Here is a 72,089-nt window from a genome sequence, read left to right as displayed (position 1 = left end):
GTGTTGCTTCCCCCCGTGCGGACGCCCGGGGTTCGACTCCCACTCAAGGCGCGGTCGAAGTTTCGTGGCAGGTACTAGGTTGTACCTGTTACAGTGGTGCCGTGACCCGGATGCCTTGGGTGGTGTGAGTTTAGGGGGGGTGAGTGTAACGGATATGCACCGCGATAGTGTGACTACGGTGCATGGAAGTAAAACTCACTCCCCAGAGGCATTCAAGCTCAGCGCTTAGAGAGGAGTTCCTCTCTTGGCGCAGTGGTTTGTGTTGCTTCCCCCCGTGCGGACGCCCGGGGTTCGACTCCCACTCAAGGCGCGGTCGAAGTTTCGTGGCAGGTACTAGGTTGTACCTGTTACAGTGGTGCCGTGACCCGGATGCCTTGGGTGGTGTGAGTTTAGGGGGGGTGAGTGTAACGGATATGCACCGCGATAGTGTGACTACGGTGCATGGAAGTAAAACTCACTCCCCAGAGGCATTCAAGCTCAGCGCTTAGAGAGGAATTCCTCTCTTGGCGCAGCGGTTTGTGTTGCTTCCCCCCGTGCGGACGCCCGGGGTTCGACTCCCACTCAAGGCGCGGTCGAAGTTTCGTGGCAGGTACTAGGTTGTACCTGTTACACACACATAGAGTCCAAGGGGTGCTTGGGCACCTGCCTTTTTGAGCCTCGTAAAAAAAGTGCCCTTTTTGAAAAAGAAATATAATTTTTTTTTCGTTACGCATATAGACTGCCCTTCCAACTGAAAAATGTCAGGATAGAATAAAAATATTAGGTAAAGAGAGAGAGATGCCCCATATTCCATTGCAGTTTGCACTGCCTACTCAGCGTGCCTCTCTGCGGACCTATATATTTTATGCATAGCGTGGGTGATGATGATGATGATAGAAACCGCTGTGGCCCATACAGTTGAATGCTGGTATTACACTCACTGAGGGACACGAAGAAGTCAAGTCCGATGGGATTTGGGAATCTCAAAATACAAATCGGGATTGGAATAAAAAATGCATTTATATTAAACAATACAGAAAATACAGCACTTCTTGGGGTCTGTAGGGTAAGCACTTATTCCCTCCCCCCTGAACATTTATGGAGATGTATGGGCCTTTTAAGTCAGTGATAAAAGTGTCTTTTAAGTGAGCCCCTGCACTGATTATTATAGTTCAATATTCAATATTTGATCACCAAAACCCCCCAAAAAGCATAAAAAGCCCCCCCCCCCCCCCCCCCCCCCCCCCCCCCCCCGCCCGAAAAGGGCCCTTAAAAATCGGGCTACGCACTAGGTTAAAACACAGACAGGTATAGTGCCCTTTTCAGCCTTTGAGCACCTGCCCCTCTAAAGTCCTGTGCACGTCCCTGTCTCTATTGGTGGCCGAAGATGGACGCTCAGGTTCAGGCCAACATATCCAAATGTGTCTCTTGTCAGTCTAATGACAAGACGGCCAAGATGTACTTTGCACCACTACAGCCAGTTCCACTGCCAGACGGCCCGTGGAAGAAGCTAGGCCTCGACATAGTCGGGCCCTTCGAGTCAGCTGTGCCAGCCTGCCGTTACGCGATCACACTGACGGACTACTATTCTAAGTGGCCAGAGGTAGCCTTTTCTCACAACGCTACAACTACGGATGTAACCATTGTACAAAAGGCCCAAGGACTGGGCAGACATAAGGACTGTGGGGTGCTGTTCTGCTGTTCTGCAGCTGGCCGCCCCTCAGACATAAAGGCTGTGGGGGGCTGCTCTGCTGTTCTGCAGCTGGATGCCTCTCAGACATGTCTAGACATGTCAGTCGATAGCCAGCATCTATATATACTAGTGGGCTTTAGTGATTCCTTCAGTTCATGTGTGCGTCCCTGATCACAAGTAAGTGTTAGATACGTGCATAATGAGGACGCTTAGTTATTGTTGGTGATTTATATGGTTAAGGCTTATACTAATGTTATAATTCTACCAGCTGTTTAGGAAGCAATTTACCAGTATGTTTATAGTGATAATCTAGCCTATTGGGTATAATCTATGTTGTTGATTATAGTATTTAGTATCTGTTTAGCACAGTTTATCCCTGTAACTAGTATAGGTAAAGCACTGCTTATCCCCATTGGTAGTTCCACTCGTGAGGTGTATGTTACTTGTAGCAACAGTATATTGTATAGTATATAACAGACTGATTAATAAGTATTAGTAACGCTGATGTCTTTGTTTCCTCCCCATTTAGAACCACACACACACTCTCACATACTCCCACCGTGTTAATGGGAAATAGAAGTAGAAATTGCCTGTGCATCTGTCTGACCATTGATAATAAAACCCATCAAAGAACGTTCCTGCCTCCCGTGTCCTGGCTAGACACCCCGTGTTGTTGACTACATTTCCTAACCACCAAGAGCTTCACTACAAATGGTCCTTCGAGCCAGATGGAGTCAACGATATGGCAACCAGTCGAGAAGGAACCAGCCTCCCCGCTTCACCATCCGTGCGCCCCAAACGCACAGTGCAGCGCCCGAGATGGCTAGACGATTACCTAGTGGACAGTACACGCCAGCGTGACATAGAGCAGCTGCACAGGCATGAAGAGGATAAAGCACAGCCCAGTCCCGCTAGAAGCACATCCCCCATGCCACCAATGCAGAATGCGCACAAAGCAATAATGCACCAAGTTCTGGAGACTGCGCGGCAACAGAGTGAGACGGCTCAGAAGCAAACAGAGCTTTTGGAGCTTGTTCTGCAGCACCATTCCTCCCAATCCTCAGCTCAGTCGTCAAGGAGGTCATCATGGCATCAGACTCCAGTTCGCCAACTCCACCCAGAAAGAGTAGGCGAAACGCAGGTCTCCCCTGCCCGTGCACCTCACTACTCCCCAGCCGAGGATCACCCAAGTATAGCTGCAGTGGAGAGCTCTGTGTTCGGTCGCCATGGTAACCCAGAGAGCGTTGTCACAGACAATGGGCCTCAATTCACATCAGCAGCCTTCGCCGAGTACCTCAAGGAAAGAGACATTGCTCACAATCGGATTTCAGTTTACTATCCGGCGGCTAATGGTGCTGTCGAACGCTTCCATCGTGTTCTGAGGAGTTGCATTCAGACAGCGATCCAGCAGTCTCAACCGTGGAAAGAGGCTGTGTTGGGTTGTCTGCAAGTATACAGAGCCACTCCCCACGCAACCACTGGCGTTTCACCACATGAACTGCTTTACGGTCGTAAAATGCGCACCAAATTGGACGTACTGCCCTTGCAGCCTACTGTGAGTGCACAGGACGAGACTGTGAGAGAAACGGTCCAAAACAAGCAAGCCAAAATGAAGCGCTACACAGATGCTAAGCGTGGCGCTCGTGCACCTGTTTTTCGGGAGGGGGAGAGAGTCAGGGTTAGAACACCACATCACGTCCCCAAAGCACACTCGAGATACAGTGCACCAATGACAGTGAAAAAGAAGATTGGCAAAAGCACCTTTCTGCTCAGCGATGGAAAGAAATGGAACGCATCCCGTCTGGCTCACACTTCGAACACTCCAGATGAACCTGACTTAGGGATCCGCCCTGCCCTGACAGAGCTCAGCGGTCACACTCCAGCACAGTCGCGGGCAAGAAACAAGCCTAGTTGGCATCAGGACTTTGTTGCACACTGAGTGAGAACTAAGAGTAATATTGGTTGAGCATATATCTTGATAATGATTGAATAACCTGTGCTCCCTTTGTTTAATGATTACCTTACGTTTTATGATACTGACTGTTGGTTCAGATTACTTAAGAAAGTGGAAAAAGCAAAAGTTCTAAATTTGCATAATGCTGAGTAGCAAGTAACCTTCTTTTCACAGAGAAAGGAGATGTTGTGTTCTCTAACATTACAGGTGAAGCTGTACTTCCCAAGAGTCTCCACTATGGGGCGTAGTTAATAGAAGGCCATGTTATGCCTACAGCTGGAGTGCAGAGTAAGAGTACACATGCTGTATGATGATACATGCAGAAGAAGTGTACACAGAGAAGGAGAATAGGACATGATTTACCCTGCTGTAACCTACCATGCTAACGTGCTTGACTAAAAGGCTAAAAGAGTAACCTGCTTCCTGAGTCTTATTACTACACTTACCTACATACAAAATACTACGGACGTACTACATAACACAGTTTCAAGAGTCTCGTGATTCAGGTCAGTATGGATAATGAATTTGGTGTCTTTTTGTATATGTACATGCAGACACCACCTCCATACCTGTTCCTGTCATTTCGGACTACTGAGTAGTTTTCAATTTAAATGTCTGGGTCTGTCACAGAATTGTCAAGTTTTGTTTCTGAAAAACATAATATGTTTGCCTTGCCGCTAATAAATAATTGTCTGGGGCGGTCAGGAGATTGCGTTTGTCACCAACGCCAGAGATGCTGGGTTCGAGCCCAGCTCCCGGCGTTTGTCATCCAGCTTGACTGGCCGTTTACACTAATACAATTGGCAGTATTAGGGGGTGGGGAAAGCTGGCGGGTGGGTCCTGGGCGTTGTGGACAGCGACCCCTACAGTTCGGTCGGGGCGCCTGCTCAGCGAGGGTAGGATCTGGAGAGAGGTAGTGCGACCTTCCACACGTTACACTCTCCCGTGAGAATCTGAGCGGCCAGTCTGGCTGCCGGCTGGCTGCACATGCGTCGGAGGAAAACATGTGACAGTCTCCGGCCTCTCGGACCAACAGTAGGGGGGGGTGCGCAACAACCAGGAAGGGGGTTGGGAATTGGCATAACGACTAACAGTGGGATGAGAGAAAAATTGGAAAAAAGGAGGGGGAAAAAGATAAGGAAAAAAAAGAAAGAAATAATAATAATAATTGTCTGATTTCAGCCAGATTATGTCTCAGGCTGTTTGTATTTAGGTGAAATATATGAAGTCCATTTGTGTTGATTATCTGAGTGATGTCGTCAGGCTGGAAGTATTTTTGTTCATCTGTGTCCGGTCCTGCGGTGGGGGGAGGGGGGGCTTTGTTGATGTTCACAACGACTATTTTGTGAATGAGCTAACCAGCTAGCTAATGTGTCAGCTAGCTAGGTACCAAGCTAGTTTATTCGCAAAATGGTCCTTGCAAATGAGCTAGCTGGGTACAAGGACCATTTTGTGAATGTTGTATTTAAGTTTAAGTTTGTTTATTTATTTTTTACCCAGGGACCGTGCACATTAATGAACATATTCAGTTTCCACATCAATGTAAATGTACCAGATTACAGCTAATTAGCTAGTTTCCATCTGTAGTCCCTGCCTACCATGCATGTCTTTATGGTGTGGGAGGAAACTGGAGTACCCAGAGGAAACCCACACGAACACAGGGAGAAACTCCACACAGAAAGGCCCCCTGTTGGGTTCGAAACCAGGACCTTCTGGCTGTGAGGCAGCAGTGCTAACCACTGTGATGCCGTGTAAAGCCTATGGCACAAAGCTGGCTAGTTAATTAGCTGAGACATGCATGCTACCCAACTAGCTGACACATTTGCTACCTAGCTAATGAGCTAGCTGGGTACCCAGCTAGCTAGGATGCTTGCCATACTATAAGGTAGCCTGCTTAATCGTCTTAACACACACACACACACTCAGCGAGAGGCAGTCTAATTTATCTCTCTCTCTATAAGAACATTCGCTTATACAAACACAAAGACTGCAGCAGATATGTATCTTCGTAGGGTCGCTCTGTTTATTTAACTAGAAAGTAACGCAAGAGTAGTGTAATAAAGTCACGTAACACATTACTGTTGTAATGCAACTTATTACTTTCAAATTCAAGTAACTAGTAATATATATATAACCTTTTGAAAGTACCTTTCCCAACACTGGATCTCACCTGCTAACTGCATTATTATTTAGGTTTCACTATATTGGTGTGTGTGTACAGGGAACAAACTTAACTTTTTGACTTACCAGCCATTTGGCTGGTAGATTTGAAAAACTACCAGCCAGGCAGATTTTTTACCAGCCAAAAATTATAAATAGCTTTTTAGTATATCGCCATGTGTTATTATTACTATATAATACTCTCATATGCTATTTTCAATTAATATCATAAACAACATAAGGAATATTAGCATAATTTTGAGTGGACTGAAGGAATGAGTCAGCGTTAAGAGTTTTAAATGCAAATAATTTATTGAAACATAGAAGTGGGGTCGGGACACACACACACACACTGTTTCAACTCACCACCCCCGCATCATATTGTAGTCTAGTAGTCTGTCTTCAAACTTCCACTCCTCTCGAAACTTTTTTATATTTGAATATCAACATTATCTGTCCATCCTCAGTTTACTATAATATACTCCTGTCCGGAGTCCTGACTAGTGACTTCATCGTCTTTCCAAACGCACGCACGCACACACACAGGGAAGGGGAGAGTGCCTCCCCCCCCCATTTCCCTTTCCCCAGTCCACACTGTCTGCTGTTCTCTATGGCTCTGCGCCTCTGCCTCTGATCAGGATTAGCTTGTTAGCTTACGCTAACGTTGTAGTGATTGTAATGGTACATAAACGTTAATTTCGGGCGATGTGGGCATAAAGGAATGGCGACGGTGCAAAGCATGTAGATACATTTGACCCGTTGTGAGAGAAAAAAAACACCACGGATTTATTTCGGGTCGTGTAGGCGCACTGCTGTGTAGCGCTGCTCTGCTTTCAGAAGCACGGACTGGGCAGATATGACGCGCGGAGTTGCTACGGGGTTTTTCAAAATAAGAGTATCATATGAACCGAACGTTGCTAGCTGCCGGAGCCATAGATATTATGACTGGAGCTGCGCTTGGGGCGGAAATGAGACCCGCACAGGAATTTCAAAATAAGAGTATCGATATGAACTACACGCCAGGTGGCGGGCAGACCTCTCATTTTTACTCGCCAAACCTTAAATCTACAGGCCATTGGCGCTTGGCGGGTGCTTATTTTGTTCCCTGTGTGTGTATACATGTGTCTGTGTGTGTTTGTTTGTGTGTGTAATCTTCTCGCAGCTATTGCCCCAGGCTGTTGCCATTACATAGACACCTGATCCTTTTCAACCCGCCTGGTTGAATAAGGTTTAAAAGCCTCCGTCGGTGAGATCTCAAGAGCTCAACACTACACTAATCCTCATTAGATAGAGACTAATGTAAAACTATCATTCCCAGTGTTTATCGCCACTGTTTACGCCACGCTTAATGTTGTGAAGGGCCAGATTAAACCGAATATATATATTTATTTATATATATATATTTAATTGTATTTGTATATTCTCTAATATTCCCTGATATCCCTTGTATATTCCTTGTACAATATGCATTGAGTATCCATTCTAGCCTACTGAACATCCCATAATAGTCTCCATTCTACTATTGGTCGAGACCTTGGTGCCAGGCTGCCATACCCCTCAGACCCAGTTCAAACGTACCGCTCGACATGTACGAACAAGTCCTAGTTCCGCGTAGGAATTTGGCTACCGCACCACTAATGGGACTATTTGTTCATAGTGCGTATATATACTGCGCTACTAAAGTAGGACTTTTTTTCAGTCCAGTTTCTTACCCTCCAATAGAGTCACAGACGTAAAGCCTCCCCGCGACGCCACGTGTGGGAGTAAGGCCAAGTTCGGCCTACCATCGGTATTGAGACATCGTGTATATTAATATTTGAATAGTCATATTTGGCACTATATCGTCGAGTTGGACGTAGTCTATTAAGCTAATAATAGTCTGTTAATATATAGTGCTTCGTGCGGTGAGAATACTACCGTAGTCAGTACCCCATCGTTTCGGGCAGAGAACTGGCTGCTTACCCAGGGTGGTTGACCCTATGTGAAGCTGCACCCGAGGAGCCCCAGAGCCGACGAGCGAGTGGACCTGTATACCGGATTATTCTACCGACGACAGCCCGCCTTCCCAGGCACGGATTATGCTTTGGATACTTTGATTATTCCATGGATAAAGACCCCCGACACTGCCGTGTGTTGGAACCCCCCCCCCTGGAGAGGACGCAAGGTGAGGAGACGCTCTGCAAGACGAGGTCTCTTCACGTCTCTCCCCCGTGGACCGGAGAGAGCCGGCCCACAAAGAGTCCACCTGCTTTCATCTGTGGTCCAAGGATCGCCGGCGCATTGAACGGCACTACAGTGGGTTCACCTGGGATACCCTTGGCCGGACGAGGCAGCCGGATTCTACCCCCCCCCCCCTCCTACTCCTGTCGGCTTACAAGCGACCGGATTAACCCCCTCTAGTGTATCCAGCCTATAATCATTAAAGTATCATTGCTGTTATTCCTTAACTATTCCAGGTCGTATATTTACCACCTGCGCCTTCAGAGATTGGACATTCTCTATTGATATACCGACGAATACTCCTTGCCATAAAAGTGCATACTATTTCAATTCATAAATGTAATTAAGTGATTAAGTGCTTATTCTACACACCATCGCTGTGTAGGAAATAAAGACCTGTTTCTAATTCGTACATTTGTGTTGGATCCGTTTCATCTACGTGAGAGTGTTCATGATAATATATTTATGCCGTGTACTGGGTGGCCGAATATTAAGTACAAAGGTAGTGGTAGTAAGTATCATATCTAGTAATACAGTCAGGGAATTGTACCCCTCAGTTACAATTGGTCCTTCGAGCCGGATGGTAATTAGTGTAATATTAATATAGTGTTATTAATATTGAAATGGCCTATGATGAACACTCCACGAAACGATCCTCCTAACCAACGCCCGCAGCGCGAACGACGGCTCCCTCAGTACTTAGAGGCTTACGCTGTCAGTCAACAACCTAGTCTTCTACTAACAGTAAACGCGGTAAAACTAGAAAGTAAAAGTATGTCTAACCCCAACGCCCAGACTACCCCGACCATAGAGGCCCCTACGGGCTCTAATGTAACTGACCAAGTTCACGGTGGGGACCAGTGGGAACCAGACATGACTTCACACCCCGCCAGTACTGAAGAAGTAGTCCCCGATGAGTCCCGGGAGGAATACAACGGTACCGAGAGAGAACTCGGCACGGAAGAAGACGGGGAGAGCACCGTGGAGATAGAGCTCCAAGGCTCCGCAAGGAGTACCCCGAGGGAAGGCTCCCCTATACAACCGCCTTCTCCCAGCGAGGCAGAGAGGACCCTACAGCAGGCATTCCTCGTCAGCCTGAAAGCCTCTACTGAACGCGATAGACTCCAGGGCGAACGCGATCGATTGCAGATACAGCAACGGAGCGAAGAAGAGCACATACGCCTGGAAATAAGACGCATTCAGATGGAAGAGAATGTGGCCCGTGACCGAGCAGACAGCCAGCGAGCAGCTGCTGGTGCTCTACGGGACGCAGAGCGCGACAGACAGCAAGCGCAACTAATAGAACAGCTGATCAGACGGACAACACCCTCTCCCTCCGCCAGAGGCTCCAGGAACTCGTCTAGACACACCTCCAGGGCGGCATCCCCTAGCCGAGTAAACAACCCTGAACTTGACCAACAGACGAGGTCTATACCCCCCACAGACCACCTCCCCCCACCGGTCCAAGCGAGACCTAGCAACCGGGAAGGAGCAGCATATCCTGTGGAGAGGCTAAACCAGAGACTACAAGCACTGGATGACCTAACTGAAGACGAAGAGGAAGAGGAGGAGAACCACGCCCGAAGACAGCACAGTACTCTACCGGACCAGGAGGTCCGGTACAGCCCAGGCTATACTCCCGCGGAGCTGCGCTACAGACCCCCGACTCTATACACGGGTGAGCACGACGCACGACCCGCACCGAGGAACAGCACCTGGACAAGCGGGCCATGGTACACTGCCGGTACCAGCCCATACCAAGGAGCGGGAGGAGACTCGCCTAGGAGGCCTCTCCCCCAACGCTCGCCGATGTATCCACAGTCAGCGTCATACATTGGCACGCCTATGGTACCCGACTTCACCCAAGAGAACCGGGCCCAGTATACAGAACTCCGCATGTGTCTGGAGACCATGTTGGTGGATGTATTGGATGAACGCCACAAATACGCCATCCTACTGCAGCACTTAAAGGTGCCCCGCGCACATAATATAGCGCTCGCCTACGCGACTTCCACCACCCCATACACAGCAGCGCTGGTAGCATTGGACCAGAGGTATGGGCGCATATGGGATTACGTGATCCAGGAGATCCGACACATCGACCGCTTACCCCCAGCAATAGACAATCGAGCACTGGACGACCTGTCCATCAGAGTGCAGTCCCTGGTAGGGATGTTGGGAGCGCAAAGAGAGAAGGGGAAGTATGAACTTTACGCCAACTCAAATGTGGAAAGGATTCTGGAGAAGCTGCCGCCCGCTCGTCAGGAGCGCTTTAGGCGGCAGAGGGACCACAGAGACCCGAATGGCCCCGAACCGAACCTCCTCGATCTAGCAGACTTCCTGGCGAGAGAAGTCAGCAGCCTACGGCTAGATACATTCGGACGGAGCACCCCTGGCTCCAGAGAAGGAACCAGACGACTAAATGATGGAAGAAGATCGGTGACTGTGATGCACCAATCGGAGTCAGTACCGAGCAGCAGGAGCCACAGTACCCCCTCCAGAACGGAGAAGTGGAAGATAGTGTGCCCCTACTGTGAGAAAGAACACTGGCTAGCGCAATGTGACTCCTTCCCCAAGCTGAACGTGGAGGAAGCAGGTCAATGGATAAAGTCCAACAAGCACTGTTTTCGCTGTGCGCGCTCACACATGGCAGCCGAATGCCGCTTAAAGAAAAGGTGCACCAAGTGCGATGGAGCCCATCTGGACATACTTCACGACAGTAACAGACGGCGCCCTTCACCTGCACCATCCAGCCGCAAAGCGAGCGTCATGTACATCGATCCCGCCAGCAGCAGTGGAGCCCGAGTACTCCTAAAAGTAGTGCGTGTGACACTAAGCTACCAGAATAAAGTCCTGGACACTTACGCCGTCCTCGATGACGGGTCAGAGAAGACCCTGCTGCTCGCCTCCGCTGCGGCCCAGCTAGGGCTGCGGGGAAGCGAAACCCAAATGACAATTCGGACAATAAGACGAGATTTGAAGACGATAAAGGGCGAGAATGTCTCATTCTCTATCGCAGCAAGCGGCCAGCCTGAGCGACGGTACCAGATTGCAGACGCTTTCACCAGCCAAGAAATAGGACTGTCGCGGTACACATACCCCGTCGCCAAGCTGATGGAGAAATATGCACATCTGCGCAAGTTACCGATCCCGCTCATAGACAATGCTATGCCGACCCTGTTGATAGGCTCCGACCATGCAGACCTCATTGTCCCGATAGACCGGGTTCATACCGGACCCCGAGGCTGTCCTGCAGCAGTCGAGACCCGTTTGGGATGGACTCTCCAAGGCCCGCTCGCCAAATCTCTCAACCGAAGTACAGCCACTAGATGTCTCCACTCCCGAGTCACAGAGGGAGAAATCGCACTCCTGCAACACGTAGAGCGGCTATGGACCCTGGAACAAATGCCCTTTAAGAATGGAAAGAAAGACATTCGCTCTAAAGATGACATTTACGCCATTCACCTCCTCGAGACAGGGACCAAGAGAGTCCCGGTCGACGGCGTGTTGAGATACGCCACGCCACTCCTGCGGCGAGAAGGAATGCCTACTTTCCACGCCAAGACAGACGCCATAGAACGGTACCTGCTGAACACGGAGCGGCGCTTAGCCAAGAACCCCGCCCAAGAGAGTGTATACCGCGCTGAGATTGAGAAGCTCATCACAGCGGGACACGTCACAAAGATGGACATTAAAGAGGCTGACCAGACCACTGAATCGTGGTACGTGCCCCACCACAAGGTCCATCACAACGGTAAAGACCGCATAGTATTTAACTGCAGCTACCAGATCGGATCCCAAAATCTGAATAAAGAGTTACTACCCGGTCCCACACTCGGCCCCTCCCTACTCGGCGTTCTACTCCGCTTCCGCCAGGAAAAGGTGGCCATCAGCGGGGACATTAAAGGAATGTTCCTACAGGTGAGATTAGTATAGGCGGACAAGCCCCTGTTACGGTTCCTATGGAGAGAGAAGCCAGGAGATGAGCACCCAGCCATCTACCAATGGGAAGTCCTCCCCTTCGGAACGACGTGCAGCCCCTGCTGTGCGACATTTGCACTACAGAAACATGTAGCAGAGGACCCAGCAGCGGACGAAGAGGTCCGACACAGCGTAAAGAACAGCTTCTACGTAGACAACTGTCTACAAAGCCTTTCAACCCAGGAAGAAGCCGAGGCTCTCCTGATTAAACTCCGCGCCTCATTGATCAAAGGCGGCTTTGATCTCAGGCAGTGGGCCAGCAGCGATCCGCAAGTACTGCGCAGCCTCTCCTCCGAGGACAAGGCAGCCAGCAGCGAGACCTGGATGGCTACAATCCCGGGAGAAGCCCAGGAGATGACCCTGGGATTGGTGTGGCGATTCAAAACAGATTCGCTTCACTACAGACACAAGCCCCTGACTACGGAGCAGGGAAGGCCGGCGGCGGCGCCGACCACCAGACGGAGTGTGTACACAACACTCGCCCGACAATATGACCCGCTAGGATGTATTCTACCGTACACCACCAGGGCAAAAATGATTGTACGAGCATTGTGGGACAAGGACCAGGGCTGGGACGACCCCATTCCCGCACACCTTGCATCCACCTGGAGAGAGTGGGAGATGGAGCTCCACTCACTCCCAGGCGTTAATATGCGCCGAAGCTACTTCCCACCCACGGTGAGGCCAGAGACATGTAAAATGGACTTACACGTCTTCAGTGACGCCTCAGAGGTCGCATACGGATCAGTAGCCTACTTGCGGGCCCAAGACCAGGGGAGAGAGATCTACACAGCATTTGTCCTCGCCCGCTCGAGAGTAGCCCCACGCAAGCAACAATCTATCCCACGTCTAGAGCTCTGCGCAGCCCTAGCTGGAGCGCACCTAGCCACGCTCATCCAACGTGAGCTCACCATACCGGTGTCTAGAACAATCCTGTGGTCAGATTCCACGACGGTACTCGCCTGGATCAAATCGGACTCATGCAAGTACAAAGTCTTCGTGGGAGTCAGAGTCACCGAGATTCAAGACTTAACCGAAGAGTTAACCGGAGAAACAGAGTGGCGCTACGTTGATACAAAACAGAACCCAGCTGACGTCATCACCCGGGGGATGCCCCTGGATGACCTCACCCGTCGCAATGTCTACAGTGACGGCCCCGCATTCCTAAGACTCCCGGAAGGACAGTGGCCCATGCCTATCCCGAGGGAAGCAAGTCCAGAGGAGGTGGAAATTAAGAAGTCTGTGTTCTGTGGATTGAGCACCGTAGCCTCCACCGACCCTAACATAAACGATTGCACGTCCATAGAGAGTGCACAACAAAGAACATTCCTGCGGTACCACCCGGAGTGCAAGTCCCCCGCTGATATGTCAGCAGCTAACTACGAGGAAGCAGAATTGCTTCTACTGCAGCGAGCCCAGAGAGACTCGTTCCCCGATGAATTGGCCTGTCTACAGGGAGGAAAGCCCGTCCCATCCGACAGCAGATTAATTCACCTGGCCCCCGAGAGCGACGCTCACACCCTCATCAGAGTGGGTGGTCGCCTACGCAGAGCCCCCAATCTACCGGATGACATTAAATACCCGATCGTATTGAACAGCCGACACAAGGTCACAGAGCTGATTATAAAGAAATACGATGAGGATGTACATCACGCAGGAGCAGAAAGAGTCTTCGCGGAAATCAGACGTCGTTACTGGATCCTACAAGGAAGAGAGGCGGTACGACGCTTCCAACGAACATGTCTAGACTGCCGCAAGTGGCGCGCGCAGCCCAGCATACCAAGGATGGCTGACCTTCCTCCATGTCGCCTCCGAATCGGTGACAAGCCATTCCACTCAACGGGTATGGACTGCTTTGGCCCGCTGCACATAAAGAAAGGAAGAGGAACCGAGAAGCGGTGGGGTATTGTATTCAAATGCATGACCACCAGAGCGATACACATCGAGCTTCTCCCGACCATGAGCACAGACTCATTCCTTATGGCCTTCCGTAGATTCACATCACGGAAGGGAAGACCGTCTACCCTATTGTCCGATCATGGGACAAACTTCAAAGGCGGCGAAAGAGAGCTGAGAGAGAGCTTCCAAGCTATGGGCCCAGAACTTAAGACCCACCTCGCTCCAGCACAGGTTGATTTCCAATTCAACCCCCCAAACGCACCTCACTTCGGTGGCACTTGGGAACGAGAAGTGCGCTCCATAAAGACAGCCCTGTACGCAGTACTTGGGGCCCAGACTGTGGCGGAAGAAGTCCTAATGACAGTCCTCACGGAGATTGAGGGAGTACTTAACTCGAAGCCCCTCGGATATGTCTCCAGTGATGTGGCGGATATCGACCCAGTTACCCCCAACACACTCCTGATGGGGCGGCTAGATCCTGCATTACCACAGACAATGTACCGGCCTGAAGAAGCGAACGGCCGACGAATGTGGAGGTACAGCCAAGTATTAGCCGACAAGTTTTGGAACAGTTTCCTACTGCACTACCTACCGTCTCTACAGACCCGCCAGAAGTGGGTAAAGGAGAGAGACAATTTGACAGAAGGAACAGTCGTCATGATTATTGATCAATCACTGCCCAGAGCTATGTGGCCGGCCGGCCGCGTAAGCAAAGTGATCACCGGTGCCGACGGCAAGGTCCGAGCAGCTGAAGTGCTCGTCCAGGGTCGCACTTACACCCGTCCCGTGGCGAGGCTCATAGAACTGCCTCGACTCCCAGACACAATCGATGATGACCATGACCCTACAACCCTATGACTTTGTGAAGTTGACTGACCCCTACAGCAAACCCTTATGTGTAAATAGACAACGCGATTAATCTGTCTCTGTTTAACTGATTAGGTCCGGGACCTATTCAGGGGGTGGCTGTTGTGAAGGGCCAGATTAAACCGAATATATATATTTATTTATATATATATATTTAATTGTATTTGTATATTCTCTAATATTCCCTGATATCCCTTGTATATTCCTTGTACAATATGCATTGAGTATCCATTCTAGCCTACTGAACATCCCATAATAGTCTCCATTCTACTATTGGTCGAGACCTTGGTGCCAGGCTGCCATACCCCTCAGACCCAGTTCAAACGTACCGCTCGACATGTACGAACAAGTCCTAGTTCCGCGTAGGAATTTGGCTACCGCACCACTAATGGGACTATTTGTTCATAGTGCGTATATATACTGCGCTACTAAAGTAGGACTTTTTTTCAGTCCCGTTTCTTACCCTCCAATAGAGTCACAGACGTAAAGCCTCCCCGCGACGCCACGTGTGGGAGTAAGGCCAAGTTCGGCCTACCATCGGTATTGAGACATCGTGTATATTAATATTTGAATAGTCATATTTGGCACTATATCGTCGAGTTGGACGTAGTCTATTAAGCTAATAATAGTCTGTTAATATATAGTGCTTCGTGCGGTGAGAATACTACCGTAGTCAGTACCCCATCGTTTCGGGCAGAGAACTGGCTGCTTACCCAGGGTGGTTGACCCTATGTGAAGCTGCACCCGAGGAGCCCCAGAGCCGACGAGCGAGTGGACCTGTATACCGGATTATTCTACCGACGACAGCCCGCCTTCCCAGGCACGGATTATGCTTTGGATACTTTGATTATTCCATGGATAAAGACCCCCGACACTGCCGTGTGTTGGAACCCCCCCCCCTGGAGAGGACGCAAGGTGAGGAGACGCTCTGCAAGACGAGGTCTCTTCACGTCTCTCCCCCGTGGACCGGAGAGAGCCGGCCCACAAAGAGTCCACCTGCTTTCATCTGTGGTCCAAGGATCGCCGGCGCATTGAACGGCACTACAGTGGGTTCACCGGGGATACCCTTGGCCGGACGAGGCAGCCGGATTCTACCCCCCCCCCCCTCCTACTCCTGTCGGCTTACAAGCGACCGGATTAACCCCCTCTAGTGTATCCAGCCTATAATCATTAAAGTATCATTGCTGTTATTCCTTAACTATTCCAGGTCGTATATTTACCACCTGCGCCTTCAGAGATTGGACATTCTCTATTGATATACCGACGAATACTCCTTGCCATAAAAGTGCATACTATTTCAATTCATAAATGTAATTAAGTGATTAAGTGCTTATTCTACACACCATCGCTGTGTAGGAAATAAAGACCTGTTTCTAATTCGTACATTTGTGTTGGATCCGTTTCATCTACGTGAGAGTGTTCATGATAATATATTTATGCCGTGTACTGGGTGGCCGAATATTAAGTACAAAGGTAGTGGTAGTAAGTATCATATCTAGTAATACAGTCAGGGAATTGTACCCCTCAGTTACACTTAAGCTCTTCTGTCAGCATGGGAACATCAGCGTTCTACATCTGTGGCCCATTTAGGGTGATTATATTCTGTGCGTGACAATGCCGAAATCGAATGAAATATATCGTTGTTAGATGTCTTTGCTACTCACATTAGTCACAGTTATAGCCCACAGCAGCTGTATATACAAAGTCTTCGCAGAGACTTCTGTCTCCCTCTTGTTACGTGGTGCATATTCCTATGACATAGTTAGTGTTGTGAAGACACCATCTGTCCAGGACGCGTGTATACTTTCCGCAACAGAGTTCGGTTTCCGGGTTCCTCTGATTGGCCGCCACCCCCACGTGACCCGCCCCCCTTATCGCTGCCGCTGTGTTGCAGCGCAGATCGCTCGCTTCCTGAGTCGCGAAACGCGCCACTCTGCTGTCAAGAAACGCACTGTTGGTAACACCACCCACTTCAATGACAGAGCTCTTTTGTTTAATAATATTGTCGCGTCATCTTCTGAGTGCAGAAACGCAGTCATCTTAATGTGCTGCTTATGCAGTTATCAGCTGTTCAAGAAACGCAGTCATCTTAATATGCTGCTTATATGCACCACATCAAAACATGTAAAATATTTAAACAACCATTAAGCAGTGTTGGGCGCGTTACTCAGGAAGTATAGGAGTTGTGGAAAGCGGGATGAGAGAGCGTAGATTTCAGTGTGTATCATTTAATCACTTATCATTTAACATTTGAAAGGCATACATTGTTGTCATACAGAAGTACAGAATACTTTTATACAAAATGCTTCTTACTGTTACGCTCCAGAGACTGTGCTAGACAAGATAAGTATGAAATAAAATAGTATAGCATGTAAATTAGAAGTAAAAATAGAGGTCACAGTGTTCAGTATAGACATATGTACAATGTTCGATGCAGAATAGAAGTAACTGAGTTACCATACAATTTACAATAAACTATGCAATGTACTAATATACAATACTATATAGTGCAAAGCAGAAATGGGATGAGGTACAATTTAGGTACAATTTACAGTAAGGTGTACGAGTTGTAGTGCAAATCCTTTACCAATAAATATAAAGTGTGTTTAGGTGATCTAAAGTGTGGAGAGTGGGTGCTGCAGTGTGTTGTTTGTTTCATTCTGATTTAATTACTGGACTGTCATTATTGTTATTATTATTTCTGTTATTGTCCTGTGATTCATCGTTGATTATTACTGTTACTGTATTGTTTATCTTGTTTCATGTAAAAAAAGAGCACGCGATGTGAAAAGCGACAATATTATTAAACAGCAGCGAGCAAAGCGTAAGTCTCAGGAAGCGAGCGTCAAATTGAAAGCGAAAGTCAAGTCCATGGGCGCTCGCTCTGCCGCGCGCGCGTCAACACACAGGCGAGTGTCAACACAGCGGGCAGCGGCAGCGGTGGATAGGGGGGTGGGTCACATGGGGGTCGCGGCCAATCAGAGGAACCCGGAAACCGAACTCCGTTGCGGAAAGTATACACGTGTCCAGGACGCCTGGTGGTGCATATTCCTACCACACAGTTAGTGTTGTGAAGACACCATCTGTCCAGGACGCCTGGTGGTGCATATTCCTACCACATAGTTAGTGTTGTGAAGACACCATCTGTCCAGGACGCCTGGTGGTGCATATTCCTACCACACAGTTAGTGTTGTGAAGACACCATCTGTCCAGGACGCCTGGTGGTGCATATTCCTACCACACAGTTAGTGTTGTGAAGACACCATCTGTCCAGGACGCCTGGTGGTGCATATTCCTACCACATAGTTAGTGTTGTGAAGACACCATCTGTCCAGGACGCCTGGTGGTGCATATTCCTACCACATAGTTAGTGTTGTGAAGACACCATCTGTCCAGGACGCCTGGTGGTGCATATTCCTACCACATAGTTAGTGTTGTGAAGACACCATCTGTCCAGGACGCCTGGTGGTGCATATTCCTACCACACAGTTAGTGTTGTGAAGACACCATCTGTCCAGGACGCCTGGTGGTGCATATTCCTACCACATAGTTAGTGTTGTGAAGACACCATCTGTCCAGGACGCCTGGTGGTGCATATTCCTACCACACAGTTAGTGTTGTGAAGACACCATCTGTCCAGGACGCCTGGTGGTGCATATTCCTACCACATAGTTAGTGTTGTGAAGACACCATCTGTCCAGGACGCCTGGTGGTGCATATTCCTACCACACAGTTAGTGTTGTGAAGACACCATCTGTCCAGGACGCCTGGTGGTGCATATTCCTACCACATAGTTAGTGTTGTGAAGACACCATCTGTCCAGGACGCCTGGTGGTGCATATTCCTACCACACAGTTAGTGTTGTGAAGACACCATCTGTCCAGGACGCCTGGTGGTGCATATTCCTACCACATAGTTAGTGTTGTGAAGACACCATCTGTCCAGGACGCCTGGTGGTGCATATTCCTACCACATAGTTAGTGTTGTGAAGACACCATCTGTCCAGGACGCCTGGTGGTGCATATTCCTACCACATAGTTAGTGTTGTGAAGACACCATCTGTCCAGGACGCCTGGTGGTGCATATTCCTACCACATAGTTAGTGTTGTGAAGACACCATCTGTCCAGGACGCCTGGTGGTGCATATTCCTACCACATAGTTAGTGTTGTGAAGACACCATCTGTCCAGGACGCCTGGTGGTGCATATTCCTACCACATAGTTAGTGTTGTGAAGACACCATTTGTCCAGGACGCCTGGTGGTCTCCGGTCCCGCCGTGCGGAGAAGCGACTTCACACAGAGCCGTCCAGCCGCCTCTCTCAGGCCGCTGCCCTGGTTTGCTTAATTTACTTCAAGTCCACGCATCACACCCACGCCGACGTTTTTCGACACGCGTCCACGCTTATACAATGCCTCTTTCTCTCTGTCTCTCCCTCTCTCTATGATGGTCTTCTGTGAATTCCGAGGATGAAAAGGCAGTACAGTGGCGGGGGAAAACAAAGAGTGTTGTGCGGATTTCTTGTTGTTCTGTTTCACATCCTTTTCTCGCTGAAGTTTTGCAGATGAGACGTACAGTAGGGCTCGTCTGTCGACAGCCGGCGCAGCGGTCGTGTCCGTCACGACGGGGAGGATGGGGAATCTTTACGTTCATCACACACACACAAGAGTTGGATGAAACGATCCACACTCTAACCTTAACCAACTTCGAAAGAGTGCCTAAGCTTAACCGGCGAAAGAACTTGCCGTCACACGATATCGCCCTGCTCTAAGACAAACTCTAACCTTAACCAACTTCGAAAGAGCGCCTAAGCTTAACCGTCCAAAGTACTTGCCGTCACACGATTGGGTGCACATGTCACATGACCAGAAACGTCAGTGGCCAATCAGAGCGCAAAACGGGAACGCGGAAACACGAACCGTTTGGTAAAAGCAATCAGGCGTCCTTGAGAGTTGATCGATGAAAACGCATAGATAATGTAAAAGTGCCACCTTGTGTCCGCGAGTGAAAACTGCACGGTGGGAAAACTGCAACAAAGAATTTATTTTCTTCAAGCATAGTAACTTGGACACTGTTTTACATTTGTGTCATTCAAGTTTCAAGTTTCAAGTTTCAAGTTTCTTTAATAGTTGTCATACAGAAGTACAGAATACTTTTATACAAAATGCTTCTTACTGTTGCGCTCCAGAGACTGTGCAAGACAAGATAAGTATGAAATAAAATAACATAGTAAAATTAGAAGTAAAAAAAATGAGGTCACAGTGTTCAGTTTAGACATATGTACAATGTTCGATGCAGAATAGACGTAGTTACCATACAATATACATATACATACAATATACATATATTCACATTGTATGCTCTAAAATTAGACCGTTTGCGGATTTTGCGGCACTGGTGTTGCCCGACCAGAAGAGCTCGTATGTATGGTCAATCTATTTCACCATGTTTCGTGCATCGTGGTTGGTAGGGTTTTCAATTGTTTGGCGGCTGATGGAAGCGTTTTATAAAAAACAATTAAAAATACTAATAATAAATAAATATCACCTTAGCATCGTCATTTTAGCATTTTAGCAGGACTCAGTCGCAACTTGCAACCCAGAAACTGGGACCACCGCAATAGTGAATAGAGTGAAGTGGTCTGAGCACCAGGTAGTCACTGCTGGTCTACGTGGACAGCTATGGGCTAATGAACTCTGTCGCCCTCTGCTGGTGTCAGCTGGAATTACACTTAGTATGAATTGATTGATTGATTGATTGATTGATTGATTGAAAACTTTATTAACAGATTGCAGAATGGGTACAATACAGTACAGCTCAATACATACAATTGTTAAGGGGATGCAGACCAGAGAAAGACTTTCGTCTTGTTTACATCAGGGTCCCCCATTTTCAATTCTTCAAGACATTTATGACATACAAGACATACAAATATACGGTACTGAAAAGAAATCATAAAAAAATATACATCAGAAGGGGAAGAAACTGTACATTGGCGGGGGTTGGGTGGGGTTCTACATCTTCCACCCATCAAGTATATCATAAAAACACTCTGCTGACCATACTACACCTGAGACCACCATACTACACCTGAGACCACCATACTACACCTGAGACCACCATACTACACCTGAGACCACCATACTACACCTGAGACCACCATACTACACCTGAGACCACCATACTACACCTGAGACCACCATACTACACCTGAGACCACCATACTACACCTGAGACCACCATACTACACCTGAGACCACCATACTACACCTGAGAGCACCATACTACACCTGAGACCACCATACTACACCTGAGAGCACCATACTACACCTGAGACCACCATACTACACCTGAGACCACCATACTACACCTGAGAGCACCATACTACACCTGAGACCACCATACTACACCTGAGACCACCATACTACACCTGAGACCACCATACTACACCTGAGACCATATGTTGGCGACAGCCCTGAGCCAGGTATAGACAACATGGGTTGTTATGGTTACGCCATTCACAAAGGCGTCACGTGGTGTAACGATGCGACCTCACAACGATTCGATTCGATTACGATTATTCAGGCAACGATTCAATGCATCGTGAAATCTCTTCATTTGACCACGATTCGATTCATGAATGGACTTCATAGGTCAATAAAAACAATGCACAAAAAAAAATACATTAAATTAAAAATGAATTTCGATTATAACCGATTCTAACATATTCAAATCGATGCATCGATTCTAACACATTAGAATCGATGCATTTTGATTAATCGATGCATCATTACACCCCTAAAAGTAACCAAACGCAGTATCCTGGAGCAGTGATTTCATGACGAGCAGCGTCAGACAGGTATAATTATTTTGTCCCCGGTTTAGTCTCTCGGTGACTTACATAAATGTTTGGACAGTCGCCATACACACCATACTACACCTGAGAACATACTACACCTGAGAACATACTACACCTGAGAACATACTACACCTGAGAACATACTACACCTGAGAACATACTACACCTGAGAACATACTACACCTGACACCATACTACACCTGAGAACATACTACACCTGACACCATACTACACCTGAGAACATACTACACCTGAGAGCATACTACACCTGAGAACATACTACACCTGAGAACATACTACACCTGAGAACATACTACACCTGAGAACATACTACACCTGACACCATACTACACCTGAGAACATACTACACCTGAGAACATACTACACCTGAGAACATACATACTACACCTGAGAACATACTACACCTGAGAACATACTACACCTGAGAACATACTACACCTGAGAACATACTACACCTGAGAACATACTACACCTGACACCATACTACACCTGAGAACATACTACACCTGAGAACATACTACACCTGAGAGCATACTACACCTGAGAACATACTACACCTGAGAACATACTACACCACATACTACACCTGAGAACATACTACACCTGAGAACATACTACACCTGAGAACATACTACACCTGAGAGCATACTACACCTGAGAACATACTACACCTGAGAACATACTACACCTGAGAACATACTACACCTGAGAACATACTACACCTGAGAGCATACTACACCTGAGAACATACTACACCTGAGAACATACTACACCTGACACTATACTACACCTGAGAACATACTACACCTGAGAACATACTACACCTGAGAACATACTACACCTGAGAACATACTACACCTGACACCATACTACACCTGAGAACATACTACACCTGAGAACATACTACACCTGAGAACATACTACACCTGAGAACATACTACACCTGACACTATACTACACCTGAGAACATACTACACCTGAGAACATACTACACCTGACACCATACTACACCTGAAAGGGTTAAAGGAGCAATTCACCCAAAACAGCCAGTTTTTTGTGTGTGTGTGTATGTTTTTTTGTGTCAGAGGACCAAAACACACGACAGGGCAACATTATTAGTGTTTCTGTGAACTTTAATCAGCACAGGCACCCCCCCCCCCCTCTCTTCATTCAAGGTTTATCCTTTAATCAGCACAGGTGCCCCCCCCCCTCTCTTCATTCAAGTTTAGCCTTTAATCAGCACAGGTGCCCCCCCCCCCCTCTCTTCATTCAGGTTTAGCCTTTAATCAGCACAGGTGCCCCCCCCCCTCTCTTCATTCGGTTTAGCCTTTATTCAGCACAGCCCCCCCCCCCTCTCTTCATTCGGTTTAGCCTTTATTCAGCACAGCCCCCCCCCCCCCCCCCCCTCTTCATTCGGTTTAGCCTTTATTCAGCACAGGCGCCCCCCCCTCTCTTCATTCGGGTTTAGCCTTTAATCAGCACAGGCGCCCCCCCCCCCCCCTCTCTTCATTGAAGTTAGTCTCTAATCAGCACAGCCCCCCCCCCTCTCTTCATTCAAGGTTTAGCCTCTATTCAGCACAGCCCCCCCCCCCCCCCCCCTCTCTTCATTCTGGTTTAGCCTCTATTCAGCACAGCCCCCCCCCCCCCTCTTCATTGAAGTTAGTCTCTAATCAGCACAGCCCCCCCCCCCTCTCTTCATTCTGGTTTAGCCTCTATTCAGCACAGCCCCCCCCCCCCCCCCTCTTCATTGAAGTTAGTCTCTAATCAGCACAGGTGCCCCCCCCCCCCTCTCTTCATTCAGGTTTAGCCTCTAAACGAGGGGTTCTCAAACTTTTTTATACCGCGACCCCATTTTATTTAGGATTTATTCTGGGGACCCCAACACTTAATAATGTATCGCGTAATTTCAACGTGGAATTAAGGAATATCAAAATAAAAGCACACGTTGTTGTTGAACTCGATCATGCATATTTATTAGAAAATGTAATTACAGCACTGTGTTATCGATACACATTTATAAAATGAGGGCCCTCATTCTTCTACCAGTTGCCAAAGTTGTCTCCCCTGGGCAGCAGCTCTGCTCGCGTGGCGAGGCGTCCAGGGCCGAGGGGGGCAAGGGGGGCGGGCAGCACCTCCATGGGGGCCACCTGCACCGGGACGGGGGCGAGGGGGGCGGGCAGCACTGCCGCCGGGGGGTTGAAGACGGCTGGAGGAGGAGCGGGATCTGTGGAATAATGTGGAGTAATATTATGTAATATAGGTGGACACTCTACCGAGAAATTGTATTCTCTGGTTGATCTTTGAGACCACCTTTTGTGCCATGCTCACCCCTGATAAGGTGTTGTCCAAAACGCCTGAATACTTTGGGCAGCCGAAGAGTGTTTCCGCGTCTCTGATTGGCCAGGTCATTTCTGGTCATGTGACATGTACGCCCAATCGTGGGGCCGCAAGTTTCTACACTGGTTAGGCTTAGGCGCTCGTTCGAAGTCGGTTAAGGTTAGAGTTTGTCTTAGAGCATGGGGTTAGAACGCCTGCCCTGATTCCGACGGTTAAACTTAGGCAGTCTTTCGAAGTTGGTTAAGGTTAGAGTTTGTCTTAGAGCATGGCGATAGAACGGCAGGTAGTTTGCAGGCTGTTAGACCCGGAAATAGGCGCAGAACTTGCTGTCCCACGATTGGCGCACATGTCATATGACCTGGCCAATCAGAGCGCAAAACTCGAACGCGGAAGCACTCTTCGGCTGCCCAAAGTATTCACGCGTCCAAAACACATCCTAGGTATGTGGCTTCCTCCTTTGCTGTAACCTCGATATCTCCTACCACTACTTTGAACCCAGGAGACCTCTCAAGTCGTAGGGCAGAGCCAAAAAGGATAGCTTCGGTTTTACCCAGGTGGAGGGATAACCTGTTTTCGACCAGCCAATGACTTATGCCCCCCTAACAACTTAGCAGAGTTGTATTCGTAAGCATGAAATGTTTGCATCAAGTTCAAGGCCATATAATTCTTAATCTTTAATATTTAAAAAAAATTATCTTTTCAGGAAGTGCACTAACATCCTAACCTCAATATATATGTAAACGATTACAACTATTTCCAAATCTTAACTACTTATATTCCCGTTTGTTTGATATTAAATCCCTTTTTATGACAAAAAAAACACAGTCATCTGCATTTAGTTCACATTTCTACACGTTTTCAATGCCAGAGTTCAGCATCGAAAACAGTCCGTGTGAAAAAAAATATGTATTCATATTTACAAATGAATGACTAATTCGGTCAGAAATAGCGTAACTAATTTTTTTTTTTTATTTTACGATTATTGCTTATTATGTCAGCGGGGGTACAGTGAACATTTCTCCCAGTAAAATTTGAAGAGCAGACCGCCGTGTTCTGAGGACCAGCCCTCTTCCACTATTTCCTCCTTTCTCTGTGAGAGCAAACTCCAGCCGCTGTGTGTGAGGAAGAAGGAAGTCCTTCTCTCTATCCGTGCGCGGCCCCCCCCCCCCCTCCAGATCACATCACCGCCTGGACCAATGGAAGCACAACGGCCCGGTGATTTGACTGCCTACACCAGCCATAGTGCAACTGCGCCACCGTGTGTCATAATACGGTAACGGACTCATGGGAGAGCAACAGGCTCCCGGTGTTACGAAAATAGCGTGTATTTGATAATTACAGCGGCAATTGAATGAATGAGTGCAGATAAAAAATCTGCGTTTTAACATGGGAGTCAATGAGAACACAAAAAAAGCGCTAGGTGTTTTGCCAGGCTAAAGTGGATAACTTCTTTTAGAGGTATTATAATGATGATCCTTTTATACATTGAATATATATCAAAGATGACCAATCTGACCCAATTTCATGACATAATAATCAACACAGCCATCGTTGTACACAGAAACACAAATACATATAGGCAAAAAACACAAAATAGTTGCTAAGGGGGCAGAAGGGTTCTGTATTCTGGGCCCTATTCCCCGTACCTGGTTCAACTAAGTCGATCAAGAGTCCCATTATCCAGATTCAGTTAACCCGATGTTTGAAGCCGGGATTTTCCTGTTCCTCGAAGGTGGATTCAGTCTCGTTAACTCGAACCAGACTTGAGACCCAGGATAAGTGCGCGCGGCCGCTTCAGTTGAAAAGCCAGCACTTATCGATAGCAGAGATCCTGATTTTCTAACGGCATTGATTGATTAATTGATTTAAAACTTTATTATCAGATTGCAGTACGGCTCAATCGCCTCGCCGACAAGTTAAATGCGTTATCTATAGGCTAATTTTAAGTCCCTCATTACCTCAATCAATCAGATTATATTTCTTTAAACTTGCCTGCTGGCAGTAGGTTTATGGATTGAATAATCAAATGAGATCTTGCTAGCGAAAATAATTAGTTAAACTGTTATACAGAATAACGATACGGCTCTCTTACCCATTGATTGATGTATGGTGGATCTTTTACTTATCTGCACTGTGGTGTAACGGGTTCTTCTTTTGACTTTCACGCAGACGACCGGGGTTCAAATCCTAGTCTTTTCCTTCTTTTTGCAATGTAGGAATAATTCAATTTGGTGCACGTTGAGAGCTATATAAAGAATGACATCCTCAATGCATGTAGATTTATAATATTTTAACTTAAAACTAGGCTACTTTTGCGTATAATCATTAATATTATATTCCAAAAAATTATATTGGAAACACGGGGTCTCGAACTCGGGTCGCCCGGTTGCCAGGATTGAGCACTACCGCTGCACCACTGTGCCAGACTGGATAGATTCATTGTTTATACATTAATGAACGAGAGACCCGTGTTTAGAATATTTTTTCTTTTGAATGAAGTTTTATCTCTTTATTCTCAAATGCATTAATGTGACGTCAACGGCTCATTCAATTTCTCAAATCCGTCAAACAGCGCATCTCATCAGACATTTTAATCCCAGTTACAATATCACACAAAATCCACAATCCACGCATAGACGCTTCAATTTTATGCTTGAATGAAACAAAATCCAGGCGCTCCTCTCCTTCCTCGCTCCTCATCCACAGCGGAGAATATGAAAGGAATCAGAGCCAAACGAGCGATAGGTTTCAATCATTAAGGATATCCCCGCGGGATTCACATTTGCAATGCTGCGCGTTGTTAAAATAACCACATAATGTGTACATCGCACCTAGCGAGCGCCACGGTATATATAACGTGCATTATTTAGGACAAAGTGAATTTAGTATCAGCATTTTGGGTCTATTTTACATTTCAAAAGCCCCCTCTGGAAGAATGGAGCACAAAAACGTAATTCAGAATGGTATAATGCAGATCCTAGACTGTGAGAATCATTTCAGGAAACGAGCTGTCACTTCTTTGCGGGGGCGTGGCCATGGTTCATCCAGCTAACTGAACTTAACCCTGCTCCCGACCAGGCTCAAACTTTTTGATCTGTTGTCATGGTGATTTAGACAATCGAGCGCCGGGGAATGGGAAGGTCCGGCTTAAGTCAGGCTTGACCGAAAATTATCCGGCTAACTCAGTTATCCAGGTACGGGGAACGCTGGTTGACTGTGACCGACTCATCCATAGTTTACAATACTTTACAGTGGGAACTGGGAAGCGATGAAGGCTGAGACCACTTATCGATTTATCGATAATTATAGATAACTGCGTGAAATCGATAAGCATCACACAAGCATCACATGTGTAAATTATTTTTAATTATTATTATTCTTATATCTTTTTTTAATACTTTATACTATACTAAAATACTAGGTCTTGTGGCATGTTTCAGTTAAAACATCCCCATTTCATGTAAATTCAGTTGAATTGCAACTCTGCACTGTGCATTCACACCTGTTACCTGTTTATTGCACAATGTTGTTTTTTATTGGATTCTATTATATGTTGTAACACTGTATTGCACATCGTTGCGGGCAAGACCACCCGCATTTCATTGTATACTTGTATGCCGTGACAATTAAAACTCTTGACTTGACTTGACTTGACAATATGCAGTGCACTCCTCCATCACATCCAGAGACCAGCGACTGTACAATGAGAAGGATCACTGTGGTCGTTTTGAACGGGGAAATCTGTAACACTAAAGATGGCGGCAACGACAAAGAATTGCTGCAAAATATACATACATTTGTTGTTTAAATAATAATAATTAAAAAAAAGTATATATATATATTTTTTTTTTATACTATTAAAAATATCTATATATTATCGATCATTTCGACCCGATTTATCGATTCTTCCAAATGGCATATCGTCTCATCCTTAGGAGCTGATGTTTACTTACTTCTGTTCACAAATGTTGGGACAAGCTGCCTCTGTCTTCCAGACATCTATTGATAGAAACATATACATACATTATAGAGACATACAGTATAGAGACACACATACAGTATAGAGACACACATACAGTATAGAGACATACAGTATAGAGACATACATTATAGAAACATACATTATAGAGACATACATTATAGAAACATACATTATAGAGACACACATTATAGAGACATACAGTATAGAGACATACATTATAGAGACATACATACATACATTAACCTGCTGTTGTGTGGCAGTGAAAGGGTTAACCTTCTGTGTATTGTCGCAGTGAAAGGGTTAACCTTCTGTGTATTGTCGCAGTGAAAGGGTTAACTGTTTGGTAGTGTGTCAGTGAAAGGGTTAACCCTAACCTTACAACCTAACCCCTTACCTTAACCCTAACCATACAACCTAACCCTGTTATGGTTTGACACCGACCCCAAACGCACGACACAAGAGAGTAGGATTCAGAGTTGCCAAAAACAAGGGCTTGTTTATTGAGACTAATTAATGAGCACAGAATAGGAAAGTCTAAACAAGACTGGAACACAAGCAAGGATGAAAATGTTCTGCTGCTCTGCAGCTTCTCCCGTGGTGGTAGTAGGGGGTAGCAGATGCTGACGTCAGAGCCGCTCTGCAGACTTCTCTCGGCAGAATCTCCGAGGTGGTGCGGGACCGAGAGAGAGAGAGAGGGAGCGAGTCAACACAGGGTGCAGGTAGAACGAGCAGGAGAACAGGAGAGGTGACTTGTACCCAAAAACAAAAGTTATCCAAGTGAACTAATCTTCGTGTAAACACACACAGTGAGCAATGTTCCAAAACACAATCCCAAGTGAAAATATCTTCGGTGCAAAAATAGACACTGAGAGCGAAGTCCAAAATACAATCCAATGTGATAATATCTTCGGTGTGAACAAACACACAGTGGGAGATGTAAGGTCCAAATATTATCCCAGTGAAACAACAAAAAGGCAAACGCTGGGTGAGTGACTGTCTGATAAAAAAGGTGGTAATCTTCAGTGTTATAAAAACACACGAAAACGGAATTTGATCAAGACAGTCAGTAAAAAACTCACCCAGACGTAGTGCGTAAAGAGCGCTGGAACAGCAGCGGAGCGAGCGCGTCGCCACGGGGGAAAGGTGTCCAAGAGGAAGGCTTCTTGGAATATCCTGGAGGTAAAGCACAGAGAACAACAGCAGCAGCAGCAGGAACGGCGAATGCAAACAGAAGAAATCAAAACGATCCAACAAAACCTGAGTGGGGAAACGGGGTATAAATAATACGGGATTGATTGATTGACAAGCAGTGACAGCTGGGGAATGTGATTGAAAAGCGTGTGGACGGGAGAGAACCAATCAACGACGTCTCTGGGAAGAAGCGTGTGAATGGGGGAATGAAATGATTAACAGAAACAAATGAAAAACAGAGCGAGGTGGTTTAAAGGAACAGAGCGAGTAAGTGAGCAAGGACAGAAACCTCACAAACCCCTTACCTTAACCCTAACCATACATTTACATTTATTACATTTAGTCACTTAGCTGAAACGCTTTTATACAAAGCGACTTACAAGTTCTGTACGACAAGTCATCAGGAAGGGCACAACTCTTATCAGCTGAGTAACAATGTTCATCAAAGTGTTGAGTGCTACAGTGTAGGTTAGTTTAAATTAGGACAAGTGCATGACAGTAAGGTTAGTTAGGGTTAGATTTTTTATTTTATTAAAATAATTCATTTTTCATTTCAGATAATGGTTGAAGAAGTGCGTCTTTAGTCGGCGGCGAAAGATTGGACGGGGTTTCGGCTGTCCTAACTGCGTGTATGCTTTCCGCAACGCAGTTGTGTTTCCGCGTTCCCGTTTTGTGCTCTGATTGGCCGAGCCGGCGCATGCGCATGAGCCGCGGTAAGCCTCTCAGCCAGGCAGGAATACTAAGCTCTGTGATGCAGAAAGTCTGCCTTCTCCTACGATGCTCCATACACATGGAATACCCTGCAACAGACTGTAAAGCTCGGAGCATTACCGTCAGTCATGGAGTTTAAAGGCATTGCACTTGACCTATGTACTGAATCATGTAATTGTTTTTAATCCATCATTGTAGTAATTGTAATTCATTGTAATTAATAACTGTTATGATATTTGTGTCCTTTGTTAACTCGTCATCACTGTAAATGAGGGAAACCTCAGTGCTTTCACGAGTATAAATAAAGGTTTGAAATGAAATGAAATGAAGTTAACCTAATTTATACAAATGGAAGTATTGATTTCGCCGTAACGAATCATTAAAAAAAGATACCGTTAACTGGAATATGTTGTTTCTTTACACATATGTTGGATTATGTAATTGGTTTGTCATGACAAACCAATAAAAAATCGCGAATTACATGCATCATTGTTTACAATGAACGGTGGGGCTAATCGAAAGGACTGGACACGGACAAGTTAAACTAACCTAAAGTTAGTTGTTCACCAACAATCTACAGACACCAACAAACACAGAACCGGACTGTTATATTAAATTAATTGATTGCTGTTTAACTTGTCCGTGTCCAGTCCTTTCGATTAGCCCCACCGTTCATTGTAAACAATGATGTATGTAATTCGTGATTTTTTATTGGTTTGTCATGACAAACCAATTACATAATCCAACATATGTGTAAAGAAACAACATATTCCAGTTAACGGTATCTTTTTTTAATGATTCGTTACGGCGAAATCAATACTTCCATTTGTATAAATTAGGTTAACCCTTTAATCGCCAAGGACGCCGTAACACGTCATTCCCCGCCATGCTTAATCTGCCAATGACGCCGTAACACGTCATTGAGATCAATATTTCAAAAATCTGTGATGGCAATCATATTTCTCCCGCGGAGACTTGAGATCTACTGTTGATCCCCTCTCAACTCTCCAACGGTTCAAGAGCGCCATCTGGTGGCCGATCTGCGGATCGCCCAAACAGCAAACCAGAAACAGAAAGTGGTGCTCATCCAAATCCGGTCCGACCACTCGCTATAGCTCCCGGGACTCGAGCTCGACACAATGGATAGCGATCCGTTACCAATAACTCGATAAACAACATGATTTGGACGTATATACTATTATACAACCTGGAGATGGATCGCATATTTCAACATCCCATAATAGCAATCTTTTTGCTCCACGCTCATCGCCGAACGGCCCGAGGAGACTGGGGTAAGTTTCAGCGTTTATTTTTACCGTGTTCAATACAAACTGCTCTGATGATCATATCACCCACACTACATGAATCATCTAACGTTGGCCACGGAATTATAAACGACCCCCCCCCCATCCGGTCAACATCAGATGATAAGTAGTAACTTCTAGAAGCACGTACATTTGAAATTCTTTATCTGGCGCCGATCGCTATCAAACTGTATTTGATCATCAATATAATGCATTTAGGGCTATAAATCACGTTCTGCAGAATGCTGCAGAAAACGATAAAAACATATTTATACTTTAGACCGTATTTTAGTATGAATATGTGAATGAAAAAGTAGAACGTTGCTACATCCTAAACGATAGATAATTGACGTTGAATGGGCCATAGTAATGTCAATTTAGCAATACAATTTAAAAAGTTATAGCCCTGCAAAGAAGGGGAACTTCTCCATAGACAAATAGACCTGGCAGAGGATGGTATAAGGATGTACATAAGCGTGGCAGAGAAAGGGTTAACTGGAGTTTAGTATTCCTGCCTGGCTGAGAGGCTTACCGCGGCTCATGCGCATGCGCGCGCTCGGCCAATCAGAGCGGCGCAAAACGGGAACGCGGAAACACAACTGCGTTGCGGAAAGCATACACGCGTCCTAACTGGGTCACACGGCCAAACGTCTCTCCAGACCATGGGATCTAGACACACGCCCCGGCTGTTCCTCACCTCCTCGCTGGACTCTGAGCTGGAGGAGGAGGAGTCGCTGTCCGCGGCACATCGGAGGGTCAGGACCTGCGTGACGCCCCCGGGCGACACCTGCACCCGGCTGGAGCAGGCGGAGGAAGGCTGGTGGGAGGGAGCGGGAGGGAGAGGAAGAGGAGGAGAGGAAGAGGAGGAGAGATGACACACAGCGTGGTCAACTCGAGTGAAAACTTGACACATGCTCAATTTGGAGAGGGGATGTTTTCACCCGGCGGCGGTGGATTCTGGTGGACGCTTTTATCCAAAGCACCTTAAAGGGTAAGGCCAACCTTCACGTTGTATTTTTGTTCAATAAACAATGTGGACTAGGCCAACGGTGACTTTCATGAAGAAGGAAAAAAAAAGTACAAACATTTTGTCTGCCCAACACAATCACCACGCACGTGGATATTTTAATCAATGGTTCATAACGTGCGTGTGTAATCGAAATGATCTCGTCATCACAACAGGTGCAGGGCACCAGGGGGCTCACCAGGGGGCGCTGAGAGTCACACACAGCTAGTGGCAGGCACTGATATATGCTTGCTACTACTAGCCGAATGAAAATGTATCTGTTTCACCTAACACTATTGCTCCGTGATTATAGCCACCCATCTCTAAAGCCACAACCACGTTACCATATTTGTAATAATGTAAATCATTGTGTCGTTGTACACATATTGTGTTTATAACGTTAGTAGCTAACATAGCTTAGCTTGGTAGCTATTGTGCTAACAACATATCCCGACATCCGGCTCGCTGGCCGGCATGAACGGCCGACCCAAAATGGTTCTCTCCTCTCTGTACACCCCGTCCCCGCGGGTGCCCTGCTGGGGGGCCCGTGGACGCGACGGCGGCGGCGGCCGTGGGGTGCTCGAGCCCGTAAAGGCTAGTGGTACACGATAGCTATGAGCTAACTAGCGCTGCGGGCTCGGGCACCCTGCGGCCGCCGCTGTTGTCGCGTCCACGGGCTCCTCCGCGGGACACCCGTGGGGACGGGGGCACACAAAGAGGAGAGAACCACCCGCAGGGACGGCGGAGCTGTAGTGGTCCCGACTGTAGCAGGGACGGCGGAGCTATAGGCTAACTGTGATGCACCGAGTGGGCCACCATTGATCTAGTACTATGACCCGGACGGGCAAGGCATACGTTTCCTGAAGTGACGTCACAGCCGTGCTAGCGTCTGATAAGCTTTTAGATTCGGCTCATTAATATGCACCTGTAGTGACGTCGGCGTTTGATAAGCTTTTTTGATTCGCGCGTGCATGTTATTCGTGCGTGGACCTTTTTAACTCTTTCAGAGTGGCATTTCCGGTGTCAAATGGAAAAAAATAAATAATGAAATTATATACCAATGATGTAAACTACCCATAATTGATCAGTAGGGTTTAACCTGGAGGTTGGGCTTTAAAGGGTGAGTGCAGGGGGGCGCCTGAGTGGAGCACACACCTCATACAGCACCTTAAAGGGTGAGTGCAGGGGGCGCCTGAGTGGAGCACACACCTCATCATACAGCACCTTAAAGGGTGAGTGCAGGGGGGCGCCTGAGTGGAGCACACACCTCATCATACAGCACCTTAAAGGGTGAGTGCAGGGGGGCGCCTGAGTGGAGCACACACCTCATCATACAGCACCTTAAAGGGTGAGTGAAGGGGGCGCCTGAGTGGAGCACACACCTCATACAGCACCTTAAAGGGTGAGTGCAGGGGGTGCCTGAGTGGAGCACACACCTCATCATACAGCACCTTAAAGGGTGAGTGCAGGGGGCGCCTGAGTGGAGCACACACCTCATACAGCACCTTAAAGGGTGAGTGCAGGGGGTGCCTGAGTGGAGCACACACCTCATCATACAGCACCTTAAAGGGTGAGTGCAGGGGGCGCCTGAGTGGAGCACACACCTCATCATACAGCACCTTAAAGGGTGAGTGCAGGGGGCGCCTGAGTGGAGCACACACCTCATCATACAGCACCTTAAAGGGTGAGTGCAGGGGGCGCCTGAGTGGAGCACACACCTCATCATACAGCACCTTAAAGGGTGAGTGCAGGGGGCGCCTGAGTGGAGCACACACCTCATCATACAGCACCTTAAAGGGTGAGTGCAGGGGGCGCCTGAGTGGAGCACACACCTCATATAGCACCTTAAAGGGTGAGTACAGGGGGCGCCTGAGTGGAGCACACACCTCATCATACAGCACCTTAAAGGGTGAGTGCAGGGGGCGCCTGAGTGGAGCACACACCTCATCATACAGCACCTTAAAGGGTGAGTGCAGGGGGGCGCCTGAGTGGAGCACACACCTCATCATACAGCACCTTAAAGGGTGAGTGCAGGGGGCACCTGAGTGGAGCACACACCTCATACAGCACCTTAAAGGGTGAGTGCAGGGGGCGCCTGAGTGGTGCACACACCTCATCATACAGCACCTTAAAGGGTGAGTGCAGGGGGCGCCTGAGTGGAGCACACACCTCATACAGCACCTTAAAGGGTGAGTGCAGGGGGCGCCTGAGTGGAGCACACACCTCATCATACAGCACCTTAAAGGGTGAGTGCAGGGGGCGCCTGAGTGCAGCACACACCTCATCATACAGCACCTTAAAGGGTGAGTGCAGGGGGGCGCCTGAGTGGAGCACACACCTCATCATACAGCACCTTAAAGGGTGAGTGCAGGGGGCGCCTGAGTGGAGCACACACCTCCTCATACAGCACCTTAAAGGGTGAGTGCAGGGGGCGCCTGAGTGGAGCACACACCTCATCATACAGCACCTTAAAGGGTGAGTGCAGGGGGCGCCTGAGTGGAGCACACACCTCATCATACAGCACCTTAAAGGGTGAGTGCAGGGGGCGCCTGAGTGGTGCACACACCTCATCATACAGCACCTTAAAGGGTGAGTGCAGGGGGCGCCTGAGTGGAGCACACACCTCATCATACAGCACCTTAAAGGGTGAGTGCAGGGGGGCGCCTGAGTGGAGCACACACCTCATCATACAGCACCTTAAAGGGTGAGTGCAGGGGGGCGCCTGAGTGGAGCACACACCTCATACAGCACCTTAAAGGGTGAGTGCAGGGGGCGCCTGAGTGGAGCACACACCTCATACAGCACCTTAACACTTTGAATGCCATCAACGAATATTCTCGGGTTTACCCCCCGCGGGTTCAATGCCCACTCATGAGAATATTCGTTTGATATTATTATATTTTTTTTTTTTGCGATCTGAAATCATATTTCATCAACCGAGTCTACCGTTGGAAATTCAGCTGCCTCAGGCGCTCAGATGTGAAAAAAGCGCCCCCTATCGTCTCCCAGATTGTAATTCACCCTTTTGGATTGAACTCAATGAAAATGAATGAGAAAAAAAAACCCGGAATCCACGTTTTATTTCTCACTCATGCAACCGCCATCGACCAGTTTCACTCTGGAGTTTCAGAGCAGCGGGGATTATGTGTTTTTACACTATACTCGGTGGATCAATAAAAATATCGATTTTTTCGAATGGCGATCAGGAATTGGAATAAACCATTTGGATACCATCTGATCTCAGGTAAGGAATCGATGTTACCAGTATTAGGATAATCAGACTCGTTTTCACAGAGATATAAGCTTTTATGTGATTATGTGTTATCACTGTTTGACTGTGCGCGCCGTCAGGAAATAGGAGACTCGATTTTCGGCTCGCCGCAAGAGCGTGCATGCGTACACATATACTATCGATAATCTAGCGTTTATTTGAAAACGATTCATGACATGGCCGAAAAATTACAACGTTCTAGAATATTCCGATTATCATGGAATGCCTTCATTTCTCCATGAAAACGAGTGCTTTTCAAAATGCTAGAAAACGGAAGTGAAGCGATAAAAAAACAATCTGCTATGACAATGTTGACTGGAAAATTAGTCTTTGATAAGCGACGGGCAGATTAGACACATAGCCATAATTTAAAACATAGATTAGGCGATATTAACGTTAACATTGAAGTGGCCCTGGGCATTCAAGGGACTAATAAGGAATTAAGCTTGGGCTCTGAAAGTCTCTCTCTCTCTCTCTCTCTCTCTCTCTCTCTCTCTCTCTCTCTCTCTCTCTCTCTCTCTCTCTCTCTCTCTCTACCGGCCGCAAAAATCAATAAAAACCTACAAAAACATTACTTGTCCGAAAGGACAAGTAACATTTAATGTTAGTGAGAAATGCTTTTTTTTTTTTATCCACTTTTTCTCCCATTTTCTATTTTTCTCCCATCCCAATTTCGTATCGTCCAATTCAACCCTCCCCTGTCTCGAACGCTGTTTCTTGCCTCCCACAAGCCGGCTGCAATGTGGACTACAGTAAGTCATACATAGCACGAGTCCCCTCCGATACTCGACAAAGCAGCCGTCGCATCTTTCCACTTGCACAGCGCGATCTCTCAGCATCAGGGGTCTGGGCTTTGGAGGGACGCCGCCCCCGTCGCTTCCTGATTCTACTGCGCAGGCGCACCAACCGACCTGTAGGAGTCGCTGTCCACAACGTCCGATCCCCACCCATCAGTTTCCCACCCCCTAACACTGCCAATGTGTATTAGTGCGGACGACCAGCTAAACTGAAAGCAATGTGGAGCGCTGGGCTCGAACCCAGCGTCTGCAGCATTGGAGGTGAGTGCCTTGCCCACTGCACCACCTAGCCGCCCGCATTGGAAACGCTTCTCGAAAACCCTTTTCCCAAACCCCAGCCCTGTCACGTCTCAGAGTTTGAGAGCTGTGTGTCTTACACGCTGGATGTTACTCGTTTATTAAGTCTGAGGCCGTTTAGGGTGAATACAGTTCAGTGTCGCTCTTGTATAATGATTACATGGTATTCCAATGAATTCCATGTATTCCCAGTCTGTTGCAGCAGCCTGTTCCAACAGTCTCCACGCCAACATAAACAGTCGGCTGACGGTCTGTCAACACACTGTCGTGTGGCGGCACCGAGGCTAAGACCCCACGGCAGGTGCTCAAAGGCTGAAAAGGGCACTATACCACAAAGCGAGCGTGCCCGATATTTAAGGGCCCTTTTCGGGCGCGGGGGGGGGGGGGGGCTTTTTATGCTGTTTGGGGGGTTTTTGGTGATCAAATATTGAATATTGAACTATAATAATCAGTGCAGGAGCTCACTTATCCTTGAAAGACACTTTTATCACTGACTTAAAAGGCCCATACATCTCCATAAATGTTCAGGGGGGAGGGAATAAGTGCTTACCCTACAGACCCCAAGAAGTGCTGTATATTCTGTATTGTTTAATATAAATGCATTTTTTATTCCAATCCAGGTTTGTATTTGAGATTCCCAAATCCCATCGGACTTGACTTCTTCGTGTCCCTCAGTGAGTGTAATACCAGCGTTCAACTGTATGCGCCACAGCGGTTTCTATCATCATCATCATCATCATCACCACCCACGCTATGCATAAAATATATAGGTCCGCGGAGAGGCACGCTGAGGAGGCCGTGCAAACTGCAATGGAATATGGGGCATCTCTCTGTCTTTACCTAATATTTTGATTCTATCCTGACATTTTTCAGTTGGAAGCGCAGTCTATAAGGGCACTTTTTTATGAGGCTCAAAAGGGCAGGTGCTCAAGCACCCCTTGGGCTCATATTATGTGTGCACGTGCCTGCCCGGCTGCGTTGGCCTGAAATCAAACTGTAAAAAAAAAAGTATTTGTTCATGGAAAATTGAAAACAAGGCTTCTTCGATAAAGAACTAGCGCCTCTTCGGTGAAGTTGGAGGATTTGAAAGGGGACTTGGGAGAGAAAAGGGTGATTATTTCAGCAGCAGCTCCTGTTTGAACCCCACCAGCCTCCTGTCGATAGAAAACACAATGCAAACTTGCAATAATTAGTCAGGACGAGTTTTGACGACGTAACCCTCAGAATCGACGGCGGTGCGTTATAAGAGCTTTGTATTTATGCAGAGGTGTAGATTTAGTGGGGCGGGGGGGGGGGGGGGCAGGGGACATGTCTGATTGATTGAATTGATCGTCCCTCTCAATATTGAGAAGAGGTAAACGATAGCTAATATGAAAGACAACCCCTCCCCCCCCCCCCCCCCCCAATAGAGGTAAGGAATAAGTTCAAAACATTTATATATCCCTCTTACCTGTAACTATAGAATAAATATTTAAAAGCAACACAGACCGCCTGAGAGTCTTACTGCATTATACTCCATTATATCTCTGTCAGCGGGTACCGGAATGTTGTCTTTTCCTTTACATAAATAAAGACATTTTCCTATACATTTATGCAGAAAAGGCACAAATTGGTGCAGAAAGCTACACCAGAATGCAGGAAATGAGGTACCTAAAAGGACAATATACTTACCCTATGCATTCCGCACCTTATGTGAATACTGTACAAGAGCATGTATGTAGCATTTAGCATTTCAGCATCTAGCATTCTTAGATTATATATTAGATTAGATTTAGACTATTGGATTATCAGATTATATATTGCATATATTTAGCATTTTAGCATTTTTTATTATTATTATATATTAGATTAGATTTAGACTATTGGATTACTAGATTATATATTGCATATATTTAGCATTTTAGCATTTCGTTTCTTTAGATTATATATTAGATTATATTTAGATTATTAGATTATATATAGTAACCATATTTATTGAATTTGTAGGGCAAAATAACTGAGAGGGCACACATACCCTCATCTCGCACCTTGTTGCCCATATATGCGCATGTCCAGAGTTAACTATATTGTAGTTTACACCGCCTTTTTATTCTATTTTAATTTTTACTTCTCCACTGTATACAAGTAGCCCACCCCCTGACTCTTTTCTTTTAAGCCACAGATCCCGTTGTTTTTGTTTGTTAATTTTCTTGTTACCGTTTCATCCAATTGGACAGCACCTTGCTTCCTTATTTGTTTAATTTTTGTCCCTGTTGTTACTATACACATATATTAATTTTTTTTTTACCCCGTTCTTTTATATAGCTTCTCTCTCCTTGTACAGTGTCCTTGAGTCTGAGAAAGGGTATTATTATTATTATTATTATTATTATTATTATTATTATTATTATTATTATTATTATTATTATTATTATTATTATTATTATTATTATTATTTATTATTATTATTATTATTATTATTATTATTATTATTATTATTATTATTATTATTATTATTATTATTATTATTATTATTACTATAATTCTGTGACCTGTATGTCTTATACTACCTGTACCTCCCCTCCCCCCTCCCCCATGCTGCTATGATGCCTGAAGTTCCCCCAAGGGGATCGATAAAAGAATATCTTATTTTATCTATTTTTTTTTCTCACTTTTTCTGTATTTTTCACCCATCCCAATTGAGTCGTTATACCAATTCCCTTCCTGGTCATAGCGTGCATTGCCCCACTGTCGGCCTGGGGAGGGTGTAGAACTACCACATGCTGCCCCACTGTCGGTCTGGGGAGGGTGTAGAACTACCACATGCTGCCCCACTGTCGGCCTGGGGAGGGTGTAGAACTACCACATGCTGCCCCACTGTCGGTCTGGGGAGGGTGTAGAACTACCACATGCTGCCCTACTGTCGGTCTGGGGAGGGTGTAGACTACCACATGCTGCCCTACTGTCTGTCTGGGGAGGGTGTAGAACTACCACATGCTGCCCTACTGTCGGCCTGGGGAGGGTGTAGAACTACCACATGCTGCCCCACTGTCGGCCTGGGGAGGGTGTAGAACTACCACATGCTGCCCCACTGTCAGTCTGGGGAGGGTGTAGAACTACCACATGCTGCCCCACTGTCGGCCTGGGGAGGGTGTAGAACTACCACATGCTGCCCCACTGTCGGCCTGGGGAGGGTGTAGAACTACCACATGCTGCCCTACTGTCGGCCTGGGGAGGGTGTAGAACTACCACATGCTGCCCCACTGTCGGCCTGGGGAGGGTGTAGAACTACCACATGCTGCCCCACTGTCGGCCTGGGGAGGGTGTAGAACTACCACATGCTGCCCTACTGTCAGTCTGTGGAGGGTGTAGACTACCACATGCTGCCCCACTGTCGGCCTGGGGAGGGTGTAGAACTACCACATGCTGCCCCACTGTCGGCCTGGGGAGGGTGTAGAACTACCACATGCTGCCCCACATGCCTCCTCCGATACATGTGGAGTCAGCCAGCCGCTTCTTTTCACCCGACAGCGAGGACTCTCACTGGGGGGAACGTAACGCGTGCGGAAGGTCTCCTCTATTTCCCCCCGCTCCGCTCCCTGCTGAACAGGCACCCCGACCGACCAGTAGGAGTCGCTATGTTTACAACGACCAGGACACACATACCCCGCCGGCTTCCCACCCACGAGTGCATTCTCCACTGCGCTACCCAGCCCCCCACAGGAATATCTTATCTTATGTGATGCTTAAAATTCCCAGAGGGAGGACCCCCCCCCCCCCCCCCCCGCTTAAAGTGCCCCCCCCCCCATATGTCATATATAACACACAGCTTGTCAACAGAGCTTTGGTCCAGGCTACTCACCACAAAGAGCCCGTATTTAAAGGCACAGGTCTGGGGGTCTGCTGCGGACGTCTTTGGACACGTCGTCTCCCTGATGCCGAACTTCAGCAGCACGTGATGGGTGTTCAGAGCCACGGGGAGGACCTGGGTGAGACATGTGATTGTTGTTGTTCAGAGCCATATATATATAAAGTATAAACACTAGATGGCTCAAGGCGGAGTCTCCCGCGTAGTTCACCGGCATCTTGCTTCAGTGGACTACTGCTTTTAAGGTGATTCTCGAAGACACTCTGATGTCACGAGACCGTCGCCATCTTGGTATGAGGGTAAACAAACTGATTTCTACCATCAAATGTATGCGTTGAGCTCCGTTTTTATTACATGTTTTATCACATTCTTGTTCATTTCGTAACATTTTCATACGATTTGTTTTGAAAATATTGAGGCCAACATGGCATTTCACTATTTCGAAAGCCTTTCTGGTGATTCTAAGGCGAGATATGAGGCAAAGAAGCTCCCCCTGATTGACTGGTGTTGTGGTCGTGGTACGTGGTAGCTACATCATTACCAATACAGTGTCTGTGTAACTAGCCACATTCACTGCTCGACTGCTTGCGTCTCACAGCAAGGTCTGATCCGGCTGTAATTTAGGTGAAAGATGTCTTACCGTGCCCGTGGGATATTTCCCCGTTATCGATCGGTATCTGGTAGATTGATATGTCCATTGGCTGATGATAAATCCCATTATTCCATGGTGAAATCTGAGATTCGAAACGTGATCCACAGTGCATTGTGCTGGTTCAGGATCAGGCTACAATGATACTCCATTGGAAGAAGAAAAGCGATGGCGCCCCTAAGAGGATCTGGCCGGTATTGCATGTTCCCGATTCCACAGACGAGGGTAGATCTGCAGAGCCGGTCGGGGATCTTGACCCGGTTATTAATATGGAATAAAACAATAACAACTTGCCACGGCTATATACGTGCCTCTGGTCCACAACGCATGGCACCGAAACCCGTATAAACTCGTGGCTGGTCCTTAAAGTGTTAAACGTGGAGGATATGAGAAAATGACAACAACAACAAAATATTTCTTGGAGCGAGTCTGATGAGTCTGATGAGACTCATGGCAAGCACAGAGAGACTCAGAAGGAGCTTCTATCCCCAGGCCATCAGGATGCTCAATGAACAATAACACTATGTAACAAACCATCAAACGCACCCACAGCACACACATCCACACGCACACACTCACTTTAAATAAACAACACACTGTGGCACCCACGTTACCCACTTTAGACACTTAACACACTTTATATTGATTGGTAAAGAGATTTGCACATCAATCTCAATCTTCATACCTCATTGCACCTCACCACCACAAGGTGGCACCACAAGCTAAGCTATACCTCACCATTTCTACACTGTACTGTATATTGCTGTAACTCAGTTACCTTCTCTACTCTGCATTGTATATACTGTATATATACTATATATATGTATATTGAATCTTTTGTTTTGTTTACACTTGTTTACATACTTGACTTTCTATTTTATACTTACGTTATACTTTTTATACTATCTTTTTATTTTATCTCGCACACTCTCAGGAGCAAAACAGAAAGAAGCATTTCATGCAAAGGTATTCTGTATTTCTGTATCTGACAACTAATAAATAAACTTGAAACTTGAACTTGATGACTCTGATGAGTCTGATGACTGATGAGTCTGATGACTCTGATGACTCTGATGAGTCTGATGACTCTGATGAGTCTGATGAGTCTGATGAGTCTGATGACTCAGTTTTGTGTCGTTCACAAACTGGTCAGACTACTGCTTGACCTTACTCCTAGAACCCACCTCACCCCTGCCCACTTTGACAACCTAGGATGGCTTAGAGTAGACGACAGAGTACAGCAACTTGCAATGGGCCTGGTCTACAAGATACACTACACGACCAAGGTACCCATGTACATGTCAAAATACTTCCCAAAGGTCAGTGAATACCACGATCACAACACCAGAGGGAGCTCCACAAATCATGTTAAACCCAGATTCGGCTCAAACAAGGGACTAAACACGTTTTCGCAATTATGCCACATCAATGTGGAACGCCCTACCCATTCCAAAGCTGTAAAGGAATGTGAATCACTACCCACTTTCAAAAACACTCTCAAAGAACACCTACGGGAGACTGCAATTCGAAACTGGCCCATGTAAATGTCCTAACCCAACCCCCTCGAATGTACAGTAAATGACCAAGTATGGTTGTCAATATTCCAATGTACAGTTTTAGTTGTACAGTGTTCCCCCCCCCACCCCTCCTGCCCAACCACCCCCCCCCCCCCCACCCCACCCCACCCCACCCCACCCACCTACCCAACCTCCCCAATGTACAGTTTTTACGTCAAATGTATATACTCTTTTCTGGACTCTTTTTGTATCACAAACAGTACTGTATTTGCAAATCTGGTATGTCATATATGTCCTGATGAATTGAAAATGGGGGACCCTGATGTAAACAAGACGAAAGTCTTTCTCTGGTCTGCATCCCCTTAACAATTGTGTGTATTGAGCTGTACTGTACTGTACCCATTCTGCAATCTGTTAATAAAGTTTTCAATCAATCAATCAATCAATGCTCGAAATCAGACAAAAGATCTCCCGCTTTGTTTTTCTTTTAAAAATATAAAATCAAATCACAATGTACCTTTTGTACTTTAATAAAAATAAAAAGGAATAATTGTGATTTCTTATAACTCATTTAACTGTGTTTGTTTTTGTTATTGTAGTGTGTTTACGTGAATGTCAATTTAAATTATAATTAGGGAAGGGAGGGAGTTGAAATGTGTTTTTGTCCCATGTTACTGTCTGTCTGTCTGTCTGTATGTATGTATAAAAGAAAAAAATACAATAAAAATATTGTTAAAAAATAAATAAAAAAATTGTGAAATATAATTTTACAAAACAGATAAAAGCCTTAAAGTATTATTTGATGGCCCGGCCGTGTGAATATTTTAGGCAACCAACTTGTGTTCAGCGTTTCTCTGATTGGCCACTACGCCCATGTGACCGCGGCAGCGCAAGAGAGCTGCAGTGCGGAAATAGGCTGCATTCTATTGCCATTCTCTGCGACAAACTCTAACCTTAACCAACTCCGAAACAGCGCCTAACCTTAACCCTTCTAACCTTAACCAACTCCGAAACAATGCCTAAACTTAACCCTTCTAACCTTAACCAACTCCGAAACAATGCCTAACCTTAACCCTAACCTTAACCAACTCCGAAACAATGCCTAACCTTAACCCTAACCTTAACCAACTCCGAAACAATGCCTAACCTTAACCCTAACCTTAACCAACTCCGAAAGAATATCGCCATGCTCTAAGACAAACTCTAACCTTAACCAACTCCGAAACAGCGCCTAAACTTAACCCTTCTAACCCAGTTGAGCTAGTCGTCGATGTTAAAAGAGGGGGAATTACGGCTGCATAATGCAGAGCTCCCGGGGCGTGGCTAGACGCAAGATGGTTGCCTTTAATATTCACGCGGCCTGGCCCTGTCAGAGGTCAAAGGTCGCCATCCTCACCCGCTTGATGGACGCGCGGGTCACGCGGTACAGGTAGTCGGCGGCGTACATGGAGTTGACGCCGGTCAGAGCCGCCCCCAGGGCGCTGTCGGCCTTGGAGAGCACCTCCGCGGTGTACATGGGGTGACCTGCAGGGGTCAAAAGGTCAAAGGTGAGAAATGGGACTTGTCGCTGTCGCCTTGTCATTGAACTCCCCAGCTCTGTTACTCAAAGTCAATTTTACTATGTAGATTTGAGATGATATCCCCTTTTATATTGCAACGTCAACGCAATAATAGCCAATAATATAATAATAATAATAATAATAATAATAATAATAATAATAATAATAATAATAATAATAATAATAATAATAATAATAATAATAATAATAATAATAATAATAATAATAATAATAATAATAATAATAATAATAATAATAATAATAATAATAATAATAATAAATGGCCAATTCTCCATTCTACATGCCCCAAAGAACACTTTGATCATCTACTACTGGTCTATTGAAGGTTCCCAGTAACCGCTTAAAATTAGCCTTTGCTAATTACGCACCAATGCTATGGAACACCTTACCTATGGACATTAGGGAGGCTATGGAACACCTATGGACATTAGGGAGGCTAGATAAAGCTATGGAACACCCTGCCTATGGACATTAGGGAGGCTAGATAAAGCTATGGAACACCCTACCTATGGACATTAGGGAGGCTAGATAAAGCTATGGAACACCCTACCTATGGACATTAGGGAGGCTAGATAAAGCTATGGAACACCCTACCTATGGACATTAGGGAGGCTAGATAAAGCTATGGAACACCCTACCTATGGACATTAGGGAGGCTAGATAAAGCTATGGAACATCCTACCTATGGACATTAGGGAGGCTAGATAAAGCTATGGAACATCCTACCTATGGACATTAGGGAGGCTAGATAAAGCTATGGAACACCCTGCCTATGGACATTAGGGAGGCTAGATAAAGCTATGGAACACCTTACCTATGGACATTAGGGAGGCTAGATAAAGCTATGGAACACCCTACCTATGGACATTAGGGAGGCTAGATAAAGCTATGGAACACCCTGCCTATGGACATTAGGGGGGCTAGATAAAGCTATGGAACACCCCACCTATGGACATTAGGGAGGCTAGATAAAGCTATGGAACACCTATGGACATTAGGGAGGCTAGATAAAGCTATGGGACACCCTGCCTATGGACATTAGGGGGGCTAGATAAAGCTATGGAACACCTATGGACATTAGGGAGGCTAGATAAAGCTATGGAACACCTATGGACATTAGGGAGGCTAGATAAAGCTATGGAACACCTATGGACATTAGGGAGGCTAGATAAAGCTATGGAACACCCTGCCTATGGACATTAGGGAGGCTAGATAAAGCTATGGAACACCCTACCTATGGACATTAGGGAGGCTAGATAAAGCTATGGAACACCCTACCTATGGACATTAGGGAGGCTAGATAAAGCTATGGAACACCCTACCTATGGACATTAGGGAGGCTAGATAAAGCTATGGAACACCCTACCTATGGACATTAGGGAGGCTAGATAAAGCTATGGAACATCCTACCTATGGACATTAGGGAGGCTAGATAAAGCTATGGAACATCCTACCTATGGACATTAGGGAGGCTAGATAAAGCTATGGAACACCCTGCCTATGGACATTAGGGAGGCTAGATAAAGCTATGGAACACCTTACCTATGGACATTAGGGAGGCTAGATAAAGCTATGGAACACCCTACCTATGGACATTAGGGAGGCTAGATAAAGCTATGGAACACCCTGCCTATGGACATTAGGGGGGCTAGATAAAGCTATGGAACACCCCACCTATGGACATTAGGGAGGCTAGATAAAGCTATGGAACACCTATGGACATTAGGGAGGCTAGATAAAGCTATGGGACACCCTGCCTATGGACATTAGGGGGGCTAGATAAAGCTATGGAACACCTATGGACATTAGGGAGGCTAGATAAAGCTATGGAACACCTATGGACATTAGGGAGGCTAGATAAAGCTATGGAACACCTATGGACATTAGGGAGGCTAGATAAAGCTATGGAACACCTATGGACATTAGGGAGGCTAGATAAAGCTATGGAACACCCTGCCTATGGACATTAGGGAGGCTAGATAAAGCTATGGAACACCTATGGACATTAGGGAGGCTAGATAAAGCTATGGAACACCCTACCTATGGACATTAGGGAGGCTAGATAAAGCTATGGAACATCCTACCTATGGACATTAGGGAGGCTAGATAAAGCTATGGAACATCCTACCTATGGACATTAGGGAGGCTAGATAAAGCTATGGAACACCCTGCCTATGGACATTAGGGAGGCTAGATAAAGCTATGGAACACCTTACCTATGGACATTAGGGAGGCTAGATAAAGCTATGGAACACCCTACCTATGGACATTAGGGAGGCTAGATAAAGCTATGGAACACCCTGCCTATGGACATTAGGGGGGCTAGATAAAGCTATGGAACACCCCACCTATGGACATTAGGGAGGCTAGATAAAGCTATGGAACACCTATGGACATTAGGGAGGCTAGATAAAGCTATGGGACACCCTGCCTTTGGACATTAGGGGGGCTAGATAAAGCTATGGAACACCTATGGACATTAGGGAGGCTAGATAAAGCTATGGAACACCTATGGACATTAGGGAGGCTAGATAAAGCTATGGAACACCTATGGACATTAGGGAGGCTAGATAAAGCTATGGAACACCTATGGACATTAGGGAGGCTAGATAAAGCTATGGAACACCCTGCCTATGGACATTAGGGAGGCTAGATAAAGCTATGGAACACCTATGGACATTAGGGAGGCTAGATAAAGCTATGGAACACCCTACCTATGGACATTAGGGAGGCTAGATAAAGCTATGGAACACCTTACCTATGGACATTAGGGAGGCTAGATAAAGCTATGGAACACCCTACCTATGGACATTAGGGAGGCTAGATAAAGCTATGGAACACCTTACCTATGGACATTAGGGAGGCTAGATAAAGCTATGGAACACCCTGCCTATGGACATTAGGGGGGCTAGATAAAGCTATGGAACACCCTGCCTATGGACATTAGGGAGGCTAGATAAAGCTATGGAACACCCTGCCTATGGACATTAGGGAGGCTAGATAAAGCTATGGAACACCCTGCCTATGGACATTAGGGAGGCTAGATAAAGCTATGGAACACCCTACCTATGGACATTAGGGAGGCTAGATAAAGCTATGGAACACCTTACCTATGGACATTAGGGAGGCTAGATAAAGCTATGGAACACCCTGCCTATGGACATTAGGGAGGCTAGATAAAGCTATGGAACACCTATGGACATTAGGGAGGCTAGATAAAGCTATGGAACACCCTGCCTATGGACATTAGGGAGGCTAGATAAAGCTATGGAACACCTATGGACATTAGGGAGGCTAGATAAAGCTATGGAACACCTTACCTATGGACATTAGGGAGGCTAGATAAAGCTATGGAACACCCTGCCTATGGACATTAGGGAGGCTAGATAAAGCTATGGAACACCCTGCCTATGGACATTAGGGAGGCTAGATAAAGCTATGGAACACCCTGCCTATGGACATTAGGGAGGCTAGATAAAGCTATGGGACACCCTGCCTATGGACATCAGGGAGGCTAGATAAAGCTATGGAACACCCTGCCTATGGACATTAGGGAGGCTAGATAAAGCTATGGAACACCCTACCTATGGACATTAGGGAGGCTAGATAAAGCTATGGAACACCCTGCCTATGGACATTAGGGAGGCTAGATAAAGCTATGGAACACCCTGCCTATGGACATTAGGGAGGCTAGATAAAGCTATGGAACACCCTGCCTATGGACATTAGGGGGGCTAGATAAAGCTATGGAACACCTTACCTATGGACATTAGGGAGGCTAGATAAAGCTATGGAACACCCTACCTATGGACATTAGGGAGGCTAGATAAAGCTATGGAACACCTTACCTATGGACATTAGGGAGGCTAGATAAAGCTATGGAACACCCTGCCTATGGACATTAGGGGGGCTAGATAAAGCTATGGAACACCCTGCCTATGGACATTAGGGAGGCTAGATAAAGCTATGGAACACCCTGCCTATGGACATTAGGGAGGCTAGATAAAGCTATGGAACACCCTGCCTATGGATATTAGGGAGGCTAGATAAAGCTATGGAACACCCTACCTATGGACATTAGGGAGGCTAGATAAAGCTATGGAACACCTTACCTATGGACATTAGGGAGGCTAGATAAAGCTATGGAACACCCTGCCTATGGACATTAGGGAGGCTAGATAAAGCTATGGAACACCTATGGACATTAGGGAGGCTAGATAAAGCTATGGAACACCCTGCCTATGGACATTAGGGAGGCTAGATAAAGCTATGGAACACCTATGGACATTAGGGAGGCTAGATAAAGCTATGGAACACCCTACCTATGGACATTAGGGAGGCTAGATAAAGCTATGGAACACCCTACCTATGGACATTAGGGAGGCTAGATAAAGCTATGGAACACCCTGCCTATGGACATTAGGGAGGCTAGATAAAGCTATGGAACACCCTGCCTATGGACATTAGGGAGGCTAGATAAAGCTATGGAACACCTTAACTATGGACATTAGGGAGGCTAGATAAAGCTATGGAACACCTTACCTATGGACATTAGGGAGGCTAGATAAAGCTATGGAACACCCTGCCTATGGACATTAGGGAGGCTAGATAAAGCTATGGAACACCCTACCTATGGACATTAGGGAGGCTAGATAAAGCTATGGAACACCCTACCTATGGACATTAGGGAGGCTAGATAAAGCTATGGAACACCCTGCCTATGGACATTAGGGAGGCTAGATAAAGCTATGGAACACCCTGCCTATGGACATTAGGGAGGCTAGATAAAGCTATGGGACACCCTGCCTATGGACATTAGGGAGGCTAGATAAAGCTATGGAACACCTATGGACATTAGGGAGGCTAGATAAAGCTATGGAACACCTTACCTATGGACATTAGGGAGGCTAGATAAAGCTATGGAACACCCTACCTATGGACATTAGGGAGGCTAGATAAAGCTATGGAACACCTTACCTATGGACATTAGGGAGGCTAGATAAAGCTATGGAACACCTTACCTATGGACATTAGGGAGGCTAGATAAAGCTATGGAACACCCTGCCTATGGACATTAGGGAGGCTAGATAAAGCTATGGAACACCTTACTTTTTTTTTTATCCACTTTTTCTCCCATTTTCTATATTTTCTCCCATCCCAATTTCGTATCATCCAATTCAACCCTCCCCTGTCACGAACGCTGTTTCTTGCCTCCCACAAGCCGGCTGCAATGTGGACTAAGTCATACATAGCACAAGTCCCCTCCGGTACTTGAGGTAACAGCAGTTGCATCTTTTCACCTGCGCAGCTCGATCTCTCAGTGGCGAGGAGTAACGCGTGGGAGGCTCACGCTGCCCCCGACACTTCCTGATTCTACTGCGCAGGCGCACCAACCGACCTGTAGGAGTCGCTGTCCACAACGCCCGATCCCCACCCATCAGTTTCCCACCCCCTAATACGGCCAATGTGTATTAGTATGAACGACCAGCTAAACTGAAAGCAATGTGGAGCGCTGGGCGTCTCCGCATTCGTGGCGAGCGCCTTGCCCACTACGCCACGTAGCCGCCCATGGAACACCTTACTTATGGACATTAGGGAGGCTAGATAAAGCTATGGAACACCCTGCCTATGGACATTAGGGAGGCTAGATAAAGCTATGGAACACCTTAACTATGGACATTAGGGAGGCTAGATAAAGCTATGGAACACCTTACCTATGGACATTAGGGAGGCTAGATAAAGCTATGGAACACCCTGCCTATGGACATTAGGGAGGCTAGATAAAGCTATGGAACACCCTACCTATGGACATTAGGGAGGCTAGATAAAGCTATGGAACACCCTACCTATGGACATTAGGGAGGCTAGATAAAGCTATGGAACACCCTGCCTATGGACATTAGGGAGGCTAGATAAAGCTATGGAACACCCTGCCTATGGACATTAGGGAGGCTAGATAAAGCTATGGGACACCCTGCCTATGGACATTAGGGAGGCTAGATAAAGCTATGGAACACCTATGGACATTAGGGAGGCTAGATAAAGCTATGGAACACCTTACCTATGGACATTAGGGAGGCTAGATAAAGCTATGGAACACCCTACCTATGGACATTAGGGAGGCTAGATAAAGCTATGGAACACCTTACCTATGGACATTAGGGAGGCTAGATAAAGCTATGGAACACCTTACCTATGGACATTAGGGAGGCTAGATAAAGCTATGGAACACCCTGCCTATGGACATTAGGGAGGCTAGATAAAGCTATGGAACACCTTACTTTTTTTTTTATCCACTTTTTCTCCCATTTTCTATATTTTCTCCCATCCCAATTTCGTATCATCCAATTCAACCCTCCCCTGTCACGAACGCTGTTTCTTGCCTCCCACAAGCCGGCTGCAATGTGGACTAAGTCATACATAGCACAAGTCCCCTCCGGTACTTGAGGTAACAGCAGTCGCATCTTTTCACCTGCGCAGCTCGATCTCTCAGTGGCGAGGAGTAACGCGTGGGAGGCTCACGCTGCCCCCGACACTTCCTGATTCTACTGCGCAGGCGCACCAACCGACCTGTAGGAGTCGCTGTCCACAACGCCCGATCCCCACCCATCAGTTTCCCACCCCCTAATACGGCCAATGTGTATTAGTATGAACGACCAGCTAAACTGAAAGCAATGTGGAGCGCTGGGCGTCTCCGCATTCGTGGCGAGCGCCTTGCCCACTACGCCACGTAGCCGCCCATGGAACACCTTACTTATGGACATTAGGGAGGCTAGATAAAGCTATGGAACACCCTGCCTATGGACATTAGGGAGGCTAGCTCACTAAATGTTTTCAAAAGTAAGCAAAAATGTATCTCTTCACCTTAGCCTTTTAATAATACACTCTAAACTCATTACATTCACACTGTGATTATTGTATTGCAAATGAGAGCAATTTTTATTGTTCTTTATGCTGCTATTTCTATGCTATTTCTGATGAGTTGGTGAATGTATCTCTCAGCCCTCAGCTGATCTCCTGTTCTCTTTGGATTGTTTGACTACAGTGGAATGTTTGAGTGAATATTGTTATGCCGTTGGTTTTCACACGTGCTTGTGGTAAATAAATGATGATGATGATGATGATGATGATGATGATGATGATGATGATGATGATTACAGGATTCTGGCTGTGGGTGTCGTATACATTTAGATGTATCTCTTTCCTTCACCACTACTCACTCTCTCTCTCTCTCTCTCTCTCTCTCTCTCTCTCTCTCTCTCTCTCTCTCTTTTGTTGTTCTTGATGTATTTGTATTAGGGATGTCCAATATTATCGGCCGATTTTGGCATTAAAATGTGATATCGGAAATTATTGGTATCGGTTTTCAATTTTTTATTTATTTTTTTCATTTATTTACTTTATTTAGCCAGGCAAGCAAGTAAGAACATTTTATTGTTTTATTTATTGTCAAAAGTATGCATAATGTTGTGTTAATTCCACGACAAGAGATATGTAATGTTAATTACCTGAAATTATTCAGTTTTTGGGGGGGGGGGAACCCTGCATATATCGGTATCAGTTGATATCGGTATTGGAAATTAAGAGTTGGACAATATCGGTATATCGTATATCGGTAAAAAAGCCAATATCGAACATCCCTAGTCTGCACCTTTGTTTACACTGTTTATCTTTCTCGTATTTTTATATTCAGAGTTAATTATATTGTTTACATTGTTTATTGTCTAATTGTAGTGCCTATATTTATGTCTTTCTACTATTATCCTGCCCATACCTGTACCCCCCCCCATGCTGCTATGAATTTCCCCAAGGGGATCGATAAAGGAACACCTTATCTCCATCCCTCCACCCTCTTCTATTATGTTATTTCCAGACGGTTGAATCAATATCTGTGAACCTGAGCTGCTCTGCAGAACCCAGAGAAGTAGGACTCAACCCTGTGACGTCATCATCAGGTATAAAGTCTGGAGCTGCTCCGTAGACAATGAAGGAACGAGAGACTGATTTTGTGGAGCCACAGAATGTTTGTTTGAGTTTTTATTAGCCAGACGAGCTTCATCCTCTAGTCGTGTTCTCGGCTCTGAAGCGGAACATGTACCCCGTGAACCAGGGGTGTAAAGTACTTGAGTAATTGTACTTTGTTACAATACTTAAGTACTGTTTTGGGGGATTTGTACTTTACTCGAGTATTATTAGGTTTGTATACTTGTACTTTTACTCAATTACATTTCAGAGAAGGAAAAAAACGTACTTTTTACTCCTTACATTTAGAATGCAGACCTACAAAGTACAAAGTACAAATCTCGCAGGTCCAACCATTTTAATTAGTATATTTGTTTCTCTGGCCGAACTAACGTTAACGTTATTAATCCTGCGGCCGCTCTTTATTTAAAAAACAGCCAATCAAATCCCCATCAATGGAAAATGAACCCGCCCACACCCATGCTGATTGGTCCTTGTGCAAGACTAGAAAGCGGGGATCTTTGATTAAACACCTGCTATCAGAAGAATGGACAGATAGAAAAAAAAGTTTTTACTTTTACATTTTGAAAGTAGAAACTTTTTTTTACTTTTACTCAAGTGTGTTTTTAGCCAGATACTCTGACTTTCACTTGAGTATGATTTTGAGACGGTACCCATACTTTCACTTAAGTATAATTTCTGGGTACTTTTTACACCCCTGACCCCTGACCCCTGACCCCTGCCGTGAACTGGGAACGTTCCCCTGGATTCTCAGCGTCGTCTCTAAAAACTCTCCCAAGTCATCGTCTATGGAGCAGCTTCAGACTTCATACTTGATTGATTGATTTATTGATTGATTGAAAACTTTATTAACAGATTGCAGAATGGGTACAATACAGTACGGCTCAATACACACAAGTGTTAAGGGGACGCAGACCAGAGAAAGACTTTCGTCTTGTTTACATCAGGGTCCCCCATTTTCAATTCATCAGGACATATATGACATACGTGACATACAGATAGACAGTACTGCTACATCTAGACATTTATGACATACCAGATTTACAAATATACATGACATCACATGTTTGAGTTTTAACACTTGGATTCGGGAGAAGAGTCGCTCATGTTTGTACCGTCTTAGACCAGAGGAACAACGTGTATGAATTCTATAACGGGGGGCGTTTAGTTCCCTTTTGAGAGACGTAGAAAAGAAACATAGAAGGAAGGAGAGAAGAAAAGAGAGAATATAGAATCACTATTGTGTTTTATCAACTGGCAATAGAAGGATTTTTTATTCATATAAAAATGTTACAGATTAGTATATTTGAGGGAGGCTGGGTGGCGCAGCGGACACTGCGCTCGGCACCAACGCAAGAGACACCGGGTTCGAATCCGGCTGTTGGCGTTGCCTCCGGCTTGGGCCGGCCATCATACTGACTCAATTGGCAGAGTTAGCGGGTGGGAAGTTGAAGGGTGGTAGTCTGGTCGTTGTGAACAGCGACTCCTACAGGTCGGTCAGGGCGCCTGCACAGCAAAGTCAGGAGATGGCGGGGGGCAGTGTGAGCCTCCCACACGTTACTCCTCGCCAAAATGAGAGTCCGCGCTGGCAGGTGAAAAGATGTGACAGGCTGCCTCCACATGTATCGGAGGGGACATGTGATGCAAGGCTTCTATCCTCCCTACAACCGGCCAGTGGGGGGCATATGCGAGCAACGATCAGGACAGGGGAGGGAGAATTGGCACGAGAGGTAAATTGGGATGGGGAGAAAAATCACAGAAAAAAAGGAGGCGAAAAAGTAGATAAAAAAAAAGATTAGTATATTTGACTTTATTACGGATCCCCAATTTAAGATTATTTTTAAAAGTCAATCTACTGTTAATGCAGCAGAGGTTTTGAGAGATATGTAGAGAGAGAGGCACGTACCTGAACAGATTAGTACTGTAGAGAGAGAGGCACGTACCTGAACAGATTAGTACTGTAGAGAGAGAGGCACGTACCTGAACAGATTAGTACTGTAGAGAGAGAGGCACGTACCTGAACAGATCAGTACTTTAGAGAGAGAGGCACGTACCTGAACAGATCAGTACTTTAGAGATAGAGGCACGTACCTGAACAGATTAGTACTGTAGAGAGAGAGGCACGTACCTGAACAGATTAGTACTGTAGAGAGAGAGGCACGTACCTGAACAGATTAGTACTGTAGAGAGAGAGGCACGTACCTGAACAGATTAGTACTGTAGAGAGAGAGGCACGTACCTGAACAGATTAGTACTTTAGAGAGAGAGGCACGTACCTGAACAGATTAGTACTGTAGAGAGAGAGGCACGTACCTGAACAGATTAGTACTGTAGAGAGAGAGGCACGTACCTGAACAGATCAGAGACTGCAGCGAGACCAGGAGGAAGATGATACACAACTTCATCTTCACGTCACTGACACTAATAGCACCGGAACACTGCATCATGTCTCTTCACAACACAACTCTATGCTCTAAAAACAGTAGTCAGCCTTTGTCGCCAACCCTATCTCCCTCTCTCTACGTCTGTCTGTCCCTCCCCCTCTCTCTCTCTCCACATCTGTCCCTCCCCCTCTCTCTCTCTCCACATCTGTCCCTCCCCCGCTCTCCCCTTGTACCTGTTGAACTGTGTTGAATGTCGTCCTCCTCTCTCTCTCTCTCTTCAGTCAACTTCTCTACCAGCTGTATCGATCCTGAGGCAGTACGGTGCCAGTTTGGTTTCTTTGTATTACACACAGAGTCTATCTACCATGTACCTGACACACAGAGTCTATCTACCATGTACCTGACACACAGAGTCTGTCTACCATGTACCTGACACATAGACTCTATCTACCATGTACCTGACACACAGAGTCTATCTACCATGTACCTGACACACAGAGTCTATCTACCATGTACCTGACACATAGACTCTATCTACCATGTACCTGACACACAGAGTCTATCTACCATGTACCTGACACACAGAGTCTATCTACCATGTACCTGACACATAGAGTCTATCTACCATGTACCTGACACATAGAGTCTATCTACCATGTACCTGACACACAGAGTCTATCTACCATGTACCTGACACATAGAGCCCCCCTCCAATTGTGCGTTCGGCTGAACGTGTCACTCTTTGTAGTCTGCTTCGGTCTTGTGCAGTGCTATTCCCAAACCAGGAGGTGATGTTGCCGGTCAAGATGCTCTCTATTGTACATGAGTAGAAGTTCTTAAGGATCTTCTGACTGACTTGGAACTTCCTTAGGCGCCTGAGGAAGTAGAGGCGTTGTCGTGCCTTCTTCACAACACTGTCAATGTGTGTGGTCCATGTCAAGTCCTCGGATATGTAGGCTCCGAGGTACTTAAAGCTGTTGACTCTCTCAACCGGTGCCCCGTCGATGCTGAGGGGGCTGTAGTCCTTGACCCCCGACCTCCTGAAGTCCACAATCATCTCCTTTGTTTTGCTGACGTTCAGGGAGAGGCTGTTTTCCTGGCACCATCCCGCCAGGACCTTGACCTCTTCCAGGTAGGCCCTCTCGTCGTTGGCAGAGATCAGGCCCACCACCACTGTGTCGTCAGCAAATTTGATGATTGTATTGCTACTCCGCTGAGCCACACAGTCGTGTGTGTACAGGGAGTAGAGGAGGGGACTCAGAACACAGCCCTGGGGGGCCCCTATGTTGAGGGTGATGGATGAGGAGGTGCAGTTGCCTGCTCTCACCACCTGGGGTCTGCCAGTCAGGAAGTCCAAGACCCACTGGCAGAGGTCATAGTTCAAGCCCAGGTCCCTGAGCTTGGCTATGAGTATGGAGGGGACTATGGTATTGAATGCCGAGCTGTAGTCGATGAATAGCATTCTCACATAGTTCCCCTGCCTCTTGTCCAGGTGTGATGCTGCTGTGTGCAGCACATGGGCTATTGCGTCCTCCGTGGACCTGTTGGGGCGGTATGCAAATTGCAGGGGGTCCATGTTGATGGGGAGGGAGGAGCAGATGTAGCCCTTTACTAGCTTCTCAAAGCACTTCATGGCTATGGAGGTGAGAGCTACAGGGCGGTAGTTGTTGAGGCAAGCAGGCTTGGATTTTTTGGGTACAGGGATAATAGTGGACTTCTTCAGGCAGGTGGGGATGACAGCCTGTTCTAAGGACAGGTTGAAGATGTCAGTGAATACTGGGGCCAGTTGGTCGGCACAGACTTTTAGGACGCAGCCGGGGATGCCGTCCGGACCTGCTGCCTTCCTGATATTCACTTTTTTAAAGGTCCGCCTCACCTCATGCTCTGTTACCCTGAACACTGCGCCTCCATCAGCAGCCGACCCCCCCCCCCCCCCCATTGCCGTGGTTTGTAGGCTGGTGTTGTTATTACCAGCATCAAACCTCTGACACACAGAGTCTATCTACCATGTACCTGACACATAGAGTCTATCTACCATGTACCTGACACATAGAGTCTATCTACCATGTACCTGACACATAGAGTCTATCTACCATGTACCTGACACATAGAGTCTATCTACCATGTACCTGACACATAGAGTCTATCTACCATGTACCTGACACATAGAGTCTATCTACCATGTACCTGACACATAGAGTCTATCTACCATGTACCTGACACATAGACTCTATCTACCATGTACCTGACACATAGAGTCTATCTACCATGTACCTGACACATAGAGTCTATCTACCATGTACCTGTCACATAGAGTCTGTCTACCATGTACCTGACACATAGAGTCTATCTACCATGTACCTGACACATAGAGTCTATCTACCATGTACCTGACACATAGAGTCTATCTACCATGTACCCGACACATAGAGTCTATCTACCATGTACCTGACACATAGAGTCTATCTACCATGTACCTGACACATAGAGTCTATCTACCATGTACCTGACACATAGAGTCTATCTACCATGTACCAGACACATAGAGTCTATCTACCATGTACCTGACACATAGAGTCTATCTACCATGTACCTGACACATAGAGTCTATCTACCATGTACCTGACACATAGAGTCTATCTACCATGTACCTGACACATAGAGTCTATCTACCATGTACCTGACACACAGAGTCTATCTACCATGTACCTGACACATAGAGTCTATCTACCATGTACCAGGAGAGTCCAGAAAGAGTCCAGAAAGAGTCCAGAAAGAAAAGAGTATATACATTAGGCGTAGAAACTGTACATTGGATTGGGTAGGTGGGGTGGGACTGTACATTGGAGGTGGTTGGGGGGGGGGGGGGGGGGGGGGGGGTAGGAGTGGGGGGGGGGGGGTTGGGTAGGAGTGGGGGGGTTGGGTAGGAGGGGTGGGTGGGGACTGTACATTGGAGGTGGTTGGGTGGGGGGGGGGGGGGGGGTAGGAGGGGTGGGTGGGGGACACTGTACAACTGTACAAACAACACTGTACATTGGATTATTGACAAGACCATACTTGGTCATTTACTGTACATTGGCGGGGGTTGTGTTCGGACATTTACAGGGGCCAGTTTCGAGTTGCAGTCTCCCTTAGGTGTTTTTTGAGAGTGTTTTTGAAAGTGGGTAGTGATTCACATTCCTTTACAGCTTTGGGTAGGGCGTTCCACATTGATGTGGCATAATTGCGAACGTGTTTAGTCCCTTGTTTGAGCCGAATCTGGGTTTAACATGATTTGTGGAGCTCCCTCTGGTGTTGTGATCGTGGTATTCACTGACCTTTGGGAAGTATTTAGTCATGTACATGGGTACCTTGGTCGTGTAGTGTATCTTGTAGACCAGGCCCATTGCAAGTTGCTGTACTCTGTCGTCTACTCTAAGCCATCCTAGGTTGTCAAAGTGGGCAGGGGTGAGGTGGGTTCTAGGAGTAAGGTCAAGCAGTAGTCTGACCAGTTTGTTTTGAGATGTTTGTAATTTTGTTTTTAGCGCCTTTGAGGTGCTTTGGTACCATGAGGTGCAAGCATAGTCGTAGTACCCTTGAATGAGTGCTCCTGCTAGAGTCTTCAGGGTATTCTACCATGTACCTGACACATAGAGTCTATCTACCATGTACCTGACACACAGAGTCTATCTACCATGTACCTGACACATAGAGTCTATCTACCATGTACCTGACACACAGAGTCTATCTACCATGTACTTGACACACAGAGTCTATCTACCATGTACCTGACACACAGAGTCTATCTACCATGTACCTGACACATAGAGTCTATCTACCATGTACCTGACACATAGAGTCTATCTACCATGTACCTGACACACAGAGTCTATCTACCATGTACCTGACACACAGAGTCTATCTACCATGTACCTGACACATAGTCTATCTACCTGGCACATAGAGTCTATCTACCATGTACCTGACACACAGAGTCTATCTACCTGACACATAGAGTCTATCTACCATGTACCTGACACATAGAGTCTATCTACCATGTACCTGACACATAGAGTCTATCTACCATGTACCTGACACATAGAGTCTATCTACCATGTACCTGACACATAGAGTCTATCTACCATGTACCTGACACATAGAGTCTATCTACCATGTACCTGACACATAGAGTCTATCTACCATGTACCTGACACATAGAGTCTATCTACCATGTACCTGACATAGAGATTTCCACACCCCTACGCCATAACATTTTCTTTTTTATATAATGGCAATTTGATAATTATTTCATAGGGCTACATTACAGACCATAATGTTGAGTCACCGGGACTTTCCCTGCTCAGTCGTGCCATTGTTACCAAAATGGTTTTATGATGTGTTTTTCAGAAGGCAAAGTGTGTTTCTGCAAAGTGCAGAATAGGTGCCCTCAATGTCGCCATCTGCTGGTTGACGGACGTAGGCTTCTTGGCTTCTGACACGTTTGAGTGAGTTTTATATTTATGCTCATATTCTCCTTTTCTGTGTTGATTATAGCGGATCTAAGCCTATATATGCTGCTTAAGTACCAACAAGTATAAACTTTCTTATGCTTTAGATTAATAATGTAACTGTTGAGATGCTGTAAAGGAATGTGAATCACTACCCACTTTCAAAAACACTCTCAAAGAACACCTACGGGAGACTGCAATTCGAAACTGGCCCCTACAAATGTCTTAACCCAGTTGTACAGTACATTACCAAGTATGGCTTTGTCAGTATTCCAATGTACAGTGTCCCCCTACCCCAACCCCCCCCCCCCCCCCCCCCCTCCAATGTACAGCCCCCACCCACCCAACCCCACCCCACCTACCCAACCTCCTCCAATGTACAGTTTCTACGTCAAATGTATATACACTCTTTTTCTGGACACATTTTGTATCACAAACAGTACTGTGTTTGCAAATCTGATATGTCATAAATTTATAGATGTAGCAGTACTGTCTATCTGTATGTCATGTATGTCATTATATGTTATGATGAATTGAAAATGGGGGACCCTGATGTAAACAAGACGAAAGTCTTTCTCTGGTCTGCATCCCCTTAATAATTGTGTGTATTGAGCTGTACTGTACTGTACCCATTCTGCAATCTGTTAATAAACTTTTCAATCAATCAATCAATCAATGATATATTTCATTACGGTCAAAAGAACATAAACAATAGTTCTGATTTCTAACAACATAATTTCAGGCAGGCAGATGACAAAATAACTACAGTAAGTGGTGAGAGTGAGCGAGTAAGGAAGGAAAGAAGGAAGGGAGTGGGGAAAGAAAGAAAGAAAGTTGAAAAAAAGAAAAAGAAAGAAAGAAAGAAAGAAAGAAAGAATGAATGAATGAATGAATGAATGAATGAATGAATGAATGAATGAATGAAAACTTTATTAACAGATTGCAGAATGGGTACAGTGCAGTACAGCTCAATACATACAATTGTTAAGGGGATGCAGACCAGAGAAAGACTTTCGTCTTGTTTCCACCAGGGTCCCCCATTTCCAATTCATCGTAACATATATGACATACATGACATACAGATAGACAGTACTGCTACATCTATACATTTATGACATACCAGATTTGCAATTACAGTACTGTATTTGTGATACAAAAAGAGTCCAGAAAGAAAAGAGTATATACATTAGGCGTAGAAACTGTACATTGGGTAGGTGGGGTGGGACTGTACATTGGAGGTGGTTGGGGGGGGGGGGGGGGGGGGGGGGGTAGGAGTGGGGGGGGGGGGTTGGGGTAGGTGGGGGGGGTTGGGTAGGAGGGGTGGGTGGGGACTGTACATTGGAGGTGGTTGGGTGGGGGGGGGGGGGGGGGGGGTAGGAGGGGTGGGTGGGGGACACTGTACAACTGTACAAACAACACTGTACATTGGATTATTGACAAGACCATACTTGGTCATTTACTGTACATTGGCGGGGGTTGTGTTCGGACATTTACAGGGGCCAGTTTCGAGTTGCAGTCTCCCTTAGGTGTTTTTTGAGAGTGTTTTTGAAAGTGGGTAGTGATTCACATTCCTTTACAGCTTTGGGTAGGGCGTTCCACATTGATGTGGCATAATTGCGAAACGTGTTTAGTCCCTTGTTTGAGCCGAATCTGGGTTTAACATGATTGTGGAGCTCCCTCTGGTGTTGTGATCGTGGTATTCACTGACCTTTGGGAAGTATTTAGTCATGTACATGGGTACCTTGGTCGTGTAGTGTATCTTGTAGACCAGGCCCATTGCAAGTTGCTGTACTCTGTCGTCTACTCTAAGCCATCCTAGGTTGTCAAAGTGGGCAGGGGTGAGGTGGGTTCTAGGAGTAAGGTCAAGCAGTAGTCTGACCAGTTTGTTTTGAGATGTTTGTAATTTTGTTTTAGCGCCTTTGAGGTGCTTTGGTACCATGAGGTGCAAGCATAGTCGTAGTACCCTTGAATGAGTGCTCCTGCTAGAGTCTTCAGGGTATTCTTGTTTACCAGTGAGGAGATCCGGTACAAGAACCGAGTTCGTTGGTTGACTTTTTTTATTACATTGGATGCCATTTTGTCACAGGAAAGATTTGCCTCTAGGATGGAACCCAGGTAGGTAATATCTTCTTTCCTTGTGACAATATTGTCACCCACTGTAACTGAGAAGCGTCGGTCTTGCTGAGTTTGTTATTTGAACCGAAGAGAATGGACTCTGTTTTGCCCATGTGTAATGATAGTTTGTTATCAGCGAGCCATATGCAGATTTTGCTTAGTTCTGAGCTGAGGGTTTTTTCAACCTGTAATTTGTTCTTGTCAGAGACCAGCAGGGCTGAGTCGTCCGCAAACAGGAACAAGTTGCAGTCACAAGCTGACGACATGTCATTTGCATAAATTAGGAACAGTAGCGGACCTAGTATGCTTCCTTGTGGAACACCACAGTTTACTGTGAGGGGGGGGGATAGGGTACCGTTTACCTCCACCATCTGCTCTCTCCCCTCCAGAAAGAAAGAAAGAAAGAAAGAAAGAAAGAAAGAAAGAAAGAAAGAAAGAAAGAAAGAAAGAAAGAAAGAAAGAAAGAAAGAAAGAAAGAAAGAAAGAAAGAAAGAAAGAAAGAAAGAATTACATTATTGAATGTGTAAAAATGTGTAGTGGTAGTAGTGTGGTAGTGAAAGGTTAACCGTATGTAGTGTGGTAGTGAAAGGTTAACCTTCTGTAGTGTGGTAGTGAAAGGTTAACCTTCTGTAGTGTGGTAGTGAAAGGTTAACCTTCTGTAGTGTGGTAGTGAAAGGTTAACCTTCTGTAGTGTGGTAGTGAAAGGGTTAACCTTATGTAGTGTGGTAGTGAAAGGGTTAACCGTCTGTAGTGTGGTAGTGAAAGGTTAACCGTCTGTAGTGTGGTAGTGAAAGGTTAACCTTATGTAGTGTGGTAGTGAAAGGGTTAACGTTAGGTTATGACTATAACCAAGTTCTGTTAGTTAGGGGCGATGCTGGCATCGCCTTCTGCACTATCTCGCGTACGTGCACGCGTACTGAATAAACCACAAATGTACCTCTAATACCAGTATTAGTCTGACCACACCCCTCATCAGCTTACCTTCATAAGCAGGTGTGTGGTCACCTGCTCTCCTCCTTCCCAAGCTTTCACCACAAGGTGAGGACAAGGGCTGCAGCGGCGTCCGATGCCAAGCATCGCCCCTAACTAACAGAACTTGGTTATAGTCATAACCTAACGTTCTGTATCGTTAGTGGCTTAGCTTGCATCGCCTTCTGCACAAGGGAGGCCAAGCGGAGCCACTTGGCTGACAAATACACCCCGCTGACAGCCCCCCAAAACCATCAGAACAGGGAGGGCCGAGCCCCCCCGACCCCCCCTAATGGAGGGTAGCCCCCCTATTAGGGACGTCACGGGAGGGCGACGGACCCGACCGTGCGAAGAGGCACTCAAGCAACTCAACGCACAGGGTGAGCAGACCGTGGCTTGACCCCACGACTACACACACGCACAACCCGCATGCCACCCGGGAACGAACGGAGGAACAACCTCGTTACTGCCCCCAGAATCACGGGGTCAAGGGCAAACCCAACCCCGTGGCAAGGCCGTAGCAGCGGAGCACGAAGGAAGACCCAGACCCACCAAAAGGACTGGACCCCCTGGAATGGGGGCCCGGAGAAGTCCATGATGCCAGCATCAAGACCCCACCAGGTGGGCACGTAGTGCCCCGCCCCCCACATCGCCAGCGTATTCGGACAAAGGCCCCTCAGTTACTGCACCTGGTATTCCCAGGCGGAACCAACCAGGCCAGAACTTGCCCAGCTTCCGAGATCGGACGAGACCGGGCGTGTTCAGGTCGGTATGGCCGTAAGCCGAGCGGGCCCCGTCCCCCCAATAGTACACCGCCTGGCACACTGACCCTGCAGAATAGGCAGTCAGCATGGCCGTAAGCACACAAAAAAGGTTAACCAACGGAAGCAGGCAGCGCACCGGGGAAAAACCAGGCAACAGGCTGTTAACCCTAGCCTGGAGACTGCGGACGAGACAGGCGCCAGAGGGGACAGCTGAACACAGCCGCCCCGGCGGAAGGAGCGTAAGCTGGCGGTGTTGCATGACCAAGCCTCCATTTAACAACCCCCACCCAGAGGGGTCGAGGCAGAGAAGGCTGACACGATTGGCAGACGTCATGAACGTGCAGGGGCACCCTCAACCGGTGAACCCGGGAGTTGACACTGCTCCAACACACCAGGGAATCAACCACCTCGGTGTTACCCAATGCGGTGGTTGTTCCTATAACCCCTCAAGAAAAAACTCCAAAACACACCTGCGGGTATACACCGGCTATACCGCAGTACAAGTGTTTCAGTTTCCAAAAAGGGTTAACCCAGGCCTACGGGTCGCAAACATCACTTCGGACCGGGCCTGGCGGTACGGGAAGCACAGGGTCACCAGAGGAGGTCAAAAAACCACCCCCACAGGCCCCTCTTCGCCATGCGTGAGAGAGGAGCGAAAAATAATGGAGAACCAGCCCCTAAGCACACCGTACCCGGTATTCCCCGGCGGTCTCCCAACCAAGTACTAACCAGGACCAACCTGTGTAGCGGCCGAGATCTGACGAGATCGAGCGCGTACAGAATGGCATGGCTGTAAGCCATGACGACAGTGCTGAGTAAAAACATACCCAACCAGGGTCTCCATAGCGCTTAACCCTGTGACACCCAGACCGACCTGGCATTTTTCCCCCTGAAAAAAGCCCAAGTCCCTCAGGGTACCAGAACAGCAGATCTGCATCCCCGGCGGACAACGGGTTCAACTGATCTGGACCAGCGTGACCAGAACCAGTCCCGTGCCCTAACCACGCCGACATGCCTACTCCAGGAGAAGGGCAGATATGCGTGTTGATCTTAACATGAAAAGAAGGCGCCACCCAGACGTCGGGACGAACCGCGCCTGGCGGCCCACCCCAAGGGCGTGAGACCCCACTACATATGTTCAGATCCATCCCGTCATCATCATCAGCCCCCAGACATGAACGAGAATCCGTCGACAACCCACCCAGGTCATGGGATGTGGTCGCCGGAAGAGGAAAAACCCCCATCTCAGTTGCTTTATAAAAACGCTGTTTCAACCACAAGCAACTAAGGCGTGCCAGTCAATCGCCTGTTTACAGCGAGCTAGCACTATACGTGCGTCGGGACACACCCCCATCAATGAACAGGCTATTTAGACCTGTCATTGAATCCCCAAGGCGCCCAGGGGAACGACAAGAGGGGTGTGACACTCCCTAACTCCAACACTTCTGGAATAGAAAGAAGGAAGCATCAACAGTATGTATCCCAGTCTACACAGCCGGGGTAAAAAATGTTCACATTTTTACATCCCACCACCCTCCCATAGGAAAGAGACGGGGATCCCCAGAGAGACTTCCCACGCGAGCTGTACAGATTGAAAAGAATATATTGCACCTTGAGCCATGTAAAAAACTGGTTTTAGGGCCTCCGGGGAAGAGGCACCGAACCCATACACACTCAATAAACGAATTGAATCGAATATACATACAATAGAAAAGGACCCTTCTAGAGGGTCCACTCACTTTGACAATCTGAGGAGGAAGGCTCTGTACTCTGATGGAGGCTTCCTCACATGGAAGAAGGAGTCCGAACTCACAGAAGGCCTGAGTAGGCGCTTGGTGAGGAGGAGCCCTGACCACCCCCCCTGAAAACAGATCCATCACATGGACCTGAACAGCACACGGAAGTCCTACCAACAGAGACGCGCACGGTGACGTACTCTATGGCGGGGGAATTCCTGCGGTGCACACGCCCAATATACCAGGCCGTGGGACCAGGAACTCCCTCCCCCCCCCCCCCCCCCCCCCCCCCCCCCCACCCCCCCCACCCCCCCCCCCCCCCCCCCCGTAACGTGCCGAACCGCCACGTGACGGGAACCTTGAAGGACAGGGGGTGTACCCCTGACCGACAGAACAATGGGGAGAGGAAAGGTTACCAGTTCACCCCTTTACGACCCCACACCCATGATACGACGTAACGACAAAAAGAGAATATGACACAGTCATAGTCAGCTCTATGAAGCGTTTCACAGCTCCACACAGCGCACGAGCTAACCTGCTATCTGATTTTTACTAAGGAAAAACACAGAATAGAGAGGGCTCTAAGAACCCCGGTCCAACATACACATGTGCTTCTGTGGCCAGTACAACCCAGTTGTAGGTCACATGACACACACAACCCATCATCACCTACAAAAAATGGCAAAAACACTCAACAGAGGAACGCCGTTTTTTTCACAATGAGAGAATACATCATTCTTGATTAGTATCGACCACAGGCCTTGCTAAGCACACATGACAGCAACCAAACCAATTTCCCTTTAGGAAATAAGTTTCTCCAGCAGATTTAGCACAACCTCAGCAATCAAGCTGAGAGTTACATCGTATCCCTACCACACAAAAGACACAATTAATGCACAACATGTCTGATAGGAGGTGATAAAGTCCCCAGGGAACCGGGGGGGGAAACACAATCCTCCTATTTTACCCTCAATACGGCCAGTTAAAACAGGAAAACCTGTTAATGTGTGAACTCACTGTTCATTGTCATTACAGTCTGAGAAAGAACATTCTTTTACTCACTCGTCACCAAGCATAGCTTCATAGGTTAGTTGCCTTAGTAGTGAGTACACGGTACACATAAACACCATGATGTTTCTCACACAACAACCAGATCAATACATCACGACCTGCACGGAGAAGCTAACTGCCAGTGACAAAAACAGCTCACACACAACCCGCAACGTATCTCAAATGCATTGCAACAACACACGTTTTGGGAAAAAACACCGTTATTCACAATACATTTAGCAAGGTAAAACCAGAAGACGTGTTATGGGGTCTGGCCAACCCCGTACCTGCCCGGAACGCAGATCAGCGAAGTGCAGTCACAAGCCACCGTAGAACACAGCCGTCCCGTGTTGTTCGATCCGGGCAGCGTCGCCGCTCCACCAGTCGCTACAGTCCTCTTTGTTGACGCAATCCCCGTCTAGGCTCAGGCAGGGTCGACGAACATCCCCTGTCAAGGATGACGTCGTGGTCAAGAGTGTAAAACATGTTAAAAATCAAAGCACGTTCAACAGAATAGCATCAAGCTAACGGCTGCTCCAACCGTTCGGGTGCTATTGCTTCCGCTCGCGAGACGCCGATCTACGACGCACGCGATCAGGAGCGAGCTCCCGGCGGCGCGCGAGAAGCCAAGCTACCCCGCGCCAGGCCACCGACCGGCTAACCGTAAGCTATGAACATGTAAACAATGACATAACACTCACCCAGACAGGCCGCCGTTCTGAACCCTCCTCACTTTTTAAGAAAAAAGAGAAAACAAGACGTCAACACCGCTTCACAACGGTGATATTACCACGTCCGGCGGAATCAGCACAGTACCAACTGGCCTGTATAGCTGACTTTGAACATGAATCTGCCGCTATCGCACATTACATGCACATATCCCCTCGTGAAGGAATACTCTCATTTGGATATGAAAGATGGGGTCTTAACACGGTGACAGAGAGAATCCACTCGTCCAGAACACACAGGGATCACCAGTGTCAATGGTCGCGGCCCACTAGTTAAAACTATAATGGTCGCCAGACCAAGGCCTTCTGTCGCCTAGACGGCTAAACAAAGGACCCTAGCCTGGGGCCGGTTTCCATAAACTTTGTCTAGTAGCCCCCATAGCACTAACAGACAAGTGGAACCCGCCAGCAAACACTACTCACCCAACCTGGAACGCACCGCTCCTCACAACAGCGGCATGTCCGACAGTTCAGCTGTGGCCTGACAGGTTTCACCCCAACAAACACAGCAAGGAACTGCAGTTGAGAAGCATGCAGCGGCGTGCTCCCAATACGAAAACCGGTGGAGGGTTTGTAGAATGATCATCATCTTCTAGACACTCCAGTACGAAGACAATATCGCCGTATTTTCTCGAAAATAGTGAGAGAGAAAATAAAGATTCCTAATCCAATTTCTTCCATCATGGTGTCAAGTGTGGGGATCTACCGAGGCACCTCTTCCTTGTGGTGAAAGCGAGAAGGAGGAGAGCAGGTGACCACACACCTGCTTATGAAGGTAAGCTGATGAGGGGTGTGGTCAGACTAATACTGGTATTAGAGGTACATTTGTGGTTTATTCAGTACGCGTGCACGTACGCGAGATAGTGCAGAAGGCGATGCCAAGCTAAGCCACTAACGATACAGAACCTGCTGTAGTGTGGAAGTGAAAGGGTTAACCTGCTGTAGTAATACTAATAATAGATCAAATTTATATAGCACCTTTCATAGAACCCAAGGTCGCTTAGTGTGGTAGTGAAAGGGTTAACCTTCTGTAGTGTGGTAGTGAAAGGGTTAACCTGCTTGATTGATTGATTGATTGATTGATTGAAAACTTTATTAACAGATTGCAGAATGGGTACAATACAGTACAGCTCAATACACACAATTGTTAAGGGGATGCAGACCAGAGAAAGACTTTCGTCTTGTTTACATCAGGGTCCCCCATTTTCAATTCATCAGGACATATATGACATACATGACATACAGATAGTCAGTACTGCTACATCTATACATTTATGACATACCAGATTTGCAAATACAGTACTGTTTGTGATACAGAAGGAGTCAAGAAAAGGGAGTATATACATTTGACGTAGAAACTGTACATTGGAGGAGGTTGGGTGGGGGGGGGGGTTGGGTACATTGGGATATTGACAACCATACTGGGTAATTTACATTGGAGGTGGTTGGGGGGGGGGGGGGGGGGGGCACACTGTATAAACAAGCAAAACTGTACATTGAGGGGGGGGGGAGGAGACACTGTACAAACAAACAAAATTGTACATTGGACTATTGACAAAACCATACTATGTACATGACTGTACATTGGAGGGGGTTGGGTTAGGATATTTACAGGGGCCAGTGTTGAATTGCAGTCTCCCGTAGGTGTCCCTTGAGAGAGGTTTTGAAAGTGGGTAGTGATCCACATTCCTTTACAGCTTTGGGTAGGGCGTTCCACATTGATGTGGCATAATTGCGAAACGTGTTTAGTCCCTTATTTGAGCCGAATCTGGGTTTAACATGATTTGTGGAGCTCCCTCTGGTGTTGTGATCGTGGTATTCACTGACCTTTGGGAAGTATTTTGACATGTACATGGGTACCTTGGTCGTGTAGTGTATCTTGTAGACCAGGCCCATTGCAAGTTGCTGTACTCTGTCGTCTACTCTAAGCCATCCTAGGTTGTCAAAGTGGGCAGGGGTGAGGTGGGTTCTAGGAGTAAGGTCAAGCAGTAGTCTGACCAGTTTGTTTTGAGATGTTTGTAATTTTGTTTTTAGCGCCTTTGAGGTGCTTTGGTACCATGAGGTGCAAGCATAGTCGTAGTACCCCTGAATGAGTGCTCCTGCCAGAGTCTTCAGGGTATTCTTGTTTACCAGACAGGAGATCCGGTACAAGAATCGAGTTCGTTGGTTGACTTTTTTTATTACATTGGATGCCATTTTGTCACAGGAGAGATTAGCCTCTAGGATGGAACCCAGGTAGGTAATTTCATTGTGACAATATTGTCACCCACTGTAACTGAGAAGCCGTCGGTCTTGCTGAGTTTGTTATTTGAACCGAAGAGAATGGACTCTGTTTTGCCCATGTGTAATGATAGTTTGTTATCAGTGAGCCATATGCAGATTCTGCCTAGTTCCGAGCTGAGGGTTTTTTCAACCTGCAACTTGTTCTTGTCAGAGACCAGCAGGGCTGAGTCGTCCGCAAACAGGAACAAGTTGCAGTCACAAGCTGACGACATGTCATTTGCATAAATTAGGAACAGTAGCGGTCCTAGTATGCTTCCTTGTGGAACACCAGGTGTGGTAGTGAAAGGGTTAACCTTCTGTAGTGTGGTAGTGAAAGGGTTAACTTTCTGTAGTGTGGTAGTGAAAGTGTTAACCTTCTGTAGTGTGGTAGTGAAAGGGTTAACCTTCTGTAGTGTGGTAGTGAAAGTGTTAACCTTCTGTAGTGTGGTAGTGAAAGGGTTAACATTCTGTAGTGTGGTAGAGAAAGGGTTAACCTTCTGTAGTGTGGTAGAGAAAGGGTTAACCTTCTGTAGTGTGGTAGTGAAAGGGTTAATTGTGTGGTAGTGAAAGGGTTAAATATAGCCTGAAATGTACACAACTGAGGAGTGACTTCTTCCCGTCTTGTCAGTGAGTCACTAGCGGCTCCAGGTGATGATGACTCATACCGTGGACACGTCGAGCTGAACTGTGTCGGGAAAGTGTTTGGTTCACGCAAAGGCTGACTTAACACATTCCTGGCCAAACACGTATATATACGTATTTAACTCGTTATTTCTTTTATTCGCTATTGCCATTCATAATTCATCGAGGCACCTTGTTCTGAGTGTTCTGAGTGTGTCTGCGATTGCAGACGGTCAATACCGCCCCCTAACGCATTGTGGCAGCAACTGCACTACATTAGAAACGCTGTGGTTTGTTATCTGGGCCGAGCTGAGTCGTGTGGGCGGGGTTTTCATTCTTGCATGTGTAACCAGGTCAATTGGACATTGATTATTATTATTATTATTGGGGTTTGAAATGTCACCAAATCCTGTTTATTATTTTATTAAGGATTGAAATGTTATTAAATCCTGTTTACAAATGTTTAATGTTTACAATTGTTTATTATTTCTTTATACCAAAGGCACTTTTATTTGAACGTAACTTAAGAAAGTTCACGGTCAAGAGCTTTACTTCCGGTTCACTAGACCAGTTCATTGTCTAGCGAGTACTTTTCCGGTTCTAGTCACTTCGCGCCAGAGCACTCAACCTGAGAGGTACGTTGTCCGTTTGGCGTGCAGCACCTTGTGTCTTATTATGTCGTATATATTCAGAACAAGAACTGAATGGTTATTATTATTATTAATGATAGCTTGATATTGTTGTTGCAAATTGTATGGTTAGTTAGAGGCACAATTAGATATTTTAGTTGGTCACAGATAGTAAATTCAATGTTCTTTGCAGGCAGACTTGGGCTATTGTCGACAGGGATTGTACAGTGACGCTATTCTTTTGTGGTGCTTCTATCAACCATTTGATACAGGTATGTGTGTTTCTGAGATGTAAATGTATTCTTTTATATTTGGTTGTACAGTAATTCATGTTATTCACGTTAGCATGTTAAGATGTGGCTAGCTAAAAACCATGCGGTCAACGTAGTGACGTCGCCGGTTTTGCGTGCACTTCGCGCCAGAGCACTCAACCTGAGAGACTTGGGCTATTGTCGACAGGGATTGTACAGTGACGCTATTCTTTTGTGGTGCTTCTATCAACCATTTGATACAGGTGGCTTCCATTGCAAGACCATCCAATAAAAGATTGAACAGTGTTCACGTGTGCCGACTCATCCCTCTCACACAAAGAACACAACGCAAGAAAAGAGTACACACAGAGAACATCCGTTACAGTGGTGCCGTGACCCGGATCCGGATAAAGAACCTTCGCCAGGATCGTTCGCCAGGGAAGCTGCAGTTCCAAAGTCAACCCGCCCTCATCATTGGTGAGACGCTGCCCTCTAGTGGCGGGTGATAAACTCTTCACACAGGTGTCCTCACAATCAACACAGCCCTCATCATTGGTGAGACGCTGCCATCTAGTGGCCGGTGGAAAGAACTTCACCCTACGTGGCTTCAAATACAGTGAAGGTATGTCACAGCCACAGGCCACTGTTTTGTAAATTGTGAATAAAGACAATTAAAGAGGACAATGAACTTGTGAAGAAGAAAAAAGACATGAAGATGAGGATGCCAGTGAATGTGTAAAAGACATTTAGGTATTCATTTAATTGGTTAATCTCTTATGCAATTTCATTCCTATTAATTTATTTTTATTTTTATTTTTTTTGTCTACTACAGTAATAAATTTTTTTTTCTGTTAAGCCAAAGCACCTAAGGGTGAAAGTAGGACAATGGCAGAAGGTGGGAATACAGATGTGGTAGTAGAGATGGACTTGGATGGGGGGGGGGAATTTTACAACCGGCTCTCAGAGACGGAGGCAACAGGACCAGATCCCGTAACATTTGAAACTCCGCAGCTTACCTCCACGAGGTACGTGAATCGTGTTAGAGTGTTAGAGTGTGTGGACCGTGCCGGGCCAAGTCAATCACCAGTTAGTGAGCGACTAGCAGGTGAACAGCCAGAGTTAAGTGCGCTCATCACACAGCTGGCAGAAAAGATTGGCGAGTCCATCACAGCTAAGCTGCAGTTTAGCAGGAGCACAGACACCATTAGGTCTATTGAGCGCCCCTCAGAGGTGACAGTGCCACACCGAATAGTCGTGCACTCAGACGCCAGAGAGCCCCCTATATTCAGGGGTGATAATTCAGACAAATTCACTGTTTATGAGTGGGAGAATTTGGTTACCTCATACATGAGGAAACGAGCCACTCCAGTTAGTGAGCAATCACAGGAGATTCTATCTAAGCTCATGGGTAAAGCAGGGGATGTGGTAAGGATAAAGTTGCGTAACAACAAGTCTATTGACCACACAAGGAACCCTCACATGATTTTTGACATACTAAAACAACATTTTAGTGAACTCTCATACTCGAGCATGCCCCTGGCGGACTTTTATAGTACACTACCAAAGCCTGGTGAAGATGCTATGGAGTTTTGGATCAGGTTAAATAGGACAGTAGAAGTAGCTGATGAGTGTTTGAGGAGGCAAGGCCGTAGTATCGAGGACCCGAGTCACGAGGTCAGCATGATGTTTATCAAACACTGCCCTGATCAGTCATTGGCTAATGTTTTTAAATTCAAGTCTGCTGGGCAATGGTCTGCTTGCGAGATCCAGGAGAGACTCGATGAGCACATGCAGGACAGGAAGTCTCGAACTGCTGCAGGTGGACAGTTTGAATTAGGTACGGTAGAGCGCAGGGTTCGTTCCCAGTGTCATGTGCCTATAGTCAGTGACGCACCAGTATTGAGTGCAACAGCCTCGGTGTTTCCGGCACCGTCCCCAGCACCCACAGATGGTTCCGGAGGTGGCCATGACTACATGAGGAGTCTAGTGG

At 46.6% G+C, this 72,089-nt stretch overlaps 1 protein-coding gene across 1 annotated transcript; it reads right to left on the bottom strand.

Annotated features, from left to right (window-relative positions):
• Positions 1-23,670: 23,670 nt before the first annotated feature.
• spp2 (secreted phosphoprotein 2) lies at positions 23,671-54,584 on the bottom strand (the record flags this gene model as incomplete). Its single annotated transcript, XM_084328004.1, has 6 exons — positions 54,454-54,584; positions 43,937-44,064; positions 40,369-40,491; positions 31,854-31,973; positions 27,922-27,967; positions 23,671-23,855 (listed from the first exon to the last, which is right to left on the bottom strand). Exons 1-6 carry the CDS (start codon positions 54,548-54,550, stop codon positions 23,671-23,673), a joined length of 699 nt encoding a protein of 232 aa, XP_084184130.1. The 5' UTR covers positions 54,551-54,584.
• Positions 54,585-72,089: the final 17,505 nt, after the last annotated feature.

The sequence above is a fragment of the Notolepis coatsorum genome (genome assembly GCF_963971535.1).
Source record: "Notolepis coatsorum genome assembly, chromosome: 1".
Taxonomy (NCBI): Eukaryota; Metazoa; Chordata; class Actinopteri; order Aulopiformes; family Paralepididae; genus Notolepis; species Notolepis coatsorum.
This window is presented reverse-complemented; position numbering and strand designations above follow the sequence as displayed.